The sequence below is a fragment of the Toxorhynchites rutilus genome, chromosome 2, assembly GCF_029784135.1.
Source record: "Toxorhynchites rutilus septentrionalis strain SRP chromosome 2, ASM2978413v1, whole genome shotgun sequence".
Lineage (NCBI taxonomy): Eukaryota > Metazoa > Arthropoda > Insecta > Diptera > Culicidae > Toxorhynchites > Toxorhynchites rutilus.
The window spans coordinates 83516678-83588766 of NC_073745.1; the positions used below are offsets into that span (position 1 = coordinate 83516678).

The 72089-nt window shown below is 39.6% G+C and overlaps 1 protein-coding gene across 15 annotated transcripts; it reads left to right on the plus strand.

Annotated features, from left to right (window-relative positions):
• The first annotated feature begins 2476 nt into the window (after positions 1-2476).
• Positions 2477-42520, plus strand: LOC129767410 (zinc finger protein 12-like). Of its 15 annotated transcripts, none has more exons than XM_055768278.1 (7): positions 2477-2929; positions 3189-3447; positions 33505-33888; positions 39822-40027; positions 40099-40992; positions 41053-41324; positions 41382-42519. In XM_055768278.1, the coding sequence occupies exons 2-7, from the start codon at positions 3300-3302 to the stop codon at positions 42148-42150; spliced, it is 2673 nt and encodes an 890-aa protein (XP_055624253.1). In that variant the 5' UTR covers positions 2477-2929; positions 3189-3299; the 3' UTR covers positions 42151-42519. The 15 variants fall into 15 exon arrangements, with proteins under 15 accessions (XP_055624253.1, XP_055624254.1, XP_055624255.1 ...); XM_055768279.1 differs by having other exon boundaries at positions 3195-3447; XM_055768280.1 differs by having other exon boundaries at positions 2477-2651.
• The last annotated feature ends 29569 nt before the right edge of the window (positions 42521-72089 follow it).

A 72089-nucleotide genomic window follows, 5' to 3' on the forward strand; every position in this document is an offset into this window, starting at 1 on the left:
ACGATTTTCCGAAAGTCAGTCCAGCTTTACGGCTTCGCAGACGGCATTGACATTGTGACACGAAACTTTGAGATGATGAAGGAAACCTACATCAGACTGAAGACTGAGGCCAGTAGGATTGGACTTAGCATCAATACGTCGAAGACAAAATACATGCGAGGAAGAGGCTCCAAGGAGACAAATGTTAGCCTCCCACCAAGAATCCAGATTGACGGTGACGAAATCGAAGTGGTAGATGAATTCGTGTACTTGGGCTCACTGGTAACCGCCGATAATGACACCAGCAGAGAAATACAAAGACGCACTTTGGACTCCGGAAGACGCTACGGTCGAGTAAAATTCGCCGCATCACGAAGTTAACCGTCTATAAAACACTGATTAGACCGGTAGTCCTCTACGGCCACGAGACGTGGGTTATGCTCGCGGAGGACCAGCGCGCCCTTAGTGTATTCGAACGGAAGGTGTTGCACACCACTACGGTGGAGTGCAGATGGATGACGGAATGTGGAGAAGCTGCACCAATTGCTGGTAGAACCACCCATCGTTCATTCCGCGAAAATCGGCCGGCTGCGTTAGGCTGGGTACGTCGTTAGAATGTCGGACGATAGCCCAGTGAAAATGGTCCTCGACAACAACCTGATAGGAACGAGGAGAAGAGGTGCGCAGCGGGCAAGATGGCTCGACCAAGTAGAAGCCGACTTGTGGATCCTACACAGACTGCATGGCTGGCGACAAACAGCTATGGACCGAGGTGAATGGAGACGACTTTTGTGTACAGCACAGGCCACTGGGGCCTTTTGCTGATTGAGAAAGTAAGTAAGTCGATTCAAGATGGATATGACCATGCGGAAGAAATGGCTTCGATTCTTCGGACAGGATCTAAGCAGCAATACTAAAAACATGTACATTTGCTCGCTTCACTTCAATCCAGATTGTTTCATGCATATCGATGGCTTACAAGAACAATATCGTCGAAAACTGATACCAACAGGTAAATTTAAACAAATCCAGATTATACACTTAAGCTACAGAGAGCTTCAGGAAGCTAAAATCCAAATTACCGAACTACAATTTACTCTATGTTTTGATTAGGTTTTGAATCTAAATAGATTATCTTTACGCTGCAATGAATAAATATATACATTAAGCTAAAATACAATAGATATAAACTCATTTAAACAAATTTATTATACCGCTCCATGATAACCCGTCACAGGCTCACTACTGCTGATGCACTAGTCAGTCCAGACTAGAGATGTGCCATCCGCTCATGAGCTGTTCCGAAGAATCGACTCTTTGAAGTGAGTTGACGCGGAACAGCTCGCAAAAAAAAATCAAACAGCTCTTCAGCTCACTTTGATGATGATGAAGGAGAGAAAAGAGCTGTAGAATTGAAGAGAGTGTGTGAGCTGTAAGATTCAAATGAACTGACAGTCTCTCGCTCTTCGTGTTAAGACATCAGTTTAGTTTCATTTGTCCCTCGTCTTTTCAACTGTTATATTCGCGTTGACGGCATTGAGCTTTGTTTACCAGTTTAGGGGGCGCCAAAAATAATAATTGGCTCTCAGGCAGAATGAACACGTTTTTAAAATTCAAATTATTAATGAAAATTAACTTCTGTGTATCAAATGAGTATTCTATTTCAATGAAAAACACTTTGTTTGCAGGCGGTGCAAAAATCTCATAAGATTTTTTTTTTTTAAGAAAACTTTCTATTGTAATGTAAAGCCTCAGTAAAAATGTGGGAAATGTTGTACTCGCTGAGTCAGTTGTAAATAATAGTCTGGAATACGTGTTTCAAGTAATTAATAATATGGTGTGAAAAATTTCATTTGAATTTTAACATTTTCAAACTGGCTTCGTGGCTATCGAGTTTGGGACCCAAATTGAAAGTCGGCACTGACAACTGAGCTGAAGAGCTGTTCATAAAGAACAGCTCATTTAGATGAGCTGATATGATCAGAGCTGTTCATCATGATGAGCTGATTTGCACACCTCTAGTCCAGACTACCTTTCCATACACGTACCCTGACTCCGTATTCTGTTTACTACATCGTACGTCATTTTTTACGGTGCCAGCAAGACGCTTGGAAATATACTGCCAGGTGAGCCAAAACATCAAAACCACTTTGCAGTCATCTTGAAAGTTTTCTGTATGTGTTGTACGCTTGTGCGTGGATTGTGAACTCGATTCAATAGACAGATTACGTTGCAAACGTTTCGTCTTCTTCTATATGCAAAACGTTTATCTTCAAATAAAGTGCAAGTAGCAGCTGAATATCACTGAAAAAATTCAGAGAAAAACACAGAATTTCATACGTTATTGATAGCCTCTCTCTCTTTCTCTCTTGCTTCAAGTAATAAAGCTCTTCTGTTTTCCGCCATACTATTTTCATATACCGCCTCCCCTTGCCAACTGAGTGACCAAACGACTACACCTTGTACCATATTCATCTTGGATACGGGAATTGATTCCCATGTTTACATTTAGCTAGGTACTGCTTCGATGTGAAAACACTGTTCTCAAAAAGTTGTTCAATTAAAAACAATTTAATTGAAATGCTATCTGAATATACCTGAAGCCTCTTAAAAACTAAAAAGTGAAGTGAAGTATCTGAATATATAACGATTTTTTCGAACCTCATAGTGTGGTACTGTGCGACGTGGACAAATTCCACAATCGAGCGAAATTTCACCGAAAAAGCTATTGTTTCGAAAGACTGAGAGAATGATGCTGTTTGTTTTTTGGCTAAAGTTTCGAGATTTTTAAAGTGTTTCAGCTTAAGGTGAAGGTGGAATGGAGTCGTAAATGGCTGCCATAATGGCGCTCACTTCTCTTACCTGCCTACCTCACTCCTCGCCCGATATGCAGAAAAATCAATAACTTTGCGAAACAGAGTGTAGAAAATGATCGTATTCGCACCATCAAGTAATATCAACCAAACTCTGATCGATTACTCAAAAGATATTAAAATATATTTTCATCTGCCGTCGCAATGTATAATGAATAACGTCTGAAAACTCGAGCTAGTGCTCTGAAAGTTAAATTTTCAATTTTCCGCAATGGTTTTGTTTGTATTGGTGAAAGCATCATTATTTTTTCGACAATGATGAAAATCAATAAAATTAAATTATGTTGATATCAATACAATTATTATTTTTTACGTTTTATGGGTCAATAATGTAAGTTTTAGCAACTTTAACATCGGTTGAGAAAATTGTTTTGCAAACTTGGAACACTGCCTCGGCTGCCTCTGCTGTCAAAAATAGTGAACGGAAAAGTATTACATTCAATCAAAATGCCTCGACCAACGAAGAGAAGGGTTGTAGCTCTCCAACGTGAACATGCGAAAAAAATGCGATTAATGAAGGATAATATTAAGGATTTATCAACATCGAGTTACTGTGCGGAAGAACTTGTTCATACCGAATATTTGCCATCGACAGGTATGTATATAAAAATATTGCACTGAATAATTTAAGAGTTCTATGTTTTTCAAGATTCAATTGAAATTGAATTGCAATTTACAATTGTTCATCGGAACACATCGTTCATACATTTTACTTCAGTACTGAATTGTTATTTTTTTTTTCAAATGTATTCTAAAGCGGACCTTACACGGTCAACTTTATTGACAATATGATGACATTTGGGAGCATAATGACAGCTGAACATGGCCGACGACGCAGAAATCCGGATTTTCTGATTTTCGAGCATCAATATCGTAACATTTCATATGAATGCATGATGTTGACGTTTTACCTCACGGACTTCCAGACTGAGTTGCCAGATATGCAAGCGCACATTTAATTTTTGTTAGTCTTTTTTGCGATTGCAATTAAAATTTATAAACTACTGAAATTGTAGGAATCATAAATGGAAGCTTTTGGTTTGGAAAACCGATACTTTGAATAGCAAAATACGGTACTTTTCACGATACAAATCAAAACTTCAAAGTAAACTGACAATGTGATGGTGAGAGAGTGGATGAAACTTAACAACGTTTTAGGAATTTTTTAACGTTGAACTCGGTCATTCTTTGCGCTAGTGAGCAGGTTGTGTGTTTCTTCGAACACCGCTATAAAATTTGGAGAATGAGAAGATCTGGGAAAATCACAGACGAAAAAACATCATGTTTTAATTCAAGCTACAGTAGAATCCCGATTATCCGCGGAATAGTAGGGCAAACTCACCGCGATTAAAGAAAATCGCGGATGACCCATTAAAGGATAAAAAGATGCAAACACGAAAAGAGATGTTTCAACATAAAAACTATGTTCTATCAATACAGAAATCAATCAACTATCCATCTATAAGGTCGTGTACACCAGTGGCTAAATAATGTAAAAGCCATGACCACAACAAAAGAGCATGGGCCTACCACTCACTAACAAATTCCAGAAAGGCCTATTGATTTACTATGGAACTCGCAGTCACTAATAATCCGCAGGGCGGATCACCCGCTCGCGGATAATCGGGGTTCTACTGTCATAGTCTCATTTATGGAATAAAAACATTTGCTTGCAGATAAAATAACATAGCATATATTTTCGCAAACTAAAATAATCTGGCATCTCTGAAACTGAAAGGAACAGTCTGTATTTGTGAAACGAGTATTATGATGTATTTTTGAGAAGAAAAACCGAATTCTAAAGTGTAAATTATGAATGAAAATTAACTTTTACGAATCAAATTAGTATTCTATGTGAATGCAAATCACTTTTTTTCTGCAAGTGATGAAAAAATCCCATACAAAAATTGTGTCTGAAATTGACGTTATATTATAATAATACTGTTTAGTAGGAATATCTGAAAATTCAGAGGAAGTAGGTTAAGTTAAGGTTAGGACTACGCGCTTCAACTAATTGAATAATACCAAGTAGATATTTTCATTCAAATTTTACCAATTGAAAATTGCCTTTTAGCCTTCTAATCTGATAGAGAATAGTTTGGATCCCAAACTCGAATGTCGCCACTAGCCATCGCGGATGTTTTCGTTGTCTCGGGTTGAGGGCGATATTGACCGTGTAAGGTGGAAAAATATTGATTGAGGTTAGATCAGATGTTGAAAGCCTAGCTGTCACGATATTGAAGACACTTATTGTCAATCCGGTTGATCGTGTAAGGTGCCCATAAGGCGCGTGCCAGTGAAGCGCCACACAGTGAAGTCGCGGTTGCTATAGTATCACTTCTTTTTCGCACCGCAGGTTGCTAAATGCGATTGCTATTACTAGAAGAAATGACGAGTGTCAGTTAATTCTCTTTTCGTCGCGTTCATTTTTTTTGGTAGATAAATACACTTATACACTTCCGAAATAATATTTCAGAGCAAAATCACAAAAAAACGAAAACAAGACGAATGAAACCCACAACAGATGTTTGACGTTTGTTGAAAATAGCAACACTTGGCTCGGTTGCTATCGCGTTGCCAAATTTGTTAACTCACTATTTCCCACACCTGAACCGCAACCACCAGTGGGGTTGCTGCGTTATGGTGAGGGTTGTCAAAATGTCTAACAACGCATTGGTGCGGATGCCCTTAGGGTCAAACATCTGTTGTGGGTTTCATTCGTCTTATGTCCGTTTTTCGTGATTTTGCTCTGAAGTATTATTTCGCAAGTGTATATACATTACATTTTTCTACCAAAAAATAAACGCGACGAAAAGAGAATCAACTGACACTTGTCATTTCTTCTAGTAATAGCAATCGTATTTAGCAACCTGCGGTGCGAAAAAGAAGTGATACTATAGCAACCGCGATAGCAACGACGGGTGCGCAAATCGACGATTTAATAAATTGGCAACGGCTAAAACTCGAGACTAGAAACCTTCAATAGTAACGCATTGGTGCGGATGCCCTAAGGAGGGCCAATATGCTAAAACCACTCTGCAGCCATCTTGAAATTTTACTGTGTTTTGTTTGTAAACAGAACATAATACGCTTATGCCCATGCTCGTTCGTGATCAGCCTGTCTCTGTCATGCTTCAAGCAAATAATTCCCCTTCTGCTTTCTTCCGCACTGTTTTCATATACCGCTCCTCTAACCAACTTAGTGACGAAACGGCCTTACCAAATACCATAAACCCGTCTTGATTTTACCTATACTACCACAATAACTTCGTTCCACCTTCACCTTAAAGCATTATCAAATCGTGAGTATTTCCAACATTTCCTTTTTGTTTCCATATGAGAATCATATACAATTTCATTATAAATTCCAATTCCAATAAAAATATGCTTCACTCACTATTCTGCCTCGATATTAATCATTTGCAAGTGTTCTCCAGAATTGGCTGATAGGAAGAAGGGCTATCTGCAAAGGTGCATTACCTGCTGAAATTCAAAGAAACTCCGCTTCTGATAGAGTTTATTAGTGTGCATTACTGAAACCTATTGTGTTGCCGCGCACGTATATTCCATTACCCAGGCGTAATTTCTACAGAGAGATCAGTTTACTTAAACTCACTACAGAAATCAGTTGCCACTACGCTCGTTGTTTGATTTTTCTTGAAGTCACAGCATATTTCCACGAGTAAATATGTCAAAACATATGGCCAGGGTATATCAGCGCCTATACCGTAAGCGAAAAGCAGAGCTGAAAGCAATTAACGGAGGACCCCCAAAGAAACCACCAAAAACTAGTGCTGAAAGAATGAAATGTTACCGAGAGAGGAAGAAGTTGGAAGGTAAGTAATTTGACACGATTCCAATTGTTTGTTTCAAAGATATTCAAACTCAGTATGCAATGAATATCCTAACATCGTGATCCTACGTCGATCATGTGGTCGTATCTCGGACACAATCCTGTAACTTGAGATACGTGATCTTCCATTAAAATACATCCAATCTAACATCAATGTTGGATTGTATTATGTTCCAATGTTATACCCAGACCCCGTGATGGAGAAATTTTTATATCGAACAATTCAATTTCGTCATTGCTGCAAATACGATGGAATTGTTTTCATTGTTTTTGCTATTGTCATTCGCGATGACAGTGGTACAGTGTCTGATGGCGACTTTCAATTTGGGGCCACAATTTGGGTCGCAAACTCGATAGTAGAATATTTAAAGGCACGATGCCGTTAGGCAAGCCGCAAATTGAGACGCATATAGCGTGAGTAACTTGGCGCGATATAGCGCCTGTTTTTGTGGCTAATGAAAACAGATAGAAAAAATGTCAAAAAAGAGTCAACTTTCTCCGCTCGATTTGCGGCACGTGGTGGGGAGCTCAACCGGGAGATCTCATAACGCTTTATAAAACAACTATTCTATCTATTCTGGAGTATGGCTCTTTCTGCTTTCTCTCAGCAGCTAAAAGTCACCTTCTAAAATTGGAACGAATTCAATATCATTGTCTGCGTATAGCTCTCGGCTGTATGCACTCAACGCATAACATGAGTCTTGAGGTTCTAGCAGGAGTAACTCCTCTACAGAACCGATTCTGGGAACTTTCTCTCAGAATACTGGTGAAATGCGGTATCACGAACACACTTGTGATTGAAAACTTTGATAAAATGCTTCATCTAAATATACAATCTCGGTTTATGAGAATTTATCATCACTATATTTCATCAGATATTTGTCTTCCATCGTTTACTCCAGACCGTGCTCACTTCACCATCAGCAGTTCCTCAATTGAATACGATCTGTCGATGAAACAAGCAATACTTGGGATTTCAGATCAGCTTCGACCAACTTTCATTCCCCGTATTTTTAACCGAAAGTACCAAAAAATCAATTGCATGAAAAGATACTTCACTGATGGGTCTCGCCTCAATGGATCCACTGGCTTCGGTGTTTTCAATGAAAATTCAAGCGCCTTCCGTAACCTGCAGGAACCTTGTTCCGTTTATGTTGCTGAGCTGGCAGCAATCGACTTCGCATTGGGGATGATCTCCAACAAGCCTGCAGACCATTACTTCATTTTCTCGGATAGTCTCAGTTCGCTTGAGGCTCTCCAGTCGATGAAAACTAGTAGGCACCCATCTTATTTCCTCACAAAAGTGAGACAGCAGATGAGTGCACTGATCGAAAGATCTTATAAGTTAACCTTTGTTTGGGTCCCCTCTCATTGCTCAATTCCTGGCAATGAGAAGGCGGACACTCTCGCAAAGGTGGGTGCCCAGGAAGGCGAATTGTTTGATAGACAGATTTCATACGATGAATTTTTCCAATTACTGCGTCAGAGTTCCCTCTTGAGTTGACAAACCGATTGGGACACTGGAAGTCTTGGGCGGTGGTTATATTCAATTATTCCAAAGGTTTCTTCGAGAGCGTGGTTCAAAGGTTTGGACTTAAGTCGTGACTTCATTCGTGTAATGAGTAGATTTATGTCCAACCACTACTCGCTAGATGTGCATCTCCACAGAATAAATCTTGTTCAAAGCAACGTCTGTCGGTGTGGAAACGGTTACGATGACATCGATCACGCAGTTTGGCAATGTACGGATAATTACGCAGCCAGAGAGTACCTTTTGAATGCCCTTGAAGTCCAAGGAAGACAACCCTATGTTCCTGTTAGAGACGTGTTGGGAACTCGCGACATCTGCTATATGCAGTTGATCTATATGTTTGTGAAACGGTCTAGTATAAGTATTTAATGCTTTTGTGTTTTTCTTTTTCGTTATTAGTTTGTTTGTCTTGTCCCCCCATCTCAACGTCGCCCACCCTCGACAGCTAGTCGAACACCAGATGCTATCCCTGGTCATTATGCACAATGCTACAGTGCGTGCGGCAACCCTCGGTTGAGACAACGATACCTCATATCCATATCCCCAACCTGACCCGTCCCACACAAATGGTGCCCTTTTAACCTCGAGTAAACCGCGAGTATTCGGTCGAATCCTATTAAACATAGAAATTAGTTGAAACTTTGTATAAACAAACCTTGAATTAGCGGCTCCGCAAAGCTTATGCGATTGAGCCTTACAAATAAATGAACTGGATAAAAAAAAAACAGATAGAACGGCGCAAATTGGCCAGATGACGCGAGATGCTGGAGCGCTCGTGAGACACGACTCGCGCGACGCTGTGGCTGAACCACAGTTTCTCGTGCTGGTCATGCCGGTTGTGGTAGTTGTGTTGGTATACCACTGTATGGCTGTACTGGTCGGGTGATTGTGTTAGTAAATAAATATATCGCGCAACTCTGTGTTAATCAGTCATTGTATGCGAGTGGCATGTTATTTACACCAAACTGCGACTCAATATGCGCTCCACCACGCTACGTTTGTGGCACGTATGAGTCGTGTTGGTAGTCTCGCGTTCGCTTACGAGCGCTAAACGCTTCTCAATTTGCGCCTAGCCTTACTGAAGCGATTTAAAATGTTAATATTTGAACGAAGATTTCTACATCACGTTTTTTTATTACTTGATACATGCATTACTGACTACATTTCCGATATTTTTAATACAACTTCATTGTAATATAAAATTGTCTTCAAACACAATTTTCTTATGAGATTTTTTCACCACCTGCAAAAAAAGTGTTTTTCATTCAAACAGAATACTAATTTGATACGGAGATGTTGATTTTAGGAAGTAGAAGGGCCCAAGCCTGGAGGCACGGACGTAAGTTTGACGTAGGACTGTGATTGTTTGGAACAATTGTTTTTTATGTAATTTTTTTTTCATTGTTCAGAAATCTGCTATTTTGACTCTTTTGAATATCCAAATGGTTTGTTATATGAACTCATATTCGTCAAACGGGTTGCAACGCACAAAAAACAAAATGATCTTTCTAGCTTTCCTGTCAGAAGCTCAACTGTTCAACTGTCTAACTGAAAATGATTAATGAATAGCAGTGTGACACATAATAGAACGGAATAACATACGAAGTATATGTGGATCGATAAACGAAAAAAATATCGTCATATTTACATTAAATATAAAGAAAAAACAAGAAATGTTGAAAATACTTACGATTTCGCGATATTTTGAGGCAAAATACACATGAAATCATAAAACTGCTTAATTTTTAATGGATAAAGCTAGTTTTTCAATTCTTCACAATGAAGACAAATTTACGCAAATATTTGAGAACTTTTTTCGCCAACCAATCAAAACGAAGCGAGGGATCACTTGCGAAAGAGCAAAAAAAGATAGAACTTTCCAAGCTTTTGCTGCGAAAAATTACGAATTCACGGTACACTGACAGTTGCCTATGCCCACATCAAATAGTTGGAACAAGTCAATCAAGATGGGTGCAACAAGATATGAAAATTTTGCTCATCTTCACATCGATGGAAGCTATATTCAAACTTGCTGCAGGATTGTTAATAATTTTCCGAATTTCTATTTATACTTTACTGAATTTTCTAATATTGAGTTGTATGGAGTTCGAGATATACTTAAACTCACATTTGTGAGTAATATGAATTTGTTCCACCAATCTCATACAACTTGTTTTCGTTGTAAGGAGGATAGTTTGACAGATTCGTATGATTTCGTAATTCAATGTGAATGACTTTAGCGAAAACATTTCGTAAGAACCAATTTCACACCTGAAAAATTCGTCATTGGGAGTAGTAGCTTTTTCGTTGAAACAATGTTCGTTTGCAGACTATGGGTTTCATCCCCGTACACACTACACGGTGGAAACGGAATGAAGTGCACGTCATTGAACTACGTTCACGAGTTAGTGAAACGTCAAAGATAATAATGGGTTTTCAGGCAGAATGAACACCTTTCAAATACAAATTATGAATGAAAATTATCATCTCCGTATCATCAAAGTGAAGGGAAAACATTGTTTTTTTCAAGTGGTAACATAATCTCTTACAAAAATTGTGTCTGGAGATAATTTTAAATTATAATGACAAGTTTTAATAGAAAACTAATTTCGTTTCCAGATGTCGACACTGTACCGTTGTTGTCGCGGATACATTTGCGTTTCCACCGTGAAGTGTATTCGGGAATAAGGCCCAATGAATTTCTATGGAATTGCGGTCATCTTACTAACCCATTCCACCATCTACCCTTATTTCCACAGATTGACTGAATGTCCAATAGAAAGAATTATTTCACACAATTTTATGTTACATGCAACATTCACTGGAACCAAGCTGAAAGAAAGAATTCATAATATTAGGCTGTTAAAAAAGTCCTGCGGTATTTTTTTAAATTTTCATTTGTTCATAAAATTAGTTACAATCATCTGTTTTAAGTCAAATATGCGCCGTTTTGTTCGATGACTTATTCCCAACGAGATGCCAACTTCATAATACCCCTGTTGTATAAGCTCGTTTCCTTATTGGCAAAAAACTCGGATAGCCAATTTTCACAGGCCTCTTTTGTGGCTAACTTCTGACTACCTAGCTCGTTCGCCATGGACAAAAACAGGCGGTAGTCACTTGGTGCAAGGTCCGGACTATACGGCGGATGCAAAAGAACCTCCCATCCGAGCTCCCGGAGCTTCTGGCGCGTCATCAAAGAAGTGTGTGGCCTGGCGTTGTCCTGATGGAAGACAATGCGGCCTCTGTTTATCAAAGATGGCCTCTTCTTCATGAGTGCTACCTTCAAGCGGTCCAGTTGTTGGCAGTACAGGTCCGAATTGAGCGTTTGGCCATAGGCCAATAGATTATTCCTTGACAATCCCACCAAACACACAGCAGAACCTTCCTGGCCGTTAATGAGGGCTTGGCCACCGTTTGAGCCGCTTCAGCGGGCTTCGACCACGACCGTTTGCGCTTCACGTTGTCGTAAGTGACCCATTTTTCATCGCCAGTCACCATCCGCTTCAGAAAAGGGTCGATTTTGTTGCGAATCAGCAGCGATTCACATGCGTCGATACGGTCAATGATGTTTTTTTGCGTCAACGTGTGTGGCATCCATACATCGAGCTTCTTTGTGAATCCAAGCTTCTTCAAATGGTTAATAACGGCTCTTGGCCGATGCTACGGCTGCTACTATGCCGGTCTTTCTCGGCTAATTCAGCGATTTTGTCGCAATTTTCGACGACAGGCCTTCCGGAGCGTGGCGCATCTTCGACGACCTCTACACCAGAACGAAAACGTTGAAACCATCGTTGCGCGGTGGAAATGGAAACTGTATCGGGTCCATAAACTGCACAAATTTTATTGGCAGCTTGAGATGCATTTTGCCTTTGTCATAGTAGTACTGTAAAATATGTCGGATTTTCTCTTTATTTTGCTCCATATTTGCGACACTATAACTCACGAACGACTTAACCAAACAAAACACTGTCAAGGACTATATTATAGCGCGCAAAAGTACCTTTCCAACAAGCTATAGTATGACTCGATACAATGAATACAACTAGAACTACGCGCTTACAACGACACCTCGCGGAAATACTGCAGGACTTTTTTGACAGCTTAATACATGATATACCTTTGCATTCGCTCGCATAACATTCCTTTTTTATTCGTTAAATTGCTCACTTGTTTTACTATTTCCATTGTTGATGTCCCTGGTGAAAGAATTGCTGGATTAATTTTCCGTCTAATGGAGTATATTATAACATACATCGTAAAAACGGTTCTGCGTAAAATGCCCCTATCTAGAATCAAAGACGTTGTTTTACGTCAAAACATGTTCATTCCATCTGAAAATGAATTACTATCTTTGACGCTCCCCGAAATCGTGAAATGAAGCTCAATGCGTCAACGCGAATTGCTTGTGCCTGTACCCAAGGTGAATCTATGGTACAAGGTGCGGACTTTTGGCCACTATGTTGGTACCCGTCCACCAACATTGTGGTGTATGAAAACAGAACTGACGAAGCGAATAAAGCTAAAGGCTGATTTAGACGATGCCAGTCAGCGCTCTAGTTGAAGTATCCAGTGAACAGAGAACAGACACTCTGTTCATGTTACTTTTACCAGTATCGAACAAGTAATTGGCGTCTAACTTGAACAGAGTGTCTGTTCTCTATTCACTGGATACTTCAACTAGAGCGCTGACTGGCATCGTCTAAATCAGCCTTAAGCTCACAAGATGGTTGCAAACTAAGACAAGACGTGACAACTGGCTTCTTACTCTTCTTTCTACATTTTCGTTGATCAAGTGCTAGATAACAGGGAAGCGAGATATGAAGGTTGCCAAATATTATAAAATTTCAGAAGATTATTTTCCCATGAGAGAAACATGTGTGCTTCGTATCATGTATTTTCTGAGTTGTACCTTTTTTTGTATTAATTATTCAGCCGAATGTCGCATATGTTAAACAATTTTAATATTTCTTATATTGGCATGCAAAAAAATAATGAAATGTGGAGAGAGCAAAGAAAAATTGAAAACGTAGAATTGATAGCACGAGTATGATGTGTTGAAATACATGAGTTAAATTTATGGTTCATTTTATGTATCAAGAGACTATGGGCCTTATTCCCGTATACACTTCACGATGAAAACGAAATGATCGACACGTCATTGAACTTCTTTTTACGAGTTAAACAAGCGTCGGAGATAATGATGGTTTTTTAGGTAGAACGAACATTTTTCAAATAGAAATTATGAATAAATATTAACTTCCCCGTATCAAATTAGCATTCAATGTGAATGGAAAACTTTGTTTTCTTCTTGTGGTAAAATAATCTCACAAAAATTTTATCTGAAAATAATTTGACATTATAATGATTAGTTTTAGTGGGAATATCAGAAAGTGTATAGAAAATAGGTTAAGTTAGGGTAAGAAAGACGTGCTTCAAGTGGATAAATAACGCCAAGAAAAAAAAATTGTTCAGATTTTAGCAATTTAAAACTGCCTTCCAGTGTTTGCCAAATGATCCACTCATTGAAAAAATCGCTTTCGTTCGTTCAAATATGATTGTTGGAAGAGTAAATTTCGGATCTCTACTGAGCGAATCCACCTTTGTTCGAGATGGAAAATGCTAAAAGCTGAAAGCATTTATTCAGCCGAAATTTAACTACCGTTAATTACAATGATTACTTACATCTAGTTTAACCTCCAATTTTTCTCCTATCCAACAAATGTGTAATTGTAGATGTTCCTAGAACCTATCAATTCAGTAAGGCATAATGTAATCGAATTCATTTTTAAATTCAGTGCCACTTACGACTTCAAGAAATTGTTACGAAACTATAAACTTCAATAATTGCGCATAAATATAATAGAAACTGGAAACTAATTACATATTTGATAAAAAATATTTTTCGCATTACATTCATCATTGAAAAAAAACAGAGCATGTCACGAACTAAAATGTTCAATTTTTTCTCTGATTTCTTGTTTTATCCGAATTAGTATTCTATTATTCTTGAAATGTAGAGGAGCTTAATGGGAGTTTATCTGTTGTCTGCATATCTAAATACTTTTGACGTAGGACTACGTCTTTCATTTCTATACCGGGGTGTAAAATCAAAGTTTCGAAAACGAAAGCGTTACGCCGGAGACCGAGATTTTGAGCGTTAATAGCTCCTAAACAACTGAACGAAATGGTATGATAAACACTTCATTCGAAAGATAAAATGTCTACGCGTTATATACTTGTTACTTTTTGATCCAAAAACTTGTTTCAATAGTCTTAAAATTGCTTTCAAAACAGGCTATTGAAATCACCAATCGGTATATAAGCGAGCGGCGCTCGGAAATCCACTCAGTTCTAATTGAACAGCGATTGGAGCATGTTGTCGCTGTTGCGGTGAAGCTCTTTATTTATCATGAAAGCGCGGATGAACGGTGTCACCAAGAGCCTGTTTGTGCACCCTAGGCCAGAAGGGAATCTATCAGGAGGAGAGTGATGCCACAAACGGTTCCCTGGGAAGACATCGCTACACACACATACACGCGCGGCTATTAACAGGTGGTTATCGAGTTGGCATTAACCACTGGTGGGCTTCCAGTATCGAGGAAAATGTGGAAATATCTAATCGTTACTGAAAATAATCTGCCAGTTCCTTTGGGAATTTTCAAAATATATTCATGTGAAAGAGTTTAATTGAATGTTTTCTATCCATGTAACACTGTGACCAAATATGTTTCAATCAAGTGCTATTAACAGGTGGTTATCGAGTTGGCATTAACCACTGGTGGGCTTCCAGTATCGAGGAAAATGTGGAAATATCTAATCGTTACTGAAAATAATCTGCCAGTTCCTTTGGGAATTTTCAAAATATATTCATGTGAAAGAGTTTAATTGAATGTTTTCTATCCATGTTACACTGTGACCAAATATGTTTCAATCAAGTGCTATTAACAGGTGGTTATCGAGTTGGCATTAACCACTGGTGGGCTTCCAGTATCGAGGAAAATGTGGAAATAACTAATCGTTACTGAAAATAATCTGCCAGTTCCTTTGGGAATTTTCAAAATATATTCATGTGAAAGAGTTTAATTGAATGTTTTCTATCCATGTAACACTGTGACCAAATACATTTGGTTTTGTGGTTTTTCAAACAATCGCAATTAACAGGATAGCTTCAGAAGATTATTCTTCCCCATCAGTAGGATATTTCCGTATCCAATATTGTATGCGCCCGCAATCGATTATTGCTCAGTCGCCGAAAGTTCCGAGCTCAGAGAGTTCATTCCCCTCTAGTTTGCCTTCCAAATTGCCATCGTAAACCACACCTTCTCTCGATTCAATCACACACAAAAAGCATACTTAAGCGATATTCTGGTGGTGAGACACATTCATTTTTCGTGAGGACATCGACAAGACAACATCGTTGCCTAACGTGCTGGAGGAGGTGGACGGCGAAGGATCGACACATACACGCGCAGAACTCTTTCCGTTAGGATGCCATTCAGCATCGGGAAAGTTCCGGAAAGATCTAATCATTGCTGGAAAATAATCTGCCAGTTCCTCTGGGAATTTTCAAAATATATTCATGTGAAAGAGTTTAATTGAATGTTTTCTATCCATGTTACACTGTGACCAAATATGTTTCAATCAAGTGCTATTAACAGGTGGTTATCGAGTTGGCATTAACCACTGGTGGGCTTCCAGTATCGAGGAAAATGTGGAAATATCTAATCGTTACTGAAAATAATCTGCCAGTTCCTTTGGGAATTTTCAAAATATATTCATGTGAAAGAGTTTAATTGAATGTTTTCTATCCATGTAACACTGTGACCAAATACATTTGGTTTTGTGGTTTTTCAATCAATCGCAATTAACAGGATAGCTTCAGAAGATTTATCTTCTCCATCAGTAGGATATTTCCGTATCCAATATTGTATGCGCCCGCAATCGATTATTGCTCAGTCGCCGAAAGTTCCGAGCTCAGAGAGTTCATTCCCCTCTAGTTTGCCTTCCAAATTGCCATCGTAAACCACACCTTCTCTCGATTCAATCACACACAAAAAGCATACTTAAGCGATATTCTGGTGGTGAGACACATTCATTTTTCGTGAGGACATCGACAAAACAACATCGTTGCCTAACGTGCTGGAGGAGGTGGACGGCGAAGGATCGACACATACACGCGCAGAACTCTTTCCGTTAGGATGCCACTCAGCATCGGGAAAGTTCCGGAAAGATCTAATCATTGCTGGAAAATAATCTGCCAGTTCCTCTGGGAATTTTCAAAATATATTCATGTGAAAGAGTTTAATTGAATGTTTTCTATCCATGTTACACTGTGACTAGAGGTGTGCAATCCAGCTCATCATGATGAACAGCTCAGATCAGCTCAGTTGTCAGAGTCGACATCTGGTGGCGACTTTCAATTTGGGTCCCAAACTCGATAGTGTAATCTTTATCAGATTAGAAGACGAAGCCAGTTTAAAATGTTAAAATTTAAATGAATTTTTGTCTATACATTTCCGATATTTTTACTGAGACTTTTCATTATAATATAAAATTGTCTTCAAGAAGAATTTTTTGAGATTTTTTCACCGCCTACAAACAAAGTGTTTTAGACTAATTTAATACACAGACTTTAATTTTCATTCATAATTTGAATTTTAAAAACGTGCTCATTCTGCCTGAAAGTCAATTATTATTTTTGGCGCCCCCTAAAACAAAGCCCAATTCCGTCAACCCGAATATAACAGTTGAAAAGACAAGGAACAAATGAAACTGAACTGATATCATAACACGGAGAGCGAGAGACGGTCAGTTCATTTGAATATTACAGCTCACACACTCTCTTCAATTCTACAGCTCTTTTCTCTCCTTCATCATCATCAAAGTGAGCTGAAGAGCTGTTTGATTTTTTTTGCGAGCTGTTCCGCGTCAACTCACTTCAAAGAGTCGATTCTTCGGAACAGCTCATGAGCGGATGGCACATCTCTAACTGTGACCAAATATGTTTCAATCAAGTGCTATTAACAGGTGGTTATCGAGTTGGCATTAACCACTGGTGGGTTTCCAGTATCGAGGAAAATGTGGAAATATCTAATCGTTACTGAAAATAATCTGCCAGTTCCTTTGGGAATTTTCAAAATATATTCATGTGAAAGAGTTTAATTGAATGTTTTGTATCCATGTAACACTGTGACCAAATACATTTGGTTTTGTGGTTTTTCAATCAATCGCAATTAACAGGATAGCTTCAGAAGATTATTCTTCCCCATCAGTAGGATATTTCCGTATCCAATATTGTATGCGCCCGCAATCAGGATAGCTTCTGAAGATTATTCTTCCCCATCAGTAGGATATTTCCGTATCCAATATTGGATGCATAAAACCTTGTGGCTCCAACGTAACGCTCTCGTTTTCGAAGTTCTCCAAATATTCATTCATTCAGAATGAATTCAGATTCAACTTCAAACAAATGATCTCTAAATCAACGATAGTTCTACGTCACCCTTGCGGTTATACCATAGATATAACCCACTTCCTGTTTTTTTTCATAATTAGGGTGCTGAACACTTCATTCTTCTAAAATTTGAACGCAAAAGGAGAACTTTTCGTCTCAATTTAAGGCATTCAGTATAAAAAAAAATAAAAAAAAATTGCAACTTTCCTATGATTTGTTACATGTTTTTCCGATCAATGGAACAAACGATTTTGTGACTTGGACTTTGTTCATTTTTGTTTTCGGTCGAGCCAGAAATTACCCAAGAAAGATTATCCGTCTGCAGAATTTTTACATTACATTGTGACATTAAATTCTTGCTACAAGCAGCTGGGAGACGAAAGTATCGAACATGCAGGAAATGTTTATTCGAAATATTGAAATTCTTTGTCGGTTGAATAGTTATATCTAATTGCCGCGATTTGAATCGTTTTTTCTTTCTGAAAAGAAATTGAATACGGAAAAACTTTGGAATATAAGAAAAACAGCCGAAGAATGTTCATTAAAGTCGTATGCATTGATATTGATTTTTTTTTGCCTTTTGAATGTACTTGAATGAAATGCTATTAATGCTAAAATAAATGCTGTAGTTTGTGTAATTTGTATTTTTAGCTGTTTTAATGAAATTCGACGAGAAGTAAAATTTAATTGTAATTAAGTTTAGAACACCTCAATAATACTGAATTTTCAATTTCTGCTAAAATGTCAGTTGGTCTCATATTATTTTGAACCCTTGTATCAATCTAAGGGAAAAGACTAGTTCGTTTATTTCATCCGATTAATTTTACTTTTAATAACAATACTTTTCCTATATACTGGACTATTATAAGGAAAGTGACACATAAACAAAATCTGTGACGTCACCGATTTGAAAGTCTTCTCACCATACATTTTCATATCAGATTTGGGGAGCAAATTCAGATCTGCTTGACAACGAGCAATGCTGTTTGCAAAAGTGCGCTATTTGCAGAAGTTAACGAAATACAGCATTTCATCGTGTATATTGGTGAAAATCTAATGTGCTGCCGTACTTATTCCACTTAAAAGTAATTCCCCATCAATAAGTATTAGATTAGTATTGAAATTCCGGCAGAAATCGAGTTTTGCTGCATTTGTTGCTTGGTTTTACGTTTGATGAATCACCGCTGAGTGCGGATCAAGTGAGAGTCCAGTATTTTCTTTCGCGCGTTAGTATGTCAAAACATATGGCCAGACAATATGTGCGCCGATACCGTAAGCGCCAAGCGGAACTGAAAGCTGCAATTAAGGCGGAAAACCCCCCAAAGAAACAGCCTAAAACTAATGCCGAAAGAGCAAGAAATTACCGAGACAGGAAGAGGTTGGCTAGAAACAACGTTGGCTCTTCTGCATGGAGTGCTGGAGAAGGGTCTTCGAAACAAGGTAGGTTATTCAATACGAGTCCGATAGCTAATCCGTTCAACCAGCGAGCAGTCAACAGAATTCCTTAATGCTCAATTCGAAATCCGACAGTAAAATCATTTCGGCGGGTCGATAGTTTATGAAAGATGTCACGCACTGCGATTTCGTTCGCAACTTAAAATCCACATGGACTGCTTCCAGACGTCTGGTGGAGAGTCCTTTTGTATTTACGCATTACCCGCGTACATTGTCATGATTATATGCGTTACCGATAATTGGTTCATATAATGTTTGTTTTTTTTTCAAGAAATGTGGAATGTGGTGATATAACAAATATATAACTGTCTATGAGCGCAGTGTGTTTCAACTGAAATAAATCCGGATGGCAGCGTAGTTGCTGTTAAATCAAGTGGAAAAGGCAGTGCGTGTAATGGAAACTAATTGCAACTGTTATGACAGCAATAGAAATCACGAATCACTGTTTTTGTAGCGATACTTTTGTTTGTATATGCTTCAATCTGAATTTGTATTATAATTAAGGTTGAACTGAAATTCAGAACCCCGTATCAGTGCTTACATTTCAATGACCTCTTCTATGCTAGCCGTTCCCTTTTCTGACTTTGGCCTCAATTACCTACTGAATGTTGGTAACATTCAAAATTCTAATCCATTCTATTACCGGCAAGTTAGTTTTGAATGTTTAAGGTTGAGGCTTGTAACAAGAGTAATATAATTGATTACAATTTGATTAATAGAAAAAAAGTCTTCTACACGTGAATTCCGCTTTTGACAATACATTCCCCGGAGGCTTCTTTGATGCCATAATCAGTAAATGATTCGGTATCAAATCTTCAGTCTGCTCAGAGTTAAGTTAGTCAGCGACTTCTACTGTTTAGCATATCCTCAGATCCCCAACAACTACTCGCAAGCAAGGTAGTGGAAGATCAGCCAAATTCATGGACGCAAAAGGACTTTATTTTTTTTCTTGTGCCTTCTACAACAAGGATTCACTGAGCCAACGGGACGCCACAAAAAGTTCTTCTGTTCCGTTGATAAAACTTTTTCCGGAAAATGGTTTGTTTTGCACGACGAAAGGTGCTTCCCTCTTTCGAAGACGCACATTCCCGGAAATGATCGAAACTGGGCCTGATCACGGAATGATATGTATGTAAGGTTACATGCACTTCATTTCGTTTTCACCGTGAAGTGACGTTCGTGATCAGGCCCACTATTTCATATATAGTTCTACTGCCTCTTTCTAAGCCATGCCCTCTGGTTTGGCTATCAATGGAATTTTTGGAGAAAGTTTTGATCCCGTTTCAACGAAAACATCATGTAGATGTGCAGAAAAAAACGTAATCGTTCCTGAATACCCATTTGATCCCAGTTGTACCAAAAAATGCAACCCGACAAATCTGTCTCAGTGTCGTTTCTTCGCTCCGCTCTAATGTTTAGCTCCTTTGCGTACACAAATAATTGGATAGCCACAAATTGCAAACAGATGATTTGTAGAATCAAGTGATGCATTCGCAATGTCGACACGAAGGCAATCGAAAACATTGGAAAAATTGGTGGCAATATTGTTGTCACTTCACGGCTAGCACAAAATGTTGGTGGCAATATAGCTGCCACCTGCCCGTCTAGCGCAGGTTTTTTTATATTTGAATTTTTGATGTTATTTTCAACAAAAACAACTAATAAAACTCATGATCAGACTGCACAGTTCCTAAACACTTTATATGTAATGAAAACTTCAACAAATTGTTTGTTTTTCAATGATTTTTCGGGAAATTTGCTCTTGCTGCTCTAAATTGGGAGTTGTTAACACGCTTAACACGGTTTCATGATCACTCAAACGAATGATCGAATCAAACAATTCATTCAAGTTTCCCTTGATTTTATTTGACGTTTTACATGCCGGACCAGTTAAAACGCGTATGTCGATAACTGGTCTTCCCTTTTCGCCCAGTTAGCGAATGTTTACTGTACCACATAAGATTAGAAGCGATAATTTATTGTTAAAGAAGAGAAAAAAATAAAATCGTTGGTGGCAATAAAGGTAAAAGGGTACGGAAGCTTCGTCGAACAACCGATTACGGACCGTTTTTAAGTGTTCACCAATTATTTTTGGTTTCAACAATGGAAAATCCGGTTGCCACCAGTTATTCGCTCTCGCAGAATTTGTCCCGCTTCTTGGAAATTCGTTCAACTGTCACTGAGAATTTCAGCCGTAGGTCAATGAATTTTCGTACGCGGGCGATGTAGGAAGTTGGCGATAAACTGTAGGCATCTTCTAGGTGCACAGCTCGAATCATAAGGGACGTGAAGAGGGCAATTTAAAACGGACCTAAATAGAGTCCAGGCCTAGGTAGATGAACGTGCATACAATGCCAGTCGAGGTACCGGAAGTGCGGCCATGGTTGGCTTGAATGAAAGTGTCTGGTGGTTCTTGCAGAACTGGTATTCATCTGCGATCGGCTTTCACGATACTACGTAAATTCGGGATAGCGTAACGCCTATGTGCCTAAGTCGCAATGACATACGTGAGGAATTATGGACTTCCAGACTCACGTTTACATGTTTATTTGCAAAGTAAATAAAAAGTAATGAATTCAATCGAATTCGAGAATAAATTCATAGGTTCCAATAACTAATTGATTTGAGAATTGGGTGATTTATTTTCGATAGGGGTGTACATTAAGAAAACAATTTCGGGACGAAAAGTAACTGTGAAAATCAGTCACAAAAAATCAATTATGGGCGGGATGAAGTTCGCCGGGTCTGCGAGTCATAGAATTAAAAATCTCTTCCTGCAGTTGTTGTTCGATTGTTTGATTAGTCACTATGACCTTGTAAAATGGAATCGATTCAAACAGATAATACGATAGTAAAAAAATTACTTGATTAGCCACCACCCAATTTAAGCTTGTTTTTCAAATCTTCACAATGAAGAAAAGTTTGCGCGATTTTCTGCGTATTTTTCCCATCAACCAATCAGAACGATGCGCGGGATCACTAGCAAAGAAGCGAAAAACATAGAACTTCCCATGCTTTTGCTGCAAAAAATAAGAATTCGTATTGCTTTGACAGTAGCCTCTGCCCTTCCGAAGTTCTATTTATACTAAAACAAGCTTTTTTAGCCTAAACATTTCGCACTAGAAAAATTCGTTCATTCTAAAACGCACAATTCACAATTGTTAAATTTACCCTATTCCGAAAATGGAACAAATTGCCCATTTTGCCTTCCACTCTCCGAAGTCTGTCAAAACATTAATGGGCGAGTGTGTGTGCGTGTTGGGTTGCGAGTTCATTGGTGATACAACTTTGTTTATCTGCTCAGTGTCCAGTGTCCAGCTGAAAGTTTTCCTTTTGCATTTCTCGGGCTAATATTCCGGCGGAAAAAGAATAATCACTCATCAAAAATTTTACCCACGATGTACTGTTGCATCCGTAGCTGCGGTACGCGCGGTAAAAGCAACAAACTATCCTTCCATCGCTTCCCGCAGAAAAACGAAGAACGTCGAGAGCGCTGGATTGAGGCCGCGGGCCGTGGCAATGATATTAACTATAATTTTGCGCTGATCTGCAGCCGGCACTTTGTCGGGGGTCGACCGGCTCAGCCTCTGGATTTTAACGCGGTCAACTGGGTCCCTACCCTGCTGCTGGATACATGCAACCCTGCTGATGAAACTCCCGAACAGCATCCCGAGGACAATTCTGGTGAGCAAATGGGTGAGAAAGCTGCATTCTTGTTTTGCGGAGGCACTTTTTGTTTGTTATTTTTCATGCAATTTGTTGAGATTGATTAGATTTTCGTGATTGATAGATGAAATTCACTTATAAACAAGTATGATTTGGAAATTTTAACGCAAAAATACCTATTCTATGTATAAATTTTGCCTATACAAAATGGCGACCAACTTTTTATACTTTAAAAAATGTGAAAAAAATGACAAAAAAGTGGATTTAATTTTAGAGGCAAAAAACATGCTGCTGCTGTTGAAGCTTCAGGTCGATAATATTTGGACACAGCATCTTTGGTTTAGCTGGTGAAAAAGACAGTTCTGTTTTTGAAGAGTAATTCAGTGGGATAAAGTTACGAATTTTTTTTTGTTAAAAAAATTGGAACTTCATTTCGCCTGCGATGGTACAAATACCATCGCCATCGCAATGGTTGTAAACGGAGCTTGGTGAACGTTGCGCAACAAGCAAAAAATCAAATAAAAGCAAAAAGCGTTGGATTTTTTTAGAGCTTATGAAGTGTTAAAAAACGGTGCTTGTGTCTCTATAATTTACGGTATCTGTTCTGATTGAACATGGATGATTCGTTACAAAAACACTGCATGTCTAAGTATGGTGACCTTGATTCTTATAAGAAAAAAAGATACAATTTTCACGTATGCATTTTTGATTAGCCATTTCATTAATTTGTTTAAATTTTAGTTTTGACATATAACATTACGAAAATTCATAAGCAGTTGAAATGAAGTTTAATCGGTAATGACTCTTGCGATTTTTTTTACAAATTTTATCAGATATGAGAATTTGGCTAGCATTAAAAATAAAGCCGGTTTTGTACGCTGCGAGTAAACATACGAGTCGGCCTAGTCAGTTACTGCAGTAAAGCTACTCATACCCAAGGCACCTCTATATATAGGTGAAACAATCATATGAAATACAGGTTCAGCCATATTGGAATTGCTGTCGGTATTGTTTACAAACAGCATCAGAACGCTGTCGGCTGCTCTCTAGAAACTGCTACGACGCTTATTCGAACGATGCCTACTATGTTCGGCTTTCGCGAATTTATGTGAAAAAGAAGGGATGATTTTGTAGAATTTCATTCTCTTTTCCACTACTCTCGCATGTGAAAATGCAAAAATGGCGTATCCTAGCAATAACAAAACAAACAACCCCCGCTCCACAAACCGTAATCCCCTTCTTACTGAAGTGATGATGTTGTTTCACCTGTTCTACATTGATATAAGCGCCTTGCTCATACCGTGGGAACGCATCGTGCCAGTTAGTGTCATGTGTTATCCGGCGTGCGAGCTACTTCGAAGTTTTTTGATTTTATTCGCACTCGCATCCCACAGAATGTCAAAAACATCATGTAGCGTTCGCATCAGGGATGCCAAATGTAGAGAATTGTCTTCATTTTGAAAAATATTGAAAAATATGCGAAGATATTAACAGACTTGAAAATTATTGGAAAAAACAGATAGTTTCTAAACAAAATCGTTGCTATTTTGTTTTGCACGATGACGTAGCATGCTTTCTTTTTGAGATAGTTTTCTTCAAAACGAACATAAGCCATCCATGAGTGTAGACATCAGACGATGTCTCCATATGCCGAGCGGGGATATTTGAGAAAGATACCTGGCATCCCTAATCGAAGATATAATATTTATATTAAAAGGCGGCATCCGTGATTGTGAGGAATATAAAAAATATAAAAGACAGGTGGGTAATGTCGGGGACATAACCGGAGTGACGTAGGACTATACAAAGGGGACAGCTTTTGTTAAATATATATTTTAAATATATTGTTTTATTTTCTTCTCCTACGTGAATACCTACCTATCTACCTGAAAAATGGATTAATTTACTGTTTACTCTTTATGAATATGTTGATGGTTCTGAAAAGAACCTTTGGTGTTGTGTTTTTGTTATCACTCGATATTCCCATCTTGTTCGGTTAAACCTTCCTGTTTAGCTATTGCGTTTGCCACTCGCCACAGCTTTCACAGTTGGAAAATTTCTTCCCATCCAGCTTGTGACATGTTGTTCAGTAAATAACATTTAATGCAACGTGCCGGAGAAACACTTTGCCACTCACTGAAACTAATTGTTGCCTTGATGAGCGCCGAACTGAAGCTGCTATGTTCTTGATGCGGGTTTTCTGATTGTCGTGAGCAGCTTTGCAAGCCAACTCGAGCACTCCGACGGCCGAAACTCTATAATCGCTGTTAGGTATACTGGTGCTCCGGCACCAATCCGTTCGGCCTAGTTACCCTTGCGGAGCAATCAGTGAATGCGACCAACAGGAAACTGCACACCTGCACGGTTCGAGTGGGACTTTGCCTTTCCCTTAACTTGTCCTCCTTTGTTACGTCCACGATGCCGATGCCGTACAACCACACGGGTTTACGGTTTGAAAGAAAATAAGATATTTTTTTGGGGTCAAAACACGCGTTATACTCTAGCGGTACACACTCACAGGATAGAGACAAATCGGCAGACTCAGCCAGAGGGGCGAGTCCAACGAGACGAACGAATGAGCGTTAAAAGGGAGCGATGGCAAAAAAATACATTCATTACGATTTGTTCGCTCGTTGGATTCACATGCAGGCTAAAAAGGGTCCTTTTCAGGATCACAAAGTTATCTTCAATCTAAAGAGTTTATTGTTTTGTTATCACTCGATATCCCCATCTTGTTCGGCCAAACCTTTCTGTTTAGCGATTGCATTTGCCACTCGCCACAGCTTTCACAGTTGGAAAATTTCTTCCCATCCAGCTTGTGACATATTTTACAGTAAATTACATTCAATGGCACGTCGCATTACCACCACTCAGTATCGGATTGGAGGTAATTTTAACCTGTAATTGAACATTTGCGATGACAGTGGTACAGTGTCGACTTTCAATGTGGGGTCATAATTTGGATCTCTATGTTTACAAAAATGTCCAACTAAATAAATCGCATTACATGTCCGTCCAATTAGCTAAATGTCGAACTAATTGTAAATTACTGTACTTTCAATCTGGAAACAATTTAAGAATTGGTGAAAATTTTATAATCAGGAAAGCCCCCAACTATCAATAAGCTCAGAACAACTGCCAAATTCACATACTCATCAGATCCTGGCAAACAAATTATGAAAAAATCAATTTGTGTTTTATTATTATTTTGGATAATGTTTTAGAAAGCATTGAACTGTATTTCCTACATTCTTTTTTGGAAGGTTTAATGGCCCTGAAAAGCGCCTTGTTTTATGGAATGGTTCCAATTTGGAAAACTTAGTACTCGTGGTTTTGAAAAAAACCATTTCGAACGCCCTCGATGCCGCCTTGTTCTGGATTTGCCACCAAAGCAGTTTGTATAAAGAACAAACTTTTTTCTTCTGCTACCTGATGCCGTTTTGCGATTGCGTTTGCCACTCGCCACTCACTGCAACTGCCTGTTGTCTTGATGTCCACCGAACCGAATGTGTTCTGTTCCGAATGCGGGTTTTCTTATCGTCGCGAGCAGCGAGCAGCTAACTCGATTACTTCGGCGGCCGAAACTATATAACGCCGGCTAGGTGGACTGGTGCACTGGTGCCAACGCGCTCGGCCTAGCTACCCTTGCGGGGAACTCCAGATCAACACGGTTCGATCGGGATTTTGCCTTTCCCTTCACTTTTCCTCCTTTACCATGTCCAGACATGGCTGCTTGGGTTGGTTTGTTGATGTGTTGTGATGCGAACCGATGTGGTGTACGGTTTGAATGAGAATGATCGATACGGAAGGAAGGAAGGTCTTGAATTATAGAGACTTTAAACTTTTGCAGTTCATTCGTCTCTAGCCTTGAGAAAGGCCCTTTGAAAACTCTACTCTATTCTACTCCAGCGCTACCACCTCCGCCCTCTTGGCTTGAGAAAGGCACTCGATCCCTCGCCGTCCAGCCCGTCCAGCAACGATGTTGTCCAGTCGGTGTCCACATAAAGAATGATCGTTACGGCAGCGGAGCGGGGATTTTTAAGCTGACTGGCTGGCTCGAGAATTACGCATGTGTGAGACTGCGACCAATGTTTCCCTCATTTTTTTTCTTTTTCCTTTCCAATCGTGCTTCATTCTATTTCGCTGCTGCTCTGGTTGCCCGTTTTGGTCGGTTCGATTTGAGGAGCACAAAATGGACCAATCAAAAATGGGCACATAGTGCATTTGGACAATGCTTGATATTTCACAATTATTCAATTATTTATCTCAAGAAAAATTAAATGTTATTCGTTATGATAGATGCGTAGATATATTTCCTATCAATTGATGCAAAAACCTTTGCGATCTATTGAGAAATGATCGAGCTATAAGCGTTCCAAATCTTGCATTTTTTCCTACTTGTTCAGTGCCTAGATTTCCATTTCACCCCCTATATCTTCCGGTTAGACGTAGTCCTACGTCAAAAAAGCATTTTTGATTTCTCTACAAGATTAGTTTGTTCGAAGGCAGTTTTGAACTGTTGAAATTTGAATGAAAATTTCATACTTCTTGTTATTTGACTACTTAAAGCATGTGGCCCTGACCCTCGTTTAACTATTTTTCTATATATATTTTTTATATTTCCACTAAACTTAGCACTATAATATAAAATGTGTATTTTGCGATAAAATTGTGTAATAATAAATGCAACTGAAAACCTGAGACGAAAACCGCCAATAGAGAAGTTGATTTCGGTTTAATTATCTGTCAAATTCGGACCTGATTGCTGATTCTGATTATTTGATGGACATTTGAAAAATCATCTTGCATTCATGGTATCTAATTACATGCCAGCAACTCACGCTGTGTGAACAGACAAGGCGAGTCAACCGATTGTCAAGCGAGTTCACCAGCTCAGTAGCTGCTCACTGTCAAGTAAGCTACAAGCATCGTATAAATGGGTCTTAAAGGTGACCGTACACTGAGGTTAAATATTTGACAGATTTCTACATAAGAAAATGATTACTTGGAACACACACCCCAAGATAGAAATATCAATAAATTTTTACGAATTTACCCAACTTTGGTTAGTATATTCAATGAAGACAACACATTTACAAAGCATTCGAACTTCAAATGTCGCTCTACCTGTGAAACCAAAAGGAATGGAAAAGTATCAGCTTGATTAGCAGCTGCTTCCGAGATGTTGGGCCTTATTCCCGAATACACTACACGTGAAAACAATATGGAGTGAGTACAACCTTATTCCGGATTGCACGCCACTGTAAACATTTGGTTGAATTCATTATGAATACACCAAGTTCATCCACCGATGTTATTCTGGTTAACACTTCACGCTCTCGCTTGTTTAAACAGAGCGATTCTCCGTGCTCATCATAATCATACACTCTCCCAAAAAGTTAGTATATATGACGAGTTTTTTGGTAAATATAACCAATGATTAATAATTTTTGAATCTATTTTTCAAGTGCATTTTGTTTGAAAAAAAAATCTTACAGTCCCCATGCTGTCAAACGTTTCTCATATAAAAAGAGCAAACGTTTTCATCACTCGGGCTTTGTTTATTAACCTTTTGTGACCGAAATAGAATTGAAATAAAGGTTGTAATTTGGGTAATTCGTATTTTTAGAAAGGAAAAAGTTCAAATAATACAACTCTAGTGTTCGAAATAATTAAAACCTAACATTTGGCGAGAAGTAAAATTGAATTACAATTAAGTTTAGAGGAGTTTTGAAGTCAATAAGACTGAAATTTCTAAAAATACCAAAACTAATTTCTGCAAATCTACCGAATTGTCAGTTGTGCTTTCATGATTTCAAACGCTCGCCTTAATTGATAAAAAAAATGTAGTTCTTTCATTTAATTTAATTAGATTATTTTTGTTTTTCATAACGATACTTTCTCTATGTGGTTTATTTTAAGAAAAGAAACTTTATTCCTTCCTGATTATTGACATTTCAATTGAATTCTTTTTGACTACCAATTTGATTCTATTCGCATGACCCAGATTCGTACATATTACGCGATAAGAATGGTAAACAAATGTTAAATCGGCCAGTATAACCCAGTAGAAGCATTCGGATCAACGTTGATTTAACATACATCCTAAACATGTTATGTTAACCCAACCTTAATGCATATATTATTTAATTTATTGATCTTTTGTATGCATATTTGTTCATTTATTGAACTAACTAACTTTTTTAAATTATTCATTGAACTATCTAAACTATAGACATCTGATCCTGCATCGATTGGGTCTGATCCATGGCTACAAATTAGGAAAAAATACACAATCATTACCACAAATAGCTACGCCAGACAACTCAATTCTCACCATTATTCTCTCCCAGGACCAGCGTGTAATTACTTCTCAGCCAAACACAATCGGGAAATATCACGAAGTTGACGAAATTGGCGGCATTAGGTGAGGCCTGCTCTATGCCCCGTTGCAATATTGACTTGACGCGCAGCCTCAGTGGATACACTTCACTATTACACTTCACGAACCTCTGTCGTGACGAATCCGGAAAACATCCAATTGATCGAACCACCGATCACAATCTGCAAAGCGTTTATGAAGTTGTCCTTGACCAAATCCAATAGCCTAAAGATGAATCTAGGACTCGACAGAGTTCGTTTTTGTGTTTCGAAGTACCCAGATTCCTTATTATTGAAGTAATGTCTTCAAATTCTCCCGCAGCAGACGAGGACGAATCATTGCTATCCAATATGTATCAATATTAATGAAAGAACATAAATTGAATTGATTTTCGAGAATATTACTTACCTGTCCCGAATTCGGGTTAATTCGACCTTATTCTGTGAAGAAATCAATATCGGAAAGTAGTGCCTTTCAACTCAATTATCTACTCGGTAATATGTTATATTTATATTTACATTATATGTTATATTTACATTTTCTTCGCGGTTGCCAGTAATGACAATCGTAAAAGTTACTAACACCGCGAAGTAAAATGAATCAATCGTTGGTAGGGATGTGTATTGCATCTGACATTCATTTTACAAACGATTGGTAATATTTACAGAAAATATGTACATTCTACTAATGTTTGAATTACAAAAGATTTGGAAGCTTTTTTTTAGTAATCCATTTTCTGGGTGTATCGACACAACTCGAGGATAAACAAAACAAAATACAACTGACGTTTCTCTTAGAAACGACATTGGAAATGAACACACGGTCATTTTGGTATCCACTCCACTTAATACACGAAGTTCATTTTTACACTTCACGAAACGGGAATAAGTACAACAAAGTGAAGTGAGATGTAAGCGTAGTGGGAACGTAAGTGTACGTGGATACGGGAATAAGGCCCGTTGTAACGAGCATGTTGCTAGAATCATGTTAGTGAAAAATTACAGTTCATTTCCAAAGACATAGGGGTTCTGACCCATCAGATGAGCGAAACGAGTGAAACGAATATGGCAGTAGTAGAGTTTCGAGCAAAGTTTGGCATTACGTAGAATTGTGTTCGAGCGTTTCTAGCTCGAAACGAGAACAAATGTCTCGACAAGAAATGGTTAATCGTCGTATAGGAAAATGCTAGTGAAACGTTGATATTGATACTAAACCTTACATAAAAAAAATTTCAATTGCAATTCCTTTGGTTTTGACGTCTATTTGTACCAGTATGTATGTATGGATAGGATAGTTTTAGTATGTTGCATAATTAATACCTTGTTATGTTAGTGATTAATTCACAAACAAATGCAACGTAATTCGATTTTGCACCTGCACATCGCAATCCTGGTCTCCGAGGTTAGCTGTAGTCACTCGTGCAAACAAAATGGAATGCGATGCGTTGTAATTGGACATTCAAGACGTTTCTTCTTAATCGAAGGTTGGTGTTTAAAACGTAAATGTTTCGTGATTTGAACATCGAGCTTGTAATGATAAGTTATAGGTACGAGCCGAATTTTTGTTCCATATTTAAGAAGATGTGCTGATTCCACTTCCACTTTCTTCCATAAGACAGGGAAAACATGCAAATTTTGTATTTGTTACAATCAATATTTTATGAAAGCATACAGAAAACCCTCTATCGCTAAACTTTTATCTTATTTAACAGTCTACCAGGGCAGCAACGTGCTGCATTGTAATTGAATTTATATAAATATCAGATCTTCTGGGTTGTCCTAAACATTCTGAAGTTCAGACTAATTGATCTACCATTTCAACCTCGGCTGGTGCAATGTTAATAGCAACAAATTTTACCCAAAATGGTTCATAGAAACCACGTGCTTAATGATCCCCGATTTTTGAAATTAATCGTTCATCAACTAATCTTATACTTTTCAGCAGTTTGTTATTCGATACGATTAATCGCTCCAAATAATTGATTAATCGATTAATCGTCACACCGAGAGAAATAATTAGTTAGACTCACATTTCTCATTTGCTAGAAAGCCATCTGGAATCAAAAAAGTGTTCATTCCTCCTGAAAATCAATTGACATTATTATCAATTATTATTCTAAACTCGTAAACGAAGCTCAATTCGAGTTGACGACATTAAGTTCACGAATTTAGGGGAACGTCAAAGATAATGATTAATTTTCGGGATAAAACTGCAGCGGCCGTACGTTTTTTTAGACATAGGACTATGTCTTTGATTTCTATATAGGGGGTCACTCTACGAAAAATGTAACGATTCATTAAGAGTTTTCAAACGCATATTACTAAATATCATTTTTGCCACATATGTTGTGTTATATACCATTGGACAGGAAATTTATCCAGCAATTTTTTCCTCGATACACAAATAGAAAATATTGTAAAAAAGTTAAACAATTTGACGATTGAATTGGGTAGGTTTTTTTGGATTGCACTAACCACTCACTTTCCTCCCCGACGAAACGAGCAATTTTGTTGCTCACATACGGGCGTGAGCTCACATTGTGAGTCGGTACGTGTTATGAATCATTCTCCATTTACCGATAATAGACATTAATCAGCATAATTCCTGGAGGGATCAATGGAGGGATGATCTCGGAAGATGGTTCTACTCTATTATTCCCAAAGTTCAATCAATTGGGGCTTATTCACGTCTTTATCGTGTCGGTCTTGCTACTAACAGTTTATGTAATTGTGGTCCAGGATGTCATGATATCGAGAATGCGATTATTGAGTGATTATTGAATTCAACTGGTTGCTGATTTAGAAGTTCGAAAGGGTGTACTCAGGCCGCTGTACAGAAGCCCGCTTCAGTTTCTCGAATGTATTTGCCCATTCTCCTTTCCCTTTCCTATACATAAGCAGAACTTAGCACCCAATGAGATCAGTTCACTACAGCAGCTACACGAATTTCCTAATAAAGCACTCGCCATAGGATACTCAATATATACCACATGGCTATAAAGTTATTACAACCCCCTACAAACAATGTTCCGGACAACGTGGCAAAGAAGGAGAAAATGTTATTTTTATCTATAATATATTTCTGTAGTCATAGATTTATTTGACTGAGGCTTATATTTATGTAGATCCTAACTATTTAGACTTTTTTTTAAAATGATAAATTATGACTCTTTGTCTTCTGCTTAACTGAATAAACAGAAGAAAATGGTAGTAATTACTTTTATGGCATTTTTGTGTACATTTTTGGCTCCGGATTTTATCATGTTATCTCATTTAACCCGTTTAAATCATACAATTTCATACAGGAAACGGTTTTTTCAGGGCTTCTATTTGATGTATCAAAAGAGAAAAATTACAGATTTTGAACAACATAGCATTACTTGCGAAATTTTTATTAGTAGTACTTGGTTGAGATTTCAATGTCGAATAACACGCCTTGAATGTACTCGGGAGTGGCAAGCTCTAGAATACGCGTGACCACAGTGCAAGACGGAAGAATTTTCTTTGACGAAAATCCCCCGGCCAGAACGGGAATCGAACCGAACCCCCGGCGCAGTGTTCGTTCGATTTATAATCGATTTCTGTAGGAAGTATTCGATTAATCGATTGATCGAACGATTATCGGGGATCACTACAGCTGCTATGCTGGCTTGGAGATTATATAAGCATCAGATGTTATAGGTCCTCCCAATCATTCTAATTCTATTTCAGAAGAGCATAGTCAATGCGCTCCATTGACTTTAATTGACATGAATATAAAACCGCTTCCATTTACATCAATGGGATATTAATTTCTCATGGTCAATGAAAGTAATTTTATTTCTGAATAGCATTAATACTCCGCTACTGACTCCGATACTGATCTAAACTCTGCTATTTGACGCATCTTTACTTACACAGTAAATACATTGAATTCAATTGAATTCGAAAATTGTTTCATTCAATCATCCATATAATCAATACAAACAAATGATTACCGATGGCCGATGGTAGTCCCACGTTAACATTGCGGTTATATCACAGATATATCCCATCTCTTTCTTTTCTCTGAAAGGAAACGACAGCAGAAGTTAAAAAAAACCGGAAGGGTGGTATCCAAGACACTACACATTGTGAAGAATGGAAGATTTCGACAGTTAGAAGATTACAAAGAGTAAATCTAACTCTTTCCAGAATACAGTGGAGTTTGAGGGTGGAACGAGAAAATAGGAAACAACTTTAGATTGGTGCATTTAAACAAAAATGACAAACGTTCAACATTCGCCAGCGTGTGTTCACGGAATCTCTTTACTTGTTCTCGTGTTTGCAGAATTTAGTGCTTATACCACGATGATGACGAAGCAAGAAGAGCGACGTTTTAAAATTAGGCTGGCGCATGAAAAAAATCCGGAATTATCCCACCGTGAACTGGCACACTTACTGAACGCTCCAAAATCCACCGTGACAAGAGTGCTGAAAGCGTTCAACGAAAGAATGACCACGGCACGAAAGTCCGGATCGGGACGAAGAAAGAGTCGGAAAGCATTCGGACATAATCCGAAGTCGTTGATCAGAGATGTTGGGAAGGAAACCGGAATATCACACTTTTCGATGCAAAGAGCCAAGATATGGTTCGGATTGTCAGCATACAACAATGTTCAAGTGACACCTGATCGGGATGACAAAGATAACATTTTGGCCGAATCAAGAGCAAGTAAGTTGTACCTGACATTGTTGACAAAATTTGATTGTTAATGGATGATGGAATGGAAATGGATGATGGATTTGCTCTTGCGGCTCGGAAATAAAATGTCAACCAAGATATTCATGTGAAAAATGTATGATAATGCAAAAAATAGTAGATAATGAGAAATGTTTCGAATCAAACTGACAAACGGCATCAGTTGAGGTGAATGCGGAATAGATTGTAAAATTTAATGCGAATATTAAAACGTAAAGTTCGCATTCCAAGAATCATTCTCATAACTAAACACTTTTTTAGTGTTTCGCCAGTACAGGTTAACTTCGATGTAACGTACTCTCTATATAACGTACACGTTTTCAATAGTAAAACAAATTTTCGAAGCAGGTACTGAGAGTTTCATGTCAATCTCACAGGTTCAACAAAGGTCACTTGGTGATCTGGATATAGGTTCTGTACAGCCGATCACGTCGTTACAATGTTCCTTTAGAAATTGTTTAAATGAGTTTCCTATCAACTCGGGCCCTCAGCTATCAGATGGCAGCTGGTTAATGAGTTCGTGCGAATTCCATGGTACGATGCCGCACTTCCGGAAGCCCGATGCTAGAATACGTGTAGTGTGTGGTGCTAGTGCTTTCAAAAGTTCACTGATAAGGTTCCGAGGCGACCTTTGGGAATTGTTGCTTTCCTAACGGGTGTTAAATAAAAAATGAGAATTTTTTCAATCACATATAACACATATATATATTTTCTTCATCGATTTCAGTATTTTTTATTAATAACATAATTTATTTATTTATTTATTTATTTATATATACATTCATCGGACTTAACATGGTCTACATGAAAGAAAAACTACGAATGTATTAATCTTGTATGTATTTTCTTCAAAAAAATGTCAGTGAATGTTTGAGTAAGGGCCGTGATCTGCTGTTCGACGCAACTTTGTCGCGATGCTCTCACAAGAACGTTGTACGGCACTTACGTCCATTTTCCGGATACAATTCCGGATTCTTGTAGTCAGTTGCTTCGTGTCCTTGGCCCTTCAATTGTTTTTATACACTAGGGCGCTGAGCGAGCCAAAGAAATCCTCTATTGGGCGGCACTGGGGCAAGTTTGTTGGGTTACGATCTTTCGGCACGAACGGTATCTTTTTCTCCTCAAGATACGCCAGCGTCTTCTTGGCGTAATGGGAAGACGCCTTGTCCGGCCAGAAGACGTACTTCCCATCCGCGTGATGCTCGTTCAGGAACGGCAGCAGGATTTTATCGAGGCACTCTTCTCGATACATTTGTTGGTTAATTGCCAGACCGCTCGGCTTAAACCAAGGCTTTGAAATGCCCCGGTCGGAAATGGCGATGTACAACATAACATTTTTTTCAAACTCGTGCTTGAACTTGTATTTCACTTCAGGCGGTGTGGATGACTTGTCGCTGGAGTAGTAATTATCATTTCCTGGAATATGCGTTTTGGACAGCGGAAAATAGCTTTCGTCGTCCAGTACGAAAGACGTCCCGCGGTATTTTTTGGTCATCCACCGTCACTGTGATTTAACCGTCTCAATCTGCTCCTCCGTGTACTCCGGCCACCTCGTCTTCTTCCTGCAGACGATTCCTTCCATCTTGAGGGTCCGATGGATCGCCATTCTTCCGACCGGCGTCACGCAGGCTAGTTGCGTCCTTGTTATCAAACAGCTTCTTTAACGATGTCTTCCTCTGCTTCGTCATTATCGTCACCGGACGACCACTTCCGACCTTCCTCTCTACGTTCAGGGAACCCAGGATACGATATACCGTACTGACAGGTACATTTTCTTCCTTAAAATGTGCCACCGTGAACTTTTTTCCTTGCTGGAAATGCGTTTCGTAGAACCGTACAATGCGTTAGCGGAGCACGTGCTGTTTCGACGCCATCTTTGCTTTGACTAAATTCAAACTAGCAAAAGCAAACACGCCTACTGTTTCTAGGGAGCCCAAAGAGCAATTTTCTTGGAGAAAGGAAATTTTACGCTCTTTATTTGAGTTACTGAAGGTATTGAAAAAATTCTCATTTTTTATTTAACACCCGTTAGAAGCCTCACGAGAGGCACGCCACCGTTCTAAAATATTCGGCCATTCACGCTTCATTGGAGCGAAAAATGCTACGTCAAGCGGTTGTTTCAGATGTGTTGCATTAGGTGGCAGCAGATAAATTTAATTTTTTTTCGAAGTTAAATTTCAATAACTGTTTGATTCAAATGAGATGAAGGATTGTCTCTATTCTCTGCCTTATAGTTGGAAGAAAAAGTGTCTTGAACCAATTCTCTAAAAACTCTTTCGTCGAACCAGCCAGAAGCACTTCGATTGTAGCCTGTTCCTTGAGGGCCATTAGGTATCCAAGAATCCCAAAAATGTTCAACTGTTGGAGACAGTTGATTGATCATTGTTGAGTTATTTATAGTACAGCAGCCCGATGTGTCTTGCAGAGCAGAGCAGTTGTATGGATGAATCGATCTTATTTCGACCGTGGATCGATCTCCATCGCTGATAATTCATCTCGTCGTAATTAAAAATATTGGAAGCCAGAACACCTTCCAGATATTCCATTAAGGTGGACATGTACTCTGCGATTATATCACGTGTTATTGCTGCGCGGTTTATTTTTCTACGAGGGTCGTTCCAAAAAATAAATTTCAGTGCCTCAGAAATCGCGGAAAAATAAAGTTAGGACAAAAAAAACAAGGTGATTTTGGTAATCTACGTTTTATTTTCTATTTTTCTACATAATCGCCTTAACGTTCGAGGTATTTTTCATAGCGTGGCACGAGTTTTTCTATTCCGAGCGCAAAGTGCATAGCGTCAAACTTTTTGAAGTACGAGGTAACTGCGTCACGAATTTCTTCAGTGTTATCGAATCGTTCACCGCCGAACGCCTGTTTCATCACCGTACTATTGTAAAGTTTTGGACCGATTAAGAACAAAAGGCCAGGTTTATTGACGAAAGGAGTGTTCCTCATCCACGATAATGCGCGGCTCCATTCTGCTCGCGTAACTCAAGAGCAATTGAAAAAATTCAAATGGACTGTGTTCCATCATTCTCCTTACATCCCAGACCTCGCCCCTAGCGACTATCACTATCACGGTTATGAAACAGGCGTTCGGCGGTCAACGATTCGATAACACTGAACATCGTACTTCAAAAAGTTGGACGCTACGCACTTCGCACTCGGAATAGAAAAAACTCGTGCCACGCTATGAAAAATGTCTCGAACGTTACGGCGATTATGTAGAAAAATAGAAAATAAAACGTAGATTACGAAAATCACATTGTTTTTCGTCCTAACTACAGTTTTCCGCGATTCCTGAGGCACTTATTTTTTGAACGACCCTCGTATTTTGTGCAAAACGTTAGCTCAGTTGCTGGTGATCGCGAAGGAATCGTGTCACCCAGTCCCTTGAAGGTTTGTTATTCACAAAAATTGGTACTTTTCTTTCCTGCTTTGTCAAATAAACTCGAACTATTTCCCGCAGATTATCGGTTCCCACGAGGAAGACCCACTCGGACTGGCAGTCGAGATGGTCCGGAAACGATAATTCTTCCGTCTCAGTAAAAACTTTCTGATGTCCAGGCTGTTTCTGGTGCGATTCGTACAGCTTGTTGTATATCGTTTGTCGGCTGCAATTGAGTTGCCTTGCGGCTTCTGTGTGGGACATTTCTCCGGATTTGACTTTTTCAAGGCATGCCCTAGAATCTGCTACGGAAACTACAGAATATTCCCGAGCATTATTATCCCTCCGATAGTTCCTCACCATTTTTGTACCTGCAAAAAAGTAAACAAACATAACCTTACATATGGCTGACGGTGGAAAATTTATCGCACCCAATTTTTTCCTTCAAAAATAACTAATTTCAACGATAAAATAACGCTGCTGCTGCTGCTATATATATGACAAACGAATAGTTTTCTGATAGGTTTACATTATGGCGGCAGCGGTGGGGGGTAGATAGTAAAGGAAAATTAGAAAATCGTATTTTTTTTTTCGATGCCAAATGACTTAAAAATGCATAAAACGTGGAGATATGGTGTTATCTCGAAAAAAGATTTTTGGCCGAAAAACGACTTTTTGGGACTTAGCCTGAGTGGCCAAAAAATCAAAATTTTTAGTGTTTTGAGGCACCCCTAAATCATGTCCGATGGAGCTGAAATTTCGCACAGCTATTTTTTTGGGTCAATAAACAAAATGTACATGGTCGGTTCTTTAAATTCGATAATTATTTTATTCGTACCAAAAATGCCAAAAATTGTTTTTCGAGATGACACCAGATCTCCACGTTTCATGCATTTTTAAGTCATTTGGCATCGAAAAAAAATTGGATTTTCTAAATTTCCACCTCCCTTGGAAGATTTTCGTGGATCAAAAAATCAAAACTTTGAGCGCTTTGCGGCACCCCTAAATCATGTCCGATTGAACTGAAACTTTGCACAGGTAATTTTTTGGGACCAACAAACAAATTGTACATGGTCGGTTTTTGAAATTCGATGATGATGTTTTTTTTCCATACATCCATTGCCACCCTAGTTTACATACTTACCAGTATTATAAATTGTAGGAATAATGTACAGTGGAACCTCGTTTATCCACGAGCGGATTATCCACGAAAGCGAGTTTCATAGTAATTCTATGGAGCTCCCCAAAATTTGTCAGTGTGACTTAAAGACTTGCTCTTTTGTTTTGGTTATGTCTTTCATATTATTTTACTACTGGTGCACACGACCTTACAGATGGATAGTTGAATGATTCCTTTATTGATAAAACAGGCTGTTTTCAGGCTGAAATATCCTTATTTCGTGCTTACACCTCGTATATCGCATTATCCGCGGTGACCTAGCCCGACTATTTCGCGGATAATCGGGGTTCCACTGTATACGGAAACATTGTTTTTGGAGCTCACAAATCACAAATCACCAAAGTCCATATCCGAAGAGTTCATTTGCAAGACGGTTATCGTAATTTCTGTGCCTGCATGCAAACAAACAGAATGCTGAAGCAAAATGTGGAGGTTAAAAGGCCATGGGAGCTGTACAACAAGGTTTTGACGAAGTACGAAGGATGCATACTGGTTGAAGACGAGATGTACGTGAAGATGGCAGCGTGATTTTGGGCAGCTTTCAAGCTTGAAATTCTAGAAGGGTTCGTCTCGCTAATAAATTTGCCAGGAAGTCCTTGATTCGGCAAGGGATTTGCAGCTGTGGACAGAAAACCAAAGTTTTCGTCACGAACAAGACAATGGATTCCAAAATACATAGGGGAGACTGCCTGTAGGAACGTCCTGGCCAGATTTGATAAGGTGCTACTACAGTTGAGGGGTGCTTCAGTGGGGCCCCGTGACAATGAAATCGATTACATTGAAAAAGACCTCAATCCTCCGAATTGCTCCCAATTGACTCGGGATGCTGCAGACATGAAGAGATCGTGGAATAAAACGGCTGCTGAGGTTGACCAACAGAGAGATCAAACTTCGATGGAGTGTATCCCAAGAAAAGAACGAAAATTCATCAAAACTGTGAAAACTTTTATAATATCTTTTTGCTGAAAGAACAATAAATTATCTATATTCTGATATAAAAACATTTTTTGTACCCTCAATCAATCCCGAGATACAATTGGTTTTATGAATCCGGATTCTAAATGAATCAAGTTTTTATCAACACTATGATCATGAGAAAGGTTGGCTTCATCTTCTAGATGAACTTTTGCATCATTATTTACTTATCTCACCCAAACAGCAACACAAAAAAGTAATATAAGCTATGTTTTTTAGTTCTCTATTATGCTTCGATACAACGTACGATTTTGAAAGTGAAATGTACGTTCTATCGAAGTTTCTCTGTATTAATATTTGATGAAAATGGTAACTATTGAATAGGACTCTCGTTCAACCGTTCCATTCTTTATGTATTCCAGCTGAAATCCAAGAGATCGGGGAAGGCGTATTCGATGTCCGCTGCATCGTCCAGCACTGTGGAATGACGAAGTGTGAGAATCCATCGAGATTATTCTTCCCTGCCCCGTTAAGCCAGGAAGAGCGCCGCAAGTGGTTAGTTCAGATTGGAGCGCAGGACACTACACCGTCAACAGATTCCTTCGCTGTTTGTGATCTACACTTTGAGGTATTGCTTTCAAAAAAAATTTTGTTTCTAACGGTTAGTTATTAATTTGTGGTAATGCGATCTATTACAAGCTGGCGAAGGATCTGCGGAACTATGACGACGTTATCACGGAAGGTCGACCAGGCATTCTGAAGAAATTCGTGATGCCCACACGTAACATTCCGGTGCCGTTTGGCCACAAGGTAGTCCACTTCTCGTACGAGTTCCAAGAAAATACTGGCAAAGTGAAAAAAGAGCTCGAGGAGGAAGATGAATATCCCTCACTGTTGGAGGAAATGGCGCCGCCCGGTACAGCATCCCAAAGTAACGGACCGTCATCTGGATTGGTATTGGAAGACCCGCGTCACATTGAGCAAAATTCGGATCAGGAATTTTTACGCATCTGTCGTTCTTGTCTGAGCAAGGACAACACGCTCGTGTCCGTTTTCGAGGATGGGATGGATGATATTTTCTTCCAATTCACGACGATATCGATCGATGAGAATGAAGGGATTTCGACACTTATTTGTGACGAGTGCAAATCTCGGCTACTGGAGTTACAATTTTTCCGTGAAAGTTGCGTGAACAATACGCAAATTTTGATCCAACGTTATCATAGTTTCTACGGGGGCGGACCACCGATGGCGGATACCGAAATCGATAATAGTATGTGTGACTACTCTTCGGATTTTGTCACCGACGCGGATAGTGTTGGTCTCCAGCAGGAAGTACACGTAGATGATCCGGAAGATTTGCTGATGCCTCAGAAAGAGGTGATGGAGACGGATTTCTGGGAACACGAAGAGAAACCCAAACCCAAACGGAAGCAAGTTTTTTCTCAACCAGCTATAGAACCTGGACCTGTCGTAGTTGCACCTGCATCTTCTGCTAATTCCTCGAAACGAAAACCACTTGTGAAGAAGCGCTACACTTGCAAATTCTGCAGAAAAGAGTACAGCTCGAAACCTGGCATAGAAATGCACATGGTAAGGATAACGGTTAGTTTTATTTTTCGTTTCTGTTAACCATCGCTTGATATATGACAGGATACTCACAAGGGTCACAATATCGAGGATTTCACACTCAAGTGCGGTCAGTGTTCAATGCTGCGACGACCGGACGATGTCCATCGCTGCTATGCGGACAACTTGTACTGTCATATTTGTGCGGAGAAGTTCCGAAGTTGGTCCTACCTGAAGCTACACTTGGCAAAGTTGCACAAGATCAAAACAAAACGTCGTGAGTTGATGTTGCAGTTGACGAAAAGTCCCAGAATAGGGTGCAAAGACGATCTGCTCAAACGGTTGGTTTGCAAAATGCAAGTTTAATTTGATGATAGTGTTTTTTTTTCTAATATTCCTTTGTCTTTCATCAGACCTCCGAAGTTTCATCCAGCAAGGCCCAAACCGAGAGAAATCGATTTTAGCAGCAATAGCAGCAGTAATGACGCCTCAGCAGAGCCCACGTATTACAAGTGTGGTTTTTGTCGGGCTTGCTTCACGTCGAGTGCCGCGTATGAGAAGCACTTATGTTCCCATGCCGTTGTGCAATTGACGCAGTGCAACGAGTGCGGAGAAAACTTTACGGATTTCAAGGAGCTTCAAGAACACCACAACAAGCACGAGGGGGATACGGATGAACTGGGGACGGGTAGCTTACAGAACGGATGTGTTCTTTGCAGTGAGACGTTCAATCGGCGACAGACCCTGCTACTTCATCGGCAGTATGTGCATCGGGACATCGATGTGGTTGAGTGTAGCGTGTGTTCAAGATTCTTTTCCAATTCGAGCGAGTTGGCCGACCACGAATGTAACAGTGGTGAAAAGGTTACCCCTGAAGAGAACGGAGGCTTTGTTATCGTCCAGCCGGAGTCCATCTTGAACGGGGGTTCCACCGTACCACTGGAAGTTAACTCTGAACCAGTGGTGATGCAGGAAGAAAACACTGATCCCTTGCTCGGATTGGGAATCGAGGAGGTGATCGATCTTGCTTCGGATGATGAAGAACTGACTCAGGAACAGGAATCATTCGTGTGTGCAGTTTGTGGTAAGGATTTTGACAAGGAGGATGTCCTTGATCGTCACATGAAGCTTCATCGGATGATGAATGCAGCCAAGGCGGGCGATACCGGGCTGGGGAATTAGGATCAACTGAATGGATTGAGGTTAAGTTATTACGATACATCAAATGTACTATTATCACTTTGTCAAGCTACATTTATTCCAATTACTATCGTACTGTTGCCTTTATTATGCATAAATGTATCTTCATTTAGTATTGTCAAGTTTTGTATAATTGTTGATGATATCACTTCCATAGATTTTACGTTTACTTAGCTTTTTTTACATAATTCAGATTTAGATACACCATAAGTAAAAAGGTGTGCTCGTGCAATTCTAAGTGGTGATCATAATAAGTCCCAAAAAACATCAACTCAAATTCCTCTAACCCAGCAGCCATTTTATTAGTGAATAAGTCAGAAAATAAGCCGTATACTATATTTTGTTTTAGGAAGTTTAAGAAACCGATTGTAAAGAAACCATACCTCATAACATATTTTAATGAACTAGTGTATATACAAAAATGTATTCCTGTTAACGACCGTATCTGACTTGGGACCAATCGATTCGAACAAGTTCTAAAAAGGTATTCTCGCAGATGCTGATTTGCAGTCTCCAGAAAACAAACACAACGCGCCGCGCTTGAGTTTAATTTTTATCAGCGCGCGTTCAAAGAAAACTCGTATTCTCTCTTGGTGCGAAGAACACAAGATTCATAAACACGTCAGCGCAAAATGTACCCGGCGCAGAACTGAGATACTAAACATTTCTTCTCAATTGTGTGATGCGCATCTCATTCTATACACACACACACACACACACACACATACACATCAAATTCTAGCGCCCGCATTGTCTCCTTCGTTCCCTCAACAGCGCGTCCCCTTTCGAACCGTACACGTTTGTGAGAAGAAATATATTTTAACAGAGAGAGCAATCCAGATTCAAGCGCGCAGTATAGTAATACGGCGTAAGCACGGAGCAAAATTCAGCGTAAACTCAGCGCAAATCTCTGGGCAAGAACGGCGCTGACAACCAAATATTTCATCTGTGCTTCGGAGCGTGTTCATTCTCCAGAGCGCATGTGTAAACAAGTAATGGGAGCTCAACTGGGTACAAAAATCTTGTTACACATCAGCACTGGGTTGCATTCTGAAGACTGTTGACTTGTAATCAACGGGACGGTAAGGGTGAATTCGGCAATGATAATGCTCCGGGAATGTAATACTGAAGCTAGGTGTACCATAACTCCATCCAACTATGTGCGTGTTCTTACTAGAGGTGGGCAGGACGGTTCATTTCAGTGAGCGGCTCAGAGCCTCTCGTTCATTAAATCGAGCCGGCTTAATTTAGCGGTTCTTTTTTGAATCGAGACTCTTTTGAACTGCGGCTTTTTTTAGCCAAGACTCTTTAAAAGCGGCTCTTTTTGAGCCGAGACTCTTTCAAAGAGCGGCTCTTTTTTGAACAACGGCCTTTTTTGAGCTGAGACACTTTCAAAGAGCGTCTCTTTTTTGAACCACGGTGTTTTTTTTTGAGCCGAGACTCATTCAAAGAGTGGCTCTTTTTTGAACCGCGGCTTTTTTTAAGCCGAGACTCTTCCAAAAAGCGGCTCTTTTTTGAACCGCGGTTCATTTCTAAAGAACCGTGGATCGTACGCTCGTTCTGTCGATCCGGCTTAAATGAGCTGCTCGTGAGCGCTCGCCCATCTCTAGTTCTTACTCTGCGTACCGTTGTTGGGCATGAGAATGAGTCGACGAAGTCATCTGCCGTGATGGTGGGTTCCTGGAGGAATTTCAACCATCTTCCGTCGCTTTCGTGTGCCGCCTTCATCAACTATCTATCGTTTCTAATTGGGGAATTCCTCGAAACTGTTCTAATTTTTTTCTGGTGAGCTTGGAACATGTGAGATTGTCTTTAGTAGCGGCTTCACAGTAATCAGCTAAAACCCGCATTTCATGTATCCCGAAATCACGTTGCTCTTTTGATTGTCTTTAAGATTAGCGGGTTCAGTAGTCCTGTAAAATGTTGTCGCTGAGGAAACGCTTTTCTCCTTATACGTGTGCAGAATTTATTTATTTATTTTATTTATTTATTTAAATGTTTCACATGACGTAAGACAAAGTCTTTTTTCTGTCAATAACGATTTTTACAAAGCATTTACATAAGTTCTAGCAAACATTATTATTTTTAAAGGTTTATTAACCTAATCTCTGTTGAAATAATCTAGTGCAGCCTTTTTGTACAATGTTTCCGACTGTATTCGTTTAAGTTCCATGGGTTGCGCGTTCCAATAAACCACTCCTCTCACAAAAAATGACTCACCATATAAAGCAGAACGATGTGATGGGACCGCGAAGTTGAGCGAGCGACGTCCTTGGAGCAGCCTCAGCTTTCGGACAAGATTGAAGGGTTCATTACGGTGAATAATTCTCCACAGTTGCAGACATGTCCTCATTTCATAGAAACGACGGAAAGGACATCCGAGTAGATTCCTCTGAAGGTTCCGAACAGACGTGAAACGATTCAAATTGTATACGTAACGGCAACAATCATTTAAGGCAACTTCCAATTTTGACATCATAGCCATACTCATGCTAAGGTGGATGACATCACCAAGAATAAAGTGTGACAATATTAGCGACTTAAAAAGCAGGAGTTTCGTATGCTGAGGGAGATCTGACGTGGTTGCACGCAATGTACGTAGGCCAGCATACACTTTACCACATTGGGTGGATACTGCTTTGTCCCAGCTGAGATTCCTTTGAAAAATAATGCCCAGATTGTTCACGTGTTCTACAAACTGGATGTAATTCCCTTCGACGACAAGCGATGGATGATCTGAATCCATATACTGGTTAGTACCGAATAAAATCGCTTTGGTTTTTGTATGATTTATGCGTAACGAATTCCTTGAAGCCCAATTTACTACTCGTTGAAGATCATCGTTTAACCGCGCCACTGCAGTTGAAACGTCAGGATGAGAAAAGTACAGTTGCACATCATCTGCGAACATTTGGACTCGACAGTATCTCAATATTCCGGGTAGGTCATCAATGTATGTAGAGAACAACAAAGGTCCAAGCACTGATCCTTGCGGAACCCCAGAGGTAACGGAAACTGCAGCGGAAGAGATATGGTTACAATATACAATTTGCGTTCTCCCGGCCAAATACGACTTCATGAGGCCAACAGCAGATGATGAGAAATGGAAGCGCTCATGTAGCTTATGCAAGAGTCGACAATGAGATATTGTGTCGAAAGCTTTGCTGAAATCAATCAGCAGTAAAGCCACCTTATCCTTTCTGTCAATCAGTCCAGCAATATCGTCATAAACACGAAGCAACGCAGTTTTTACACCATGACCACGCCGGAAACCCGCTTGGTCATCATTTAGTAGATTCATCGATGTAAAATAGGTACTGATTTGTTGCTTCAGTACCTTCTCCAAAACCTTAGACAAAACACTCAACAAGCTGATAGGGCGGAGGTTTTCGACAGAGTTTAGATGTTTCTTCTTTCTCAGAGGGATTATTTTGGGAGGCATTTGCCTCCAATTCCTTTTCGTAGATCTGAAAAAAGTCAGGTCTAGGGGCGTGTTTTTGTTGTATTTTTTATATTTTTTCTGGAAAGCTGAGGGTCGTTTTCTTGAGGTTTTCGAAAATTGACATGCCCATTTTCACTGCCACCCTAGTGTATAGCAACCCGCGCATAATGAGGCATCTCTTCTGTGTGAAAAGCATTAAGGTGGTGATGAATATGCTATTCAGCATGGTGCCAGAAACTTAGTATGCGATTGGTCTTTGAGGGGAATGAACTATTGAAACAACCTGATAATACTCAGTTGAGATTTCGTATGCCAAATAACACGCATTCAATGTATTCTGAGTGACAAGCTCTAGAATACACGCGACCACAGTGCAGGTCGTAAGAAATTTCTTTGACGAAAAATCCTTCGATCCGAGCGGTAATCGAACCCGAGACTCAACAACTACCCATAACAATTGCGAATCATCGGGATGGCTTACCGTATGTCCCAAGTCAAGGTGATATCCGGTCCGTATTCGTTTAATTATTCGCCGTCAAATGAACTTCACGGCATGTTGAAGTAAACCCCCCAGACTGAATTCGTTTCTCTTTCTCATTTGCAGATTGTGGATGAGTTTCTGCTGGGTAGACAATGGAGCCACCCATGGTGTAACTACTTTTTTGTATCAGAAATCAAGTTTTCGTTTCACTTCATATGGACGTTAAAATAAGATTGTGTGCGCGGGCAACGAGGTACATGCCGGGGTGGAGTAGTAGTGCCGTGATGATGTCAGGTTGAATGAAAAAGCAGATTTGTATTCAATCGCCACGCCAATTAGAATAACCATTTGCTTCAACTAGAAATCATCATTGACGAGCGTTAAGCGTGAGGATAACTGATGAACTAGTCATGTTGACGGCGAATGCCGAAGTAGTCCTACTCGAAGCGACTGAGAAGAGTGCCGATTTTCATGCTTCGTCTTCGAAAATTTTGGAACCTGCCAATGGTTCCAGTACAACCCATGGTAAAGGCAAGGAGAAGAAACGCCTTCATTGTGTCGTGTCAGGTGATCTCAACACTGCCTGAGATGTTGTTAGTTACTTATTGGGTGCCTGACTAGCCCTCAGCGGTTAAATCAAAACCCGTGGTTCTTTAATTGAGATAAAGCTATCTAAGATGTTGGCAGTAACGCTTGCATTGAAAAAATGAGCAATTTTTCATGCGTTCACCTTCACACCTGGTGATGAGACCACTTGTGCATCGTCAATCATAGTAATGCATGAGGTTCCAAACAAATTTTGACAGCACTATCAGTTGAACTGTGGAAGTTATGGCGAAAACAGTAAAGCAACTGCGCTCCCGGTCGGCCGACGGTGCTATTCGATCGTAAACTGCAACTGAAGCTAAAGCAGGAGACACAGAGAAAGGAGGCTACATCGTTCCGGGCTTTGGGCCGGGGGGTCAGAGCAACGGGCCAGAAAGCGAAAAAATACCTAGCGGAGATGCACATCATCATGCAGAATCTTCAAATCAAGACATGCCAATAAGTAGTGGTAGGGGGGCAAATTGGCCACCTGCTTATTTGGTAGTATAACTATTGACAATGAATGCCGTATCGATAGTCACCTTATGTTTGAAAAATGTAATGACTTTTGAGCCACCCTGTACTTCAGTAGCTGTGCGCATGGTATCTAAGGAATTTTTCGTGAAATTTAGTTTGTTCAATCTGATATGTTGGACAAATCATCAGTTTGAACGACTGTTCACATATCTTAGGGGAGATGAACAGTAATTTTGTGTAATATCAGCGATTAATTAGCATAGAAATTACTTTGATGTTTGGGGGGCAAAGTGGTCATAGATGGATAAGACTTACAATGTTCTGTTTACTAAAGCTCATTACATTCTGCTCTTGAGGAGGTTCCTTTTGTAGCTTCGAGCCTCGGAAAATATACCACTCCAACTAAACCAAGACTCATTGTGCGGAACGTTATGTTTTTCTTACTACGTTTTTGTATGCATGAGAAAACTTAAATTGAGATTCTAGGTGAATAGGTGAAGTTTATTTTATACATGTACCTACTATATCAAATATGATTTGCACAAATTTGGACGAAAAAACGCATAAATCTATTCCATTTAGCTTGATATGTGCAAGTGACCACTTTGCCCCCACTAGGTGGCAAAGCAAAAACCAAGCAAAAACAAATGTTCCATTTTTCACCTTTTTTGTAATGATGAAAAATGTACTATTTTGATTTTTTATAGTAAAAGTCGTTTGCTATCTTGAACAACAATGAGTTGAGTTATACATGACCACTATGCCCCCACTTCCCCTATGTTTTCCATAGCAATGGCGAAAATTCCGGCCAACTACCGGAAGAGCGACAGTGCTTCGAAATATTTTTGTAACATGGTCAATAAAGTTAGTAAATAAATTATCATTTGTTGCTTTTTCATAGATATCCGAAAATTGTTCATTGCGAGCGTTAGGTGAAAAGAATTACTGTGGAGAGTGCCCAGGCTCCGCCTGTACCCATCATGCTTTCGCTCCAACAACATACCACTGGGCAAAAACTTTTGCAATGCACCGATAGATCAACAATAATGGGCCTGATCACGAACGTCGCTTCACGGTGAGGGCGAAATGATTTGTATGCAAGGTTATATGTACTTCATTTCGTTTTCACCGTGAAGGGGCGTTCGTGATCAGGCCCAATGTGAAATGTGATGCTACAGAAAAAATACGCCTCAAGCTCTTCAGAAGCGCAGAGACGAAAAATAAAGATGAGTCGGCGCTGTAACTTATAAATAAAAAGTGTTTTTTGTTCGAGTCGTTTTCCAGCATTTACGTCGGGTAATTTAAGAAAAATTACTTTTGGAATAAATATTATGACAAAATGACTTAAATGGCACTAACGTTCCTAGACGAATTTCGTCGTCTCAACGTAGTATTACTTGCGTAATTTTTATTAGTACTTAGTTGAAATTTCTAACCCAAATAACACGCCTTCGATGCATTCTGAGTGGCAAGCTCTAGAATACGCCCGACCACAGTGCAAGACGAAGGAAATTTCTTTGACGAGAAATTGCCCCGTTCAGAACAAGATTCGAACCGGGCCCTATTATGTAAATCGAATCGAGAAGTCGATACAATCACTATCACACCGAGCAATATATCGTATTTTGTAAATCGAGATAATGGGCCTGATCACGAGCGTCACTTCACGGTGAAAACTAAATGAAGTGCATATAATGATTTGTATCATTTTGTTTTCACCGTGAAGTGTCGTTCATGATCAGGCCCAATGTTTTACCGAGCTCGAACTTCGTGGGTTGCAAATTGCATATATTCAAGCGTTTCTGAATCGTTTCCCGAAGGAAAAAATATCAGGGACGCAAACCAAAACTCCGAAGATATGCGACAATCAAATCAAACAACCCGAAAAATTCTGACAGTTGGACCGATTGTTTTCACTCGGTCGATGCTATCGACTTCGCTCGGTATCTATAAAACAAGAAGTAGGTTATAGGGAATGATAATCATCTATTTGTTGCATATGAATCAATTCTTGATGGTTCTCTTTAGAATCGAGGCGCCTTGATTTTTTGTCCATGTTCGAGAACATATATTCCTTTCACCAAAAATGCAAGTGAATAAAAATTACTCCCAGCTTGCATGCATCTGCTATGGCGGTTTTCCCAGGCGCTTCGATTTCAGTTCAATCTGGCGGCAGGAAATATATGGAATTGGGAGAGAAGAGCATAGTGTTTAGGCGAGTGAGCAAGACCAGTCGTAATCACAATTAAATGGATTTCCGATTAAATGGAACTGACTTATATACGGTTTCGTGTGATTTCAATAGCCTGTTTTCAAAGCTATTTTTGAGCTATTGAAACAATGGGCCCTATTATAGAAATCGAATCGAGGATTCGATACAATCACTATCACTATCACACCGAGTAAAATCTGGAATTATAGAAATCGAGGAAAACTGCTCGATTCGTTAGTAAGCTCGAATGTCAGCGGTTGTGATGAAATATTTTGAAACAAGTTTGAAATGTTTCATGAAGCACTATAAAAAGGATGCCAAATCTTTTTTTGATGCATCTGCTATGAAAATGTATTTCCAAAAGTGTTAATATGGTTATGGAGTAAATTGATATTCCCTCAAAGAATAAAGCTTAATAGGCATAAGGCACGCATGCATGTGTAATAAAAACGACAGCGTGGAACAATTTGCTGTACAAAAAATATAATTATTAGAAAATCTATGGAATTCCGTGAAGAGTCATGCATTAATTTCACTTTTCTTTTAGCAAAACAATTTTTGTTATTCATGTAATGCAACATGTAATCCTCTTTTAGCGTCGATTTCTTCTTGTAGCGGCGTCGATAGCTTTATTGTATTGGGACCATCACCTGTTGCTCTGAATTCTCGCTTGTTGTGTGCTAGTGTTTTCTTTACCTTTCCCCTCATGTCAATCCAAATCTGTAATTTGAGTAAAATCATTATTGTTTCGCAGGATAGCTTTAGCATATGGTATAGAGCATTATACCACTCCGACCATTAGTTTGATCTATTGTAGTGAAAGTGGTATAGTTTGGCATAGTATAGCAATAAAAAAGAAAATTGCTGCCAAAAATAACGTACTAATGTATGCTAGTAGAAGTAAGCAATTTTTAAGTAGGAAATTCGGTTGAAAGAAATTCAAAGAGTATGATAAAATTTACTTATGAAAGTTATGTGTATCGTAAAACAAATACTTACTTTCTGCTATTCTGAACCTAGATGCATTGGTAGTCTCAGTGCATTAAGTTCCTCTCTGGATTCCTCCAACTTTTCCTACACCGGGATTATATTAGAACTGCCTCCACAAAGATCTCGAGCAATGTCTACGTTCGCTTCCATTGTTTCAAGGAGCCGTTCAAACTGGTGGTGATTTGGTTTTTTTTCTTCCACCACTCATTTTCAGCCACTGAAATATGCGCTGGAAGTAAATTCTGCATTGTAAGTTATAACATGATTAATGTAAATAATGCTGGATTGAACACTTACCTTATATAGACTATTCTGGCAGCACCGTAAAACAAATGCTGATCAAAACAAAAGAACATGTGTAGCAAATTGCATATATTGAAGCGTTTCTGAAATGTTTCCCAAAGGGATGCAGGCCAAAACAAAATAATTCTCTGAAGATATGCAACAAGTGAACCAAACAACTCGAAAAGTTCTGACACATGCATCGATAGTTATCACTCGCTCGGTGCTATCGAATTGCTCGATTTCTATAATAGTAAAATAGAGCTAACGAGCAAAATTCTTATCGCCTCGATTTCTATAATAGGGCCCAATGTTTTGGATCAATGAGTAACAAGCATATAACGCGTAGCCATTTTCAAATAAAGTGTTTATCATACCATTTCGTTCAGCCGGCAAAGAGGTATGAACGCTTATAATCTTGTTTCTCCAATGTAACGCTCTCGTTTTCGAAACTTTAAACTTACACCCCAGTATAGAAATGAAATACGTGGTCCTACATCAATAGTAAAAAAAAAGAGCTAACGAGCAATATTCTTATCGACTCGATTTCTATAATAGGGCTCTACAAAATAATGTTCTATTAATGCCTAACATGACTATGCTTCACAGGATCATTTCTGTAGGCAAGTTTTCTCCACTCCAGATTCGTTCGATAACTCGCAAGTAGATCGGACAAGTTTTCAAAACGATCCAACAAAGGTGTTTTTTCCACATCGAATCAGACTGTGTTTTTTTTTATCGGTTGCGCTTGCGAGTAGAGCGAAACTCAAAGTGGTGCGCGACCGAGACGCAGAGGATACAATTCAGACAGATTCATCACACACGCCACACAGCAGCGGCAAGTATATAATTTATTTTTCTTTTGTCCTCCTATCATTCCTTCTACCATCTGTGCTCGATTTACACCATTGTTCATCTGTGTGTTTACCAAATCGGCAAACGTTGGCTAATGCCAACATGGGGTGTATATTTTTTCTTGGTTACATTACCGTTGAAATTTTATTGGAACTTTTTTTCATTTTAGAATTTTATATAAATAAAATAAATTAATATAAATATTATCCGCAGCATAACCTTATAATATTTTTTTTACTTGTTCATTTTAATAATTATTATATTCTGTTCATATCGAACAGTTGGCCGATTTTTCTAATATGGCTGATGGCGGAAAGGACCCCCCGTTGACGCAATTGAATATTTCTGATACCGAACCTCCTCCTGAAGAGCAGGAGGATGAAGCAGAAATTGAGAATTATTAGTAGAAAATTCTGTTTACGAAGTTGATAGTTCTGAAGATGAGGAAATCGACGAGAAACAGGATTTTCGTCCTAAAGAATACCCTGAAGGCTCCAAAGGCCCATTCATTGTGTACTTTAGACGAAAATCCAAACCTCTCAATGTCATTCGCATCTCGAAGGAACTAACTCAACATTTTTCTGACGTTACCGAAATTACACGGATGGGGCCAGACAAACGAGTTGTCGTCTCAAGCAGGACCCAAGCGAACAAAATAACGCGCTGCGACCTCTTTGCGATTGAGTATCGTGTATACGTACCCTGTTGCAACGTCGAAATAGACGGCGTAATAACCGAAAAGGGTTTGACCCGAAAAGAGATAATCGATGGTGTCGGTCGCTTCAAGAACTCCACACTAAAAACTGTGAAGATTCTTGCATGCGATCGACTGAAATCTGTGTCACATAAAAATGACAATAGAATTCTCAATCGGACAAACTCTTTTCGTGTGACTTTTGAGGGTTCCGCCCTTCCAAATTACGTTGCAATAGGGGCACTTCGTTTACCTGTTCGGTTGTTTGTACCCCGGGTAATGAAATGCAGCAAATGTATGCAACTCGGTCACACGGCCGCCTATTGTTGCAATAAAAAACGTTGCGCAGATTGTGGAGAGAGCCATGATGAGAATCCTTGCGCGAAAGAGCACAAGTGTCTTCATTGCGGCGGGACTCCTCATGATTTTACTCAATGCCCGGTCTACATACAACGAGGGGAAAAACTCAAGCGTTCCTTAAAGGAACGTTCCAAGCGGACTTTTGCAGAAATGCTTAAAAGTTCCGTGCTAACGACACAGGACAATCCCTACTCCATTCTGCAGAACGACGAGCCTGTTGCTGACGCTCCTAATGCCGGATGTTCCGGTACATCGCAGGGTGCCATCAGGAAAAGAAAAATTACTTCTTTTCCATCACTCCCCAGAAAGAATACCGAAACTTCCCAAGTTGGAATGAAGCCTCAAACTGAACGTGCTGAGAATAGGCCGAAGCAAGTACCTCCCGGTTTACGTGGTCATGCTACCAACCAGGGGTCCTCAGCACTTCCCGGAACATCACGTCTGTTCCATTTTCGCGGTCGAAGCAACAGCCACTACCTGGCCTGCTTGCGCTTTGAGACCTTGTGGATAACATTTTAAATGCTTTAAATATAAATGATCCTCTTAAATGCATAGTATTATGTTTTCTTCCGGTTGTGAGAACATTTTTGAAAGAAAAATGTGGCTTTTTAGCAGCGTTCATTTCCCTTCGATCAAAAAACGTCGCTCCTTCTATAGAGTCACTATCCCATCGATCACAGGCATTGAAGTTGTCGCTTGCCAGATACAAATCAATGGCAAAGAACTCTGCATTGCTTCGATATATATTCCTCCCAGGACTACGGTAGGCCGCCATCAGTTCTTTGATATTATCGAGGCATTGCCGGAGCCGTGGTTAATCTTAGGTGACTTCAACTCCCATGGAACAGCATGGGGGTCACTCTTCGATGACAACCGTGCCACGTTGATTTATGATCTGTGCGACAACTTCAACATGACAGTTTTAAATACTGGGGAAGCAACTAGGATAGCCAACCCTCCTGCACGGGCAAGCATGCTAGACATATCTCTCTGCTCTTCTTCATTATCTCTGGATTGCACATGGAGGGTAATCCAAGATCCCCATGGTAGTGATCACCTACCAATAATTTTATCGATCGCCAATGAATCAAAATCTAGTGAGTCAGTCGATATTGCGTATGACCTCACGAAGAATATTGACTGGAGAAAATTTGCGGAATTAATATCTGAAGCAATCATTTCGATGCATGAACTTCCTCCCCTTGAAGAGTATAACTTTATATCAAGTTTGATTTACGATAGCGCACTTTGAGCTTGAAGCTCAAAAGAAACGTGTACCGGCTACCACTTTCCGACGTCGTCCTCCATCACTTTGGTGGGACAGGGAGTGTTCAAATGTCTACCTTGAAAAATCATCCGCTTTAAAAAAATTCAGGAAAACTGGATTAGTGGAATGGTTTCGAAAGTACCAAGCTCTAGAAGCCAAACTAAAAGGTCTGATTAAAGCAAAAAAGCGTGGATATTGGCGGAAATTCGTCAATGGTTTGTCAAGGGAGACCGCTATGAGTACTCTTTGGAATACGGCTAGGAGAATGCGTGGCTGGAACCATACCAATGAAAGTGAGGAATACTCTGACCGTTGGATTTTCATATTTGCAAGGAAGGTTTGTCCCGATTCTGTTCCTGCACAAAGCGTCGTACGCGATATTCCGCTCCAATGCGATTATGAGAATTTTTCGATGGTAGAATTCTCAATTGCCCACCTCTCATGTAACAATTCAGCTCCGGGGTCGGACAAGATTAAATTCAACTTGTTGAAGAGTCTTCCCGACTTGGCAAAACAGCGTTTGCTGAACTTGTTCAACAAGTTTCTGGAGCTGAATATTGTCCCGCATGACTGGAGACAAGTGAGAGTGATAGCCATACGAAAACCCAACAAGCCGGCTTGCGATCACAACTCGTATAGGCCGATTGCAATGTTATCCTGTATTCGCAAATTGTTAGAGAAAATGATTCTACTTCGTTTGGACAAGTGGGTCGAAACGAACAATTTGCTGTCAAATACGCAGTTTGGCTTCCGCCGAGGTAAAGGGACGAATGATTGTCTCGCGCTGCTATCTTCTGAAATCCAAATCGCATTTGCTCGCAAAGAACAAATGGCTTCCGTTTTCCTCGATATCAAAGAAGCATTTGATTCAGTTTCCATGGAAATTCTCTCAGAGAAGCTTCATAATCATGGACTTTCACCAATTCTGAATAATTTCCTGTACAATTTACTGTCAGAAAAGCACATGAATTTCTCTCATGGCAACTCAAAACCTTCTCATTACAGTTTTATGGGCCTACCGCAAGGCTCCTGCCTAAGCCCCCTCTTGTACAGTTTTTACGTCAATGATATGGATGATTGTCTAACTAGAGACTGCACGCTGAGACAACTTGCAGACGATGGAGTTATTTCCATCACGGGTACTAATTCCGTCGTTCTGCAAAAGTCGTTGCAAGATACCCTGAACAATCTGTTCACGTGGGCCTTCAAGCTGGGTATCGAATTCTCTACGGAGAAAACTGAAATGGTCGTTTTTTCTAGGAAGCACGAACCCGCCCAATTCCAGCTTTACCTATCCGGCAAAACGATCCAACACTCTATGTTTTTCAAATACCTGGGTGTATATTTTGATTCTAAATGTACCTGGGGGAGACACATTGCGTATTCGAAACAGAAATGCCAGCAAAGAATCAATTTTCTCCAAACAATTACCGGAACATGGTGGGGTGGCCATCCAGAAGTTCTCATTCAGTTGTACAAAACAACGATATTATCAGTGTTAGAATATGGCAGTTTTTGCTTCCGATCAGCTGCCAGGATTCATATTCTCAAGCTGGAGAGAATACAATATCGTTGCTTGCGTATAGCCATGGGGTGTTTGCATTCGACACATACGATGAGTCTCGAAGTTTTGGCAGGAGTACCCCCGCTTACTCTTCGGTTCACAGAATTATCCTCCAGATTTCTCATCCGTTGCAAGATCATGAATCCATTGGTGATTGATAACTTCGAAAATCTACTACAACTGACTCCTCAGTCAAGTTTTATGTCTTTATACCATGAGTACCTTACCCGTGCACGTGCACCCTTCACCAGGCATCTCCAACCAAGTTTGCTTCCCATACTTCTGCAATTCCTCTGTCATTTTTGATCTGTCCATGCGACAAAAAATCCCTGGAATCCCAGATCACCTACGCTCCGATTCTATTCCGCCGATATTTTCGGCAGAATATGGGAAAGTTAGATCTGATAAAATGTTCTTTACTGACGGTTCATTCATAAACGGGTCCACTGGCTTCGGCATCTTCAATGAAAATTCCAGTGCCTCTTTCAAAATCAAAGATCCTTGTTCCGTGTATGTCGCTGAACTGGGTGCGATATATTACGCATTAGGGATCATTGAAACATTGCCCATCGACCACTATTTTATTTTTTCAGACAGTCTCAGCTCAATAGAGGCAATCCGCTCAATGAAAGTTGATAAACGCTCATCTTATTTCCTAACAAGAATAAGACAACTATTGAGTGTTTTGGTCGAAAAATTATTCAAGATTACCTTAGCATGGGTTCCCTCTCATTGCTCGATTCCGGGGAATGAGGAAGCGGACTCGCTAGCTAAGGTGGGCGCTTCAGAAGGCACACTTTTTGAAAGGCAAATTGCCTAATAATGAATTTTTTCACATTCCTCGTCAGGACACACTCGTTAGTTGGCTGCGCATGTGGAGTGAAGATGAGTTCGGTCGTTGGTTACACACGATTATCCCTAAAGCCGGGTTCAGACGGTGCGAGCAAGCATACGAGTCGGTCTAGTCAGTTACTGCAGTGCAGCTACTCACACCGTGTGAACACATCATGCCAGTTATTGTCATGTGTGATCCGGCGTGCGAGCTACTTCAAAGTTTTTTGAATTTACTCGCACTCGCATGCTTCAAAACGTCAAAAACAGAATTTAGCGTTCGAATCAGGGATGCCAAATGTAAAGAAATGTCTCTATTTTTAAGATATTTGAAAATATGCGAAGATATTTATAGACTTGAAAATTATTGGAAAAACAAATAAAACCCTCATAGTTTCTTAACGAAATCATTGTTATTCTGTTTTGCACGCTGGCGGGGCACGCTTTCTTTTTGAGATAGTTTTCTGGAGAATGTCTAATATAGAATCATTATCAGGCACAATTTTCATTCAAAATTCACTCACAACTTGCGAAAAAAAGTAAGGTTCTAAGAAACAGAATACATATTCGATTTAAAAAAGTACATTTTCATTCATTATTTTAATTTTTGACGCGTGTGAATAAAATTTTAAAAAGTCTTCTAGACTATCATTTAAAGCATCACATACTTCCGGAATTATCTTAGCTATGGATGCTTTCGAGATTCTAAAAAATATCGACAACAATCTGAACAATATTCCAGAAGAAAGGCATATCAATGTCATTTATATTATCACTCTTGCAGGTACAGCATCCTTCATGAGTGTATCTTGGCGTTGTATTTGTTTAGCAATTAAATTCAACAGTTTTTCCACTTGTTCAGGTGTTATTCTCAACACTGCTCTGTAATCTCTATAAAATTGTGTAATGATACATTCAACTGAAAACCTAAGATGAAAACTACCAATAAAGAAGTCGATTTCGGACCAATCATTTGACAAATTCGGACCTGATTGCTGTTTCTGACTATTTGATGGACATTTGAAAAATCGCCTGGCATCCCAGGTAAACCCGTGCCGTAGTATCTAGTTTCTCGCCAGCAGCTCACACTATGTGAACGGACAAGGCGAGTCAACCAATTGTCAAGCGAGTCCACCGGGTCAGTAGCTGCTCATTGTCAAGTCAGCTACTAGCAACGTATAAATGGGCCTTAAGGTCTCGACGAGTGCATGGTTCAAGGGATTGAATGTAGGTCGTGATTTCATTCGCGTGATATCTCGGCTTATGTCCAATCACTACAACCTAAACGCGCATCTCTATCGCATTGAGCTCGCAGCAAACAATCTTTGTGATTGTGGCGATGGCTACCACGACATCGAGCATATTGTCTGGTCGTGTATCCGGTTCCATGCTGCTCGCTCTCAGCTCTCTAGAGCACTGAGAGCAAAAGGCAGACAATCGGATATCCCCGTCCGGGATATCTTAGGTAGCCATGATCCTGATCTTCTGCTTCATCTATACCTGAGAGAGAGGAGCCAGCTCGCGTTTGTTGTGATGGCCCTTAAGGCCCATTTATACGTTGCTAGTAGCTGACTTGACAGTGAGCAGCTACTGGGCCGGTGAACTCGCTTGACAATTGGTTGACTCACCTTGTCCGTTCACACAGTGTGAGCTGCTGACGATAAACTAGATACTACAGCATTGGCATACCAGGGATGCCAGATGATTTTTCAACTGTCCATTAAATAGTCAGAAACAGCAATCAGGTCCGAATTTGACGGATGATTGATCCAAAATCGACTTCTCTATTGGCAGTTTTCGTATCAGGTTTTTAGTTGCATTTATCATTATACAATTTTATCGCGAAATACACGCTGACCGTGTATAAAAATACTTTGTGCTGAATTTCTTCGAACTGAAGGTACTATCCGAAAAAGCAAAAAGGCAATAGGATTTGGGCCAGGAATTCGATGCAAGGAAAGGGAGCAACAAATACAATATTGAAGGAACTCATCGATGATGATCCTCTAGAGTACAGAGCAGTGTTGAGAAAACACCTGAATAAGTGGAAACACTGTTGGATTTAATTGGTCCAACAATACAACGCTATACCTGCATGAGCGAAATAAAAAAAAACGACATTGATGTACCTTTCTTTTGGAATATCGTTCAGATTGTTGTCAATATTTTTTAGAATCTCGAAAGCATCCATAGCTAAGATAATTCCGGAAGTATGTGATGCTATAAATGACAGTCTAAAAGATTTTTAAAATTTTTATTTATTTCGCCTTGCCAGCAGCTTCGTGTACTAATTTGTGAAATGAAAATGATAGTAGATTTGCAGGTGGAATATATACGCGTCAAAAATTAAAATAATGAAAATGTACTTTTTTAAATCGAATATGTATTCTGTTTCTTAGAACAATACTTTTTTTGCAAGTTGTGAGAGAATTTTGAATGAAAATTGTGCCTGGTAATGATTCTACATTAGAGATTCTCAAGAAAACTATCTCAAAATGAAAACCAATAATTTTCAAGTCTATAAATATCTTCGCATATTTTCAAATATCTTAAAAATAGAGACATTTCTTTACGTTTGGCATCCCTGATTCGAGCGCTAAATTCTGTTTAAAGCCGGGTTCAGACGGTGCGAGTAAGCATACGAGTCGGTCTGGTCAGTTACTGCAGTGCAGCTACTCGCACCATGTGAACACATCATGCCAGTTAGTGTCATGTGTAATCCGGCGTGCGAGCTACTTCAAAGTTTTTTGAATTTACTCGCACTCGCATCCCTTAAACAGAATTTAGCGCTCGAATCAGGGATGCCAAACGTAAAGAAATGTCTCTATTTTTAAGATATTTGAAAATATGCGAAGATATTTATAGACTTGAAAATTATTGGTTTTCATTTTGAGATAGTTTTCTTGAGAATCTCTAATGTAGAATCATTACCAGGCACAATTTTCATTCAAAATTCTCTCACAACTTGCAAAAAAAGTATTGTTCTAAGAAACAGAATACATATTCGATTTAAAAAAGTACATTTTCATTATTTTAATTTTTGACGCGTATATATTCCACCTGCAAATCTACTATCATTTTCATTTCACAAATTAGTACACGAAGCTGCTGGCAAGGCGAAATAAATAAAAATTTTAAAAATCTTTTAGACTGTCATTTATAGCATCACATACTTCCGGAATTATCTTAGCTATGGATGCTTTCGAGATTCTAAAAAATATTGACAACAATCTGAACGATATTCCAAAAGAAAGGTACATCAATGTCGTTTTTTTTTATTTCGCTCATGCAGGTATAGCGTTGTATTGTTGGACCAATTAAATCCAACAGTGTTTCCACTTATTCAGGTGTTTTCTCAACACTGCTCTGTACTCTAGAGGATCATCATCGATGAGTTCCTTCAATATTGTATTTGTTGCTCCCTTTCCTTGCATCGAATTCCTGGCCCAAATCCTATTGCCTTTTTGCTTTTTCGGATAGTACCTTCAGTTCGAAGAAATTCAGCACAAAGTATTTTTATACACGGTCAGCGTGTATTTCGCGATAAAATTGTATAATGATAAATGCAACTAAAAACCTGATACGAAAACTGCCAATAGAGAAGTCGATTTTGGATCAATCATCCGTCAAATTCGGACCTGATTGCTGTTTCTGACTATTTAATGGACAGTTGAAAAATCATCTGGCATCCCTGGTATGCCAATGCTGTAGTATCTAGTTTATCGTCAGCAGCTCACACTGTGTGAACGGACAAGGTGAGTCAACCAATTGTCAAGCGAGTTCACCGGCCCAGTAGCTGCTCACTGTCAAGTCAGCTACTAGCAACGTATAAATGGGCCTTAAGGGATGCGAGTGCGAGTAAATTCAAAAAACTTTGAAGTAGCTCGCACGCCGGATTACACATGACACTAACTGGCATGATGTGTTCACATGGTGCGAGTAGCTGCACTGCAGTAACTGACCAGACCGACTCGTATGCTTACTCGCACCGTCTGAACCCGGCTTTATGTCAGCGCGAACCAGTCACGGTGAACCAAGGGGAAGTATTGAAATATGTAGAAAATTTTAACATAACATTTTATTGCAAGAAATTTTATGTGAAAATGATTTTGACGTCGGACTACATCTTTCATTTCTATACTGGGGTGTAAGTTCAAAGCTTTAAGAACGAGAGCGTTACATTAGAGAAACAGGATTTCGAGCATTGTTAGTTGATAGAAATGGTATGTTAACCGCTTCATTCGAAAGATAGAATGTCTAATGTTTGTTAGTTATTGATCCAAAAACTAGTTTCAATAGCTCAAAAATTGCTTTGAAAGCAAGCTATTGAAATCACAAAAATCTGTATAAGCAGGTGCCAGCTTGGAAATCCACTCAATTATGATTGTATAGCGAATGGATCATGTTATCGCTGATCAAGATTGATATGGTGAAGCTAATTATATCACACCTTTTAGTTTTGTGGACGAGACTGATTGGTTCACCTTCACTATCTGTTCGGGCGGTTTGAGGAAAACCCGCAGACAACAATGGTCACACACTTACTAGAAATAAACTATCAATTTTTAGGTTAAAAGTTCTCTATATTTCTCTGGTATTCTTCGCTTGCATTTTCACGTTAGGACGTGTTCGCTCTGACTGTTTGGAAAGGAATGATTTCACTTCGTTACGCTGCTGTACTTCATTGCCCACTGATGGGCTGATGCGCAGTGGGGATGACGTGACGTGCGTTGATGTTGCTGTTGTTATTGTTTTAGTGCTTTTTCTCTATGTGGTTCGTTTCTGCTTCGGTAGGATTATTTTGGAATTTTGTCGTTTGTATCATGGTCGAATAGAATGTGAAACTGAATATCGTGCGCAGACTGTGCACTGGTTTTGTAGAAAATGGGTTTGTGGCTACTTATAAATTTCATCATTTGTGGCTCTCAATAGGCGGATTAATAATACATGAATCTTACTTCCGTTGAAAACGGAACACTATCGGTCAATTTGATTGGACATTCAGTGCTTCTACTGCCTTGATAAGCGACCTGCATGCCAAATTTGAAATTTGAATATGAATTTGTCACCAGCGATGAGCAAGAAAGGAAAAAGACGTCGAGAGACTGGCAGTATAACTCTCATTTTCTTCCGAATCGTGATCACTGCCTATGCAAACAGTTGGTACTGCATCCTTTTTAGTCCACCTATTATTATTTTCATCGGACACAAAAAAAACTTTCCTCAAAATGCACCTGGTAGAAACTAATAATAATAAAATAATATATTCCACATACGCTGCACATTGCGTCGGGTAAAGGGTAATATCGGGGTCATAACCGGAGGGACGTAGGACTACGCCAAAGGTTGTCAAAAATAGAAATATTGGTTTATTTTCATTTGTTCGAATTTAGGTCAAGTTATTTCACTTCAGAAAAACAAGCTCAAAATACGTAATTCATTGTTTCATATTTATATACAGTGCAGATGTAATGTAGACAAACTAAATGCGCAAACCATTATCAAAGCAGTGAAGCAATAAAACATCCGAGTAAACCTTCACCTTCAACATTAGCATGTTGATTGTTTGGTGCCAAGAGCAAAACTTCATCTCAAATGCTGTGAAAAACATTGTTTCCAAATTAATAATCCACAAATTTGTGTCTGCACCACCTTTCGCTGAACAGCTACAGTAATCCGAACCGAACCGGTAATGTTTTGACAGCGTAGTGATAGCAACCGCCGCAAAACGAAACATTCGAAACACCTTCTGTTTTCAATCGAAGAAAACGGCTCTCGCCGCTGGAAAATGCCTTCTTCACGCCCAGCTTGACTTTGAATCCGGGAACCATGAATGAATTCGCGAAAACTAAATGAACGATCGGAAAAAGTCACAAATGAGCCGAAAACACCCATAAATTCACGCAAGATCTCATCCGGCAAAGGAATCATAAAAATTTGTTTGCTTATTATTTCGGATATTGTTTTAGAAATCATCGAAATAATTCTTCAGGACAACTATATCGAAATAGTCAGAAGTAAAAGAAACTTGTTTGAGTGGGCCGATGCTGCTGGAAGCCATGATGTGGGCTGACCTAGTACATCTTTCATTGTATCCCACATGATCAGTGTTCAAATTTTCGTTTTCCCCCCATATATTCCTGTTAGACGTAGTCCTACGTCAAAGACCAAATCGAGGATAAAAACGCACAAATGTACTCACAAACAAAGATTCACGTCAAGTTTGAACACTTTTCTCATAGATGAATGACAACAACTTGCTTGATTGAAATTGTCCGATTTGAATTTTCTTGATGAGAAAGCGCAAAAAGAATAAGAAGAAAACAAACTATCTGTCATTCAGCTGGCTCCTCTCTCTCAGATCTATACTTGTTCCTCAGAAACGCCGATGTCAACGTTTAATGATGTTTCCTTCGTTGTGTCCCTGTTTCGTATCCCTCCTATCCGATCTATAAACTTTTACTTAGTCGCGGCAATACATACACACACTCTTTACAGATACATGGGCCAAAGGTTGTGCAGTCCACTGATGATTCAACAAGAGCCAAAGATTGTACCGCTCATGACAACTCTACACGAGCTGATGATTGCGCCGGCTAGTGACCATTCTATGCTGGATTCCTCGAGTTGAGAAGACGCACCACGCTAGATATGGGGTACATACTAGGGGGCGTTGCTGATTAATGGTCAGCTGCATCCCAATAGGAAGTATCCCGTGTCGGGCACACGTACAGAGCATTGGAGACAGCAACATCCAAATTACGAGAACACTTGTAATACTAACCGCGAGTAATCGGTTAAATATTACTAACATTGATAATTAGAAAAATTGTCAAAATATTGAACTCCGGCCCCGTCAGGCTAACGCCATATGAACCTTGATAAAAATATATATTTTGGAAAAAAAAATGAAGTAAACAACTTCAATTCTTTCCTCTTTTAGATGCTACCCTAGAAGAATTAAAACACGCTCGTGAAGCCTTTTATTATCCCTTTGCGGACGAGTGTCGGCTTATAGCCGCCCAATTCTCGATAAGACACGCATGGGGACACTAGCCTAAGAATTCAAGTTGCCTCTCAATGAAATTAGAGACTTTCTTTGTCGGATTTCATGAAAAAGTTATTTGAAATATTTTTCTAAAAAGTCATTAGCTTTAGCTTTTACAACGCGAATGAGCGACCAGAATATTTTCTCTACTGTTCACTCCAATCCCTGGTGTTCAGAGTGACGCATTTATTTTGACGTCCGTCGAGCGGCTCCGTCCGCAAATGATCGAACCCTTTTTTCTTATTGATTACGATTTATCTTCCCCAAAGGGTGGTCTACGGGTTCGATTCATGTCGTAATCGTAATCATGTAAAGGGTGTGTCACATCAAATTGCATCACGGTAAAAACGCTGTAGAAATTCGCCCAGTAGACCGATCCTTTTGAAAAATTTAGACAGTAAAATAAAAACTATTAAACAACTTTTGGCATTTTCTTTTTATTCATACTTCGAGCCCAAGCCCGTATGCTCGCACCTTCCTCTCTACCCCGTCCATAAGGTTCTGTACAACGTCAGGTTGTAGTGTTTTTTGAACAGAAGTCCATTTTCTCTTGAAGTCCGCCTCCGATTTGACAACTTTTGGGTTCTTCCGGAGGGCCTGCTTCATAATCGCCCAATATTTCTCTATTGGGCGAAGCTCCGGCGCGTTGGGCGGGTTCATTTCCTTTGGCACGAAGGTGACCCCGTTGGCTTCGTACCACTCCAACACGTCCTTTGAATAGTGGCACGAAGCGAGATCCGGCCAGAAGATGGTCGGGCCCTCGTGCTGCTTCAATAGTGGTAGTAAGCGCTTCTGTAGGCACTTCTTAAGGTAAACCTGCCCGTTTACCGTGCCGGTCATCACGAAGGGGGCGCTCCGCTTTCCGCAAGAGCAGATCGCTTGCCACACCATGTACTTTTTGGCAAACTTGGATAGTTTCTGCTTGCGAATCTCCTCCGGAACGCTGAATTTGTCCTCTGCGGAGAAGAACAACAGGCCCGGCAGCTGACGGAAGTTCGCTTTGACGTAGGTTTCGTCGTCCATTACCAGGCAATGCGGCTTCGTCAGCATTTCGGTGTACAGCTTCCGGGCTCGCGTCTTCCCCATAATGTTTTGCCTTTCGTCGCGGTTAGGAGCCTTCTGAACCTTGTATGTACGCAGGCCCTCCCGCTGCTTGGTCCGCTGGACGAATGAACTTGACAAATTCAGCTTATTGGCGACATCTCGGACCGAACTTCTCGGATCACGTTTAAACTGCTTAACTACGCGCTTGTGATCTTTTTCACTGACGGAGCATCCATTTTTGCCGTTCTTCACCTTCCGGTCGATGGTTAGGTTCTCGAAGTATCGTTTTAGTACTCTGCTGACCGTGGATTGGACGATTCCCAGCATCTTACCGATGTCCCGATGTGACAACTCCGGATTCTCGAAATGAGTGCACAGGATTAATTCACGACGCTCTTTTTCGTTCGACGACATTTTTACAAATTTACGAAAAATTGACAGTGAAGCATGGCCAACGTGATCTATACACTCTTATCTGATTATAAGCGAAAGCTGAAGATATAATTCCTAAAAATTAAATTTCTACAGCGTTTTTTCCGTGATGCAATTTGATGTGAAACACCCTTTAATCACATTTCAAGCGGTCAGAGCGCAGAATTACGTAACGTACAGCACTATTATTGTCGCGCGCATTTTGTGGGACGCCACTAGCTATGACCGTGTACATGTGTTTCTTCAAATAATTTGATCGATGGCACGCACTGCAAATTATTCAGCGGATGTTTGTTGTTTGAGCGACGGTGATTTTTTAAAAGTTGTAACGAACAACAAAATAGGTCATTGTCATCGATACAAGGGCAGTATAGTTTCACAGTGCAAAAGTCCGTTTGGGTTGATCAATTTCACACTGATTGGAAAATTAATATTACAAATTAGTTACCTTGAAAATATTAGTTACAACAGTCGATGGATTATCGACAGTAGTTCGTGTCCTTGCAGCAACTGAGTAATAGAGTGGACAACTAAACTATATTCCAATACTTTGTATTGTTTAGGTGGATCTTTTAATCAGTTTGTCATAACGAATCCCCATATGAAATCATATCTTTCGTGGAAATATGTGGTGTTGAAAAGAAATTTGCATTGCAAGCAGACACATAGAAAGGGAATTACATTTTCTCATGCAATAAAAAACATTCTCATGTTTCTTTATTCAAGTGTACCGATCGGAATGCCTCACATACAGTGTTAGATTTAAAAACGAACAGTAGTGGAATTGCATAAGATATTATCCACGAGCGAGAAGTGTAAATGTCAACAATTAAATTTCACTCTGTTGTTATTTGAAGCATTTCCGACGTATTGTGACCCGTTTTCCGAAGGGGATTTTATATGTTACTAGCAATCCCGAGTACTTGAGAAAGCACGCGCACACAATCACCTTACCATATCAATCAGTGGGACAACAGTGTTTCCTGTACATAAAAATGGTTCCAAAAATCAAATCGATAATTACCGAGGAATTTCCGCCCTAGGCTCGGTCGCCAAACTGCTCGAGCTTGTCGTCTTGGAGCCGATCTTCAGTTTCTGCCAGCATTACATTGTTGAGGATCAACATGGATTTATGCCTAAGAGATCTACTGTAACTAATCTGTTGTCTTTCATGGCCTATTTAACGGAAGGTTTTAACAGCGATATATTTTGATCTAACAGCAGCGTTTGACAGCATCAATCACGAAATTGCGATTTCTAAAAAGGAGAATATGGGGTTTGGCGGTAGCATAATCAGTTGGCTGCGGTCATATCTTATCGGTTGTCAGCTAGCGTCTTCCGCGCTTGTCATTCGCCGACGATGTGAAAATTTACTCCCTAATCAATTCGACTGCCGATGCCTGCCTACTTCAATAACAGTTGGACAGCTTTGCCGAATGGTGTAGCTAATCGCATGAAGGTGAACCCAAGTAAATGTGCCATCATTACTTATACAAGAAAAAGGAACCGATCTTGTTCGACTATAAACTCTTGGGTACTTCTATCGAGAGAACTAACTGTGTCAAAGATCTAGGTGTGTTTCTAGACAGCAAACTATCGTTCCAGCAGCACATATCGTATATTGTTGGCAAAGCTTCTAGAAGCTTGTACTTTTTGATCCGAATCGGTAGAGATTTCAATAACATCTATTGCTTGAAGTCTTTATACTGCTCGCTGGTGCGTTCGACTCTTGAGTATGGTTGTCAAGTTTGGATTCCATACTACATAAATGGTGTCGACAGAATTGAAGCTATACAGCGCAGGTTTGTGAGCTTTTCTCTTCGACGTTTGCCGTGGAGGGATTCGTTCCGGCTACCCAGCTATGAAAGTAGATGCCGTCTTATTAATTTAGACACCTTAGCTGTGCAATGTCGCCCGTGCTTTGTTTGTACCTGATGTCCTGACGGCGAGAACTGAGTGTCCCGCATTGCTCAGCTCATTCCACCTGCAAGTGCCCCCAAGAAGTCTGCAGAACCAAAATTTCCTGCGCATACCGCTCCGGCGTACAAATTATGCGACGTACGGTAGTATATCTGGTCTGCTTAGACTATTTAACAGAATTGCAGAGGGCTTTGACTTTAACTTGTGTAGGGAGGCTATTAAGCGTAGTTTTAAGATTACTTTAACAAATTTAAATATCATTAGGGCATATATCCAGCCTGTTGATTATTATTGTAAATTGTGATGCATACCGATCGTCAATGAAATACATGCTAAGTGTGAATATGGAGTGGTTAAAGCCATATAACCCATTTCAGCGTGGCTTGTAAACGCCTTGATCCGCTAAAAACACGTTTTTTTTAACGTTGTCATGTGTAAGTCTAACGAGTACTAAAGGGTGTGTTACATCAAATTGCATCACGGAAAAAACGCTGTAGAAATTCGCCCAGTAGACCGATCCTTTTGAAAAATTTAGACAGTAAAATAAAAACTATTAAACAACTTTTGGCATTTTCTTTTTATTCATACTTCGAGCCCAAGCCCGTATGCTCGCACCTTCCTCTTTACCCCGTCCATAAGGTTCTGTACAACGTCAGGTTGTAGTTTTTTTTTTTTTGAACAGAAATCCATTTTCTCTTGAAGTCCGCCTCCAATTTGACAACTTTTGGGTTCTTCCGGAGGGCCTGCTTCATAATCGCCCAATATTTCTCTATTGGGCGAAGCTCCGGCGCGTTGGGCGGGTTCATTTCCTTTGGCACGAAGGTGACCGTTGGCTTCGTACCACTCCAACACGTCCTTTGAATAGTGGCACGAAGCGAGATCCGGCCAGAAGATGGTCGGGCCCTCGTGCTGCTTCAATAGTGGTAGTAAGCGCTTCTGTAGGCACACCTTAAGGTAAACCTGCCCGTTTACCGTGCCGGTCATCACGAAGGAGGCGCTCCGCTTTCCGCAAGAGCAGATCGCTTGCCACACCATGCACTTTTTGGCAAACTTGGTTCGTTTCTGCTTGCGAATCTCCTCCGGAACGCTGAATTTGTCCTCTGCGGAGAAGAACAACAGGCCCGGCAGCTGACGGAAGTTCGCTTTGACGTAGGTTTCGTCGTCCATTACCAGGCAATGCGGCTTCGTCAGCATTTCGGTGTACAGCTTCCGGGCTCGCGTCTTCCCCATAATGTTTTGCCTTTCGTCGCGGTTAGGAGCCTTCTGAACCTTGTATGTACGCAGGCCCTCCCGCTGCTTGGTCCGCTGGACGAATGAACTTGACAAATTCAGCTTATTGGCGACATCTCGGACCGAACTTCTCGGATCACGTCTAAACTGCTTAACTACGCGCTTGTGATCTTTTTCACTGACGGAGCATCCATTTTTGCCGTTCTTCACCTTCCGGTCGATGGTTAGGTTCTCGAAGTATCGTTTTAATACTCTGCTGACCGTGGATTGAACGATTCCCAGCATCTTACCGATGTCCCGATGTGACAACTCCGGATTCTCGAAATGAGTGCACAGTATTAATTCAGGACGCTCTTTTTCGTTCGACGACATTTTTCCAAATTTACGAAAAATTGACAGTGAAGCATGGCCAACGTGATCTATACACTCTTATCTGATTATAAGCGAAAGCTGAAGATATAATTCCTAAAAATTAAATTTCTACAGCGTTTTTTCCGTGATGCAATTTGATGTGACACACCCTTTAAATAGTAAATGATGTCAAAGTGCATTGAGAAAATTTCCTACAAGAATTATCAGTTTTTTTTTTGCTATTTTCGTCTCTTTAACATGTTGTATTTTCCTTTTTTTTAAGTTTTGAAGATCTTTGACGACCTATGTTCCTGTATTTTTCTCATTTATTACCGTGGTGGTTTGCTTCACAAATGGGTCTATTTACCTGTGTCTTAATATTATAAGAATATTTTTTCGGTCTTTTCGTCAAACCTGTCGGTACATGGTTAGAAATAGTGTTTGTACAAGTATCAAACAAAACTTTATTTGTCAAAAAGTATTCAATATTTGTCCTCTGGACAAACAGTGTACGTCCCCACCTTTAGTAATGTTTCGCTGATGGAAACTCGGTTAATCAAGTTGATTCGCGTTAATCCATGCAGCACCCGTTAATCTATGCAGCACCCATGCAGCATCACTAAGGGGGGGGGCTGCCATACAAATAAAACACAAATTTCTGCATTATGCGAGAATTAATCAAGCAAACGAAACCAAATTTGGCACGTAGAGATTTTGGGGTGCAATAAATGTTTCTATGGCGGTGACTCACCCCTTACCCCTCTCTAAGAGGGGGGGGGGGGGGTGGAGGTCTTCTTGCCATAAAAATGAAACACAAATTTCTGCATAACTTGGGAACTAATCAAGCAAATGGAGCCAAATTAGGGATGTGAGAATATTTGGTACGAGAAATGTTTCTATGATGGTATGACACCCCTCCCTCCTCTGGAATGGAGAGAGGGTCCCATAAAAATAACAAACATATTTTAACAAAACATGACAGTTAAAAATTTTCGGAATACTGAAAGAAAATGGGAAAATTCGAAAAATTCAATTCGCATGTGTTCTACAATTACATATTGACAAGCGTTGTTAGTTCATTTGATGTTTGCGCTAGCGGAATTGATCTTCGTTCGAAAATGTAAATGGATTTCATTGTGAAAAAACGCACTCCTATATCGTATTCCATCTGTATAAATAAAAATGGACCACCGAATGTGTTGATGAGAGCAAAACTCGAGAAAGGAATTGTTCGATTTAGGGCTGTCTTTATTCTATCATATTTTCAGTATCAAACATTTATTCCATGTAACGGAGAAATATGTTATTTGCAAGTGGTTGAAAAATCTTGAACGAGAATTGTGTCTGAAAATAATTTGATAGTAATAGGAATTTTATAGTAAAAGTTAATTTTAAAGGGTAGATTAGAAGATTAATCAATGAACATTTCTGCGGTTGGACCCATGGACGTGCGCTTAGTAAGAGAACGTGGATGAGATAACGAAAAATAACGTCTTCCTTCGGAAGGGAAGTAAAAGAAGTAGTCCCGGTTCATGAGTTGTTGAGTCTGATAGGTAGGAACAGGTGGAGTTGCCTCCCTGATGGATGTCGGTGATTGACTCTGAAGTGGAAGGAATAGGCCGACGAAAAATGAGCGAAGATAAAGAAAAAAAAGTAAATTTGACAACTGTCCGTTAATGTTTGGTATGATGCCTAGGAATACCGAAATATGTGAACGGAATAATTGTTAAACGATCATTGGATTTTTCATTTCCTTCTGAAATTATTGCATATCTCATGTGTACGTAATTCTCGCAACATACATGTATTTGCAATGCCAATTTCCCCACTCTCCTTGGTTTTGAAGTCTGTGTTGGGGAAACCGTAAATCGGGCCAATCAAAACGTGGCAGTTGGGGGCGCTTAGATAACGCTTGACATTTCACAGTTATTTAATTGTTTATATCATAAGATACAACATTATTGATTGTAATAGATCCGTAGAAATCAATTGATGCAAACATCTTTCCGATCTATTAAGAAAGGTTCGAGTTATAAGCATTCGAAACCATTAATTTTTCTCCTGCAAGTTCCGTGTTTAGGTTTTCATTTTACCCCCCATATATTACGGTTAGACGTAGTCCCACGTCAAAATTTCCAGAAAGAACTCAAACTAACCAGTCCTACGTCCTGTTTTTCTGTTGCGCATTTGCCTTTTCTGACACGATTGCGATCTAATGACATAACCGTGGATACTTTTTAAATAGCTTAATATGATCGAGCTACTCATAACACATGGTTGGGTGTGAATGTGAAAAACTTATATAATTATGTTGTTATGCATTAAATGACTATCGTATTATGTTGTTATGCATTAAATGACTAATAGTCGCAATATAAATGTATAGAATGCTGATTACTCCAACCAAATCGATTTGAATTGCCTGAGATCATCGAATCATCAAAACACTTCTCAGGAAACTCCCTTCTTCAACACGAATTATCCAAAACTAAATCATTTTGATAAAACAAACTGACGTGACGCGGGACAAGTACCGTTATTGCTCCATTCAGTTAAGTTTCGCCCCAAATGCACCATTTTTTCAAGACCCGATTATCTGGATCACTTGTGGAATTGCGTTCTAATAAAGTCATAAATGTGTATTTGTACAAGGAAAAGGGGTTTCCCAGTTCAAATTCTGAAATCATTTTGTCAACACTCGCCTTCAATTAGCCCAATTTTCATCTCCGAGTGTGATTTGTATGACCAATCATCTTGTTAGGACCACGTGCACTAGGAAATTATGGTTTTTTGATAAGGTCATTTAGGTCACGACAATTGAAGTCTCATCAAAGAAAAGTGTGAACTTGCGGATATGTTCTGCATTCTATCGCAAACATTGGAACAGAGGGCACCCTCACTTCAACTGATTCGCTATCGTTTCACAGTAAACGTGTAGTAAGCTGGCGGCTTTAGACACCCGTTCCACTTATCATCACCACTAGAAGAAACAACGATTGTCTAAAGTGTGACGAGGCATAAAATCAAGTAATGTTGGTTTTCGTCGTTTCAAACAGAGAGCAATGTTTGCTACTGTTGCGATAAGGGAAGTTACGATCGCATTGATGATTTTAATAGTTATATTCACAACAGTGGCTCTTTTTTGCACATAGTCAATGATCGCCTTTTGCTCGAATTAGAGACCTTTAATTATTTTGCTGCAAAGTTTCAATAAGAACTCGGAATATAAAAATCGAGAAGGTTTGAACTTTTTCAGTTGATTCACCTATGAAAAAGGTCAATTTGAAAAACTTGACTCAAACTCTCCATTACCGGCCATTGGAAAGGTCATTTGGACGCTTGCGCCAACGCCGACTGGTTTCTAACTGGATGACTGCTGATTCGTGAATGACTCTGTAGACGTGTACATGCAGAATGATGCCCTTATTTCGAAATTTGGTCCTCAGTTATCAATTATCATAGCGTTCAAGCAGGAGTAGCAATAAAAGTATTCGGGAAATGTTTGCCGCCAACCAAATAGCACGGATCGAAGGGAAATCGAAAAGAGGAAGCTGCAGAGACGGCAAAAAGAGTGGCCAACGCTTTCAAGCGGAACTTCAACCACTCTGTCCGAGATGTCGCAAACAAGCTGAAAGTGTTATCTACAACTGTGCATCGCATTTTAAAAGGACTATCGGCTTATGAGAAGGTAATGAGCGGTAATGAATCTCGCCATGAAATTTTGCTGGGAAGATATGGGTTGGTAGGTAATTTGTACCTTGAAAAACAACATTTTCATTGCAACCGGGGCCGTCAGCATGAGAATTTTTGTTATCAAGTGTCTGGAAAAAAATCTGCTGTCTTTCCTGAAGCAACA

Excerpts from the sequence above, each read along its gene's own strand:
- LOC129767410 (XM_055768274.1), top strand. The coding sequence starts at position 22,547 with ATGTACTGTTGCATCCGTAGCTGCGGTACGCGCGGTAAAAGCAACAAA. Across the intron at positions 33,889-39,821 it reads TTTGGCCGAATCAAGAGCAA|CTGAAATCCAAGAGATCGGG; the intron begins GTAAGTTGTACC and ends TATGTATTCCAG. Across the intron at positions 41,325-41,381 it reads AAACGGTTGGTTTGCAAAAT|ACCTCCGAAGTTTCATCCAG; the intron begins GCAAGTTTAATT and ends GTCTTTCATCAG.